This window comes from Nuphar pumila, chromosome 4 (genome assembly GCF_984573655.1).
Source record: "Nuphar pumila chromosome 4, dmNupPumi1.hap1.1, whole genome shotgun sequence".
Lineage (NCBI taxonomy): Eukaryota > Viridiplantae > Streptophyta > Magnoliopsida > Nymphaeales > Nymphaeaceae > Nuphar > Nuphar pumila.
The window spans coordinates 24,971,941-25,032,888 of record NC_143252.1 but is presented as its reverse complement, the minus strand read 5'-3'; the positions used below and the strand labels follow the sequence as shown (position 1 = coordinate 25,032,888).

Sequence of the window (60,948 nt, the reverse complement as noted above, 5' to 3'; positions counted from 1 at the left end):
GTATACTATATATTATTAGTGCATATGGGCTGGTTGACACCCCCATAAGGGGTTTCAACATTTTCATATTGCTTTGGGTCAAACTTGCTTGCTTGGCAAGCCTTCTTTTATTTTATTTTATTTTCTTTTCTTTTTCCAATTTCACCTTCCTTCATTCTAATTTTCCAGCTTTTCCATCCTAGAAAATTTTAGGATGAGACCCCCCCCCCCCCTCTTGGGAGGCCCTCCTTAGTAATAAGGCAAGTTTTGACTTTGGTTAAAAATATGGTTTTTGGTAACTTTTAAAAACTTTTGAATCTTTAACTTTTTTTTAAGTCAATAATGATGTGCCACATAGGATGAGATAGCCCACCTATGGACCTCTACCATATCATGCAATTTAGTTAAATTAGTTTTTATATTTTATTTTAATTATTTTACTAATTAGCGATATTTATTATTTTGGAATTTGATGGAGCACGCTAAGAGCTACATCTTCACACTTAAATGCATGCATTTTTATAGATTTTTAACATAATTGTCCATGCTTAGTATTAAAAATTGCACAATAGAGAATTGAGGTCAAAATTATAATTTTGGGTTTTTGAGCATAATTTTGGATTTGGATCTCAATAGGGGATCCAATTGGTCCAACCCATGATCCAAATTTATCTGGATTGGATCCAAGGTATATCATGGATTGAATAGGGAATTCAAAAGTCAACACTTTCTAGGAAATTCATTTTTTTTTTATTTTCTCTTTTCTTGTACATAGCTAAGGTGGCAAGCAATGCTTGCCATATTTTTTATTTTATATAAAGATGGAAGGAAAGGGGGGGCAAGATTTTCAAAATCACTTTCTTCTTCATCTCATCTACAAAGAAGGAAGGATGAGGGGGGCGTGAATCTCAAAATCGGACCCCACTTTTGGAAGCTATGAAAAAATTTTAAAATTAAAAATTAAAAAAAAAGGAAAGAAAGCAAAAGTCAAAAATTTATTTTTCCTTCTTTCTTGTTTCCTCTCCCTTCTCATTTCAAGAATGATTTGGAAAGGGCAAGTGGTGGACCAGATCCACCAAAATCGCCCCTCCTGAATAAGAACTCCCAAAGCAAGAAGCAAGGCAATCTTCTTCTACTTTCACGATTTTACCTGTGCAGCCGCCTTCCTCCTCCTCTGTTGCAGGTCGATTACCAGCCTCCCCATTAAGCTTTGTGTTTCTTATTCCATCTACCCTCTTTTCCAACCCTCTTCTTTATTTGAGGCGAAGACGAGGATGCTGGCCGACCTAACCCCTCCAAAGTTGCAACAAGAAAAATGCCATTGAGGTAAAAATCGACACCTTGTATCCCCATCTCTAGTTTGGCATAAATTAAACAACCTTCTACAAATCTAAAAATTCTCAAAAAACTATTTTCTGTTAGATAAGGCTATCCTCAACATTCTGAATTTTTTTTGTAAAGAAAAGCATTTCAGATCAGCTTAGAATCATCCAAATATGAAATTAGGTTTATAGAACCGCAGCAGGCCTATCCGGTCAGAAATAGCTAGGTTCAAATAGTTACCAATCTTCGATCAACCTAAATTTTGGATATGTTATAGAAGACACATCAAATAGGTTTGTGTTAAATTTTGGCATGATTTTATTTGCGGGATCTTATAAAATTTGAAAGTCGAGGGGCATCCATGATGCCTGGCGCAGTCAAGATCTGTTAGGCTCATCTTGTGCAGAGCATATTTTCTTTAATTTTTTGATTTTTTCTGATTTTTTTCTTTTGTATTGAAGCTTTATGTGTTTACTTTGTACCCTAATTTTTTGAAAATTTTTCTAATATTAGAGCATAGAGTTTTAGATGTCACAAACCGATCAACCAGATTCTATCAGGAATCCGATCAATTGGTACTGTTGACATCATTTTATGTTTATTTTTTGGTCAAATAGAGCCAAGTTTGGGGTTGTAGTTCGTTGACAAACACATGAACCTACAGTTAAAATTTCACAACCATTGCTATTTGGAGCAGTTGGTGGCAAATAACAGATTGGTTTTTCTGGGTCTATCGCAGGATAGCACATGTATGACTAGGCTTGGTGTGTGGCTCGGGTGTCAGTTAACCCGAGTTCACTTTAGTTAGTTTCTTTCAATTTTTTTCTATTGCATGTTATTTTTAGGTTGTCTAGAGTCAATCCTAATATTGGTCGGAGTTGGTCAAGTATTTAAATAGGTTAGGTCTGGTTTTTATTGTCATCAAGTCGGCATAGTCCACCCAACCCACGTGGCTAGCACAAGGAAGGGCAAACTCATCCTTTCACTTGGGCAGCAGCTCAAAGCGGGCCTCAGTAGCAATTGGGAGGTCCAAACACATCTGCTACAACAGACCACGTTATGGTTTTTGTCAGAAATTCAGACTTAGTCTGCTTGTGAACCGCGTTGAGTCGGCTAGACCCAAGTCTAGCCAATTGTGCGGTCTAGTCATTGTGTTTGACTAGACTGCGTGCATAGTTGTTTCCAATAGTCCTAGACTGTGTTTATATTTCTTTTAGGGGTGTTTAGTTCTGCATTCATATAGTCTTTATTGTATTCATAGGTCTGCATTTATAGCTAGGTTTAGGCTAAACTAACTCTTGCACCATCAAGTTGCATTGGTTGTGTGTTTGTAGTGTTTTGCAAGTGAAGGTAGCAATCCCGTGTGTAACAAACATATCAAGTTGCTGATTGCATTTGCTTTCATTTTTATTTTTAGTTAAGTAGGGCCTTAGGCCAATTTTAATTCGGGTTATATTAATTTTTAATTTTTGCTTGAACACTTGTAATCGGCTTAGTGCTCGATTGCTTTTGCATATATTTTCTATTTTAAGGCAATAAAGAAGAGTGAATTGTGTGGAATACGTAGTCATACTTTGTTTCATGTGGATTCGACCTGGACTTCACCACTTTCATGTGTGAATCAGTGATTGAAATTTGGTGTACAATTTACACTAATATTTTTTTGAAAAATCTATTTTGAAATCTATTTCAAAACAAAAACACACCAGATTTCAATTCTTTCAAAACTATAATTTAAGTTTTAAATAGAATGACTCTAAATGCAACCCAAATTATTTTCGAATATATGTGAACTTCTTGTAAACCACAAGTCGTCTAACTTAAATACATTTTTTTTCCAAAAATTCTATTTTCTCAGAAATGTATTTTGAAAATGATTTTCATTAGGACCGAGATGACCCATTAGCGTTCTAGATATATTCTATTATTTTATTTTATTTTTCTAAGTCTTATTCCAAGACCTAATCTATTATATATTGTATAACATAAATGACCATTATCAAATTATCACATATAAAATTTGCAAAAAATTCTCAAAAAATCACGGGCATTATAAATACCCTAAATTGTTCGAATAGTTTTTAAGTGAAAATTTTGAGGACAAAATTCTTTTAAAAAGGGTAGGTAATGCCCACAAATTCTTTGGAATTGTTTTGGTAATTAATTATGAAATTTATCATGATATTTAACAAATATCAATTACAAAGTTTTATTTGGATTTTTAGAAAATTTAAATCTATTGTTGAGTTTGGACCCAAATTCGAATGAACTTTTATTGGGTTTGGATCTTAGGTAAAAATCAAACCTATATTTTAGATTTGGAAACGTTGAAACCTAAATGGGCCTCAGTTGATGAATGCCCAAATCCATTATTAAAAACATGCATGGGTTGAGGTTGGATCCAAGTTGATCCAACCTTAACCCCTCTCTTGACCCAAGATACATAACCCATGTACATGTAGATTAAGATCGGATCCAAAATCAAACCTCACACTAACATCCACTTTGTTTGGATCCAAATAGAACCCAAACCCAAACCATCCATCCTTGTTCCCAAATCCAACTCCTCTTTTCGTTTGATTTCAAACCATAAGAAACGTCCCACACCCCCACTAATAAGTTTTAATTTTTTTCCCTCACCAATCCCGTGTTTTCACTGAAGGGCCACCACGAGCCACCTGGAGGCCCCAACCTCCGTTGGGTGGCCCCGGCGCCGGGCGGCCCCTGCTGAACTAAAGGGGGCGGGATGCCACAGGCGTCTGTCCCTTCCTTCTTTTACGAAACGACGAGGGGGCGGGGGTCACTTCCCCCGTCGTCCGCGGTCACTCCACGGAAAGGGTGGGGTCACCTCCCCCACCGTCCGCACGCTCTCCTCTATAAAACGAGTGGGGAGAGGAAGAAGGCCTCAGCCGCCTCCTCCCCTGCTCGTCTTCTTCTTCCTCTGCCTCCCTCTTTTGCTTCTCCCGTCTTCTCCCTTTCCTACTCTCACCGGAACCGCAGCATTCCGTCCGCCCCCACCCCCCTCTTCTTTTTTCGGCAAAACGGGAAGAGCCCTCCCTCTGCTCCTCATTTATTTTTCGGAAGAAAGGAGGGCACCCGCGACACCCTCCCTGCTATGTCTCCTCCCCCTCTCTGTTGTGGTTTCCGCCGGACGATAGCCTGTGACTCCCTGCCACCGCACCTTCCAGCTGTCGGCCGCACCATCTCCTGATATCAGCCGCTGCCTCGCCGGGACCCGAGTCACCTCTCGATGTTCGCCTACGCCGCCGCCTTTATACTAGTTGACTGGCATTACGTCACGTTGGCCCTGCCACCATCATCACCGGAGCCCCGCTCGGACCATCGGTAGCCCACCGCCTTCGCCGCAATCTTTTTCGACCTCGTGAACATGCGTAGATTTCGAGGTAGGGTCTTTAAACGACAACTCATCATCGCATAGTTTAGACCGTATTTAATAGTATAGCTAATAATGTCCTGCATCGAATTACAAGCTTTCGTATGTCTTAGGAGCTTGTAAGATACTACGTATATTTTTACAAGCATACATAAAATTATGAGTTTTTTTAATAATGATTGTGAAAGATTATGAGTTTTTTATAATGATTGCAAAAGATTACAAGCTTTTAATATTGTCAGCATGAGATAACGTGCCTTTAACAATGTCCACTTAAAATTCATATATTTTATAAAACTGAGTAAAATCATATGCAAGAGCTTTAAAAGATACCTTCCTCTAAGTACAACACTTGCTTTGCAAACTTTTGATAACACATGCATGAGTTTATGGATGTTTAATATGGGTACGAAAGTTTACTAGCTTTTTATAATATATGTATGTGATTGCATGTGTTTAAATTTATGAGATTTTTATGGGTGCATAATTTATACGTATACTTAATGCGTATGGGTATGATAGTTATTTCGAGACTGGTGCAAGGCTTTTGCAAATAGTCTATAAACATGCATTCAGGAGATTTGGGTTGTCTCGACTCAATGATATCGAGGTTTCTTTATTGATTTTTATAAAATGCCAATTTTGCCCGGATCAACTTCCTGATATGCCCTTGAATGTTTGTAATCATGAGTGTCAGATTTTGTGATAGAAAATGATCCGTCAAAATTCACAAACTACATTGAATAAGTGGATTCTTTATCATGCATTGGGTTCAAAGAAAGTATTGTTGGCACCTTAATAGCTAACTGTTTAATATGGTCAGACATCAAGAAAATGTATTTACCTAGATGAGTTATGATAAACTTTGAGGTGCAATAATGCAAAACATGTTTGCACATGCTTGATTGTTCTTGATAGGGCACTGGGTTCAAAGAAAGTATTATTAGCACCTTAATAGCTAAATTGGTATGTGTGGCATGTGCATCACTTTTTTTTTTTTATGATGGTACCTACGTAGGTGAATTATGACAAACCTTGAGGTGCGATAAGGCATCAAGTTATAAAAAATCACATACTCATTAATTTTGAAATTGCCTTCGTTGATAAACTCATATAAGCTAAAGGTGTCAAAGCAACATTGAATGAGTTGAATACATATGAACGGATCACGATACGATTGTTACTCTAATAAGGTACCCGAGCTATTAAGCTCTGATTTGCTACTTTTATGAGACACATGCAATGATAAGTCCTTATAATAAGATAACTTGGTAACCATTTCAGTTTATAGAATACCATAGAGATGATAGGGGTACAACCCTAGTGCCAGCTTGTGTATTTTAGTATTCAAGCATATCTTTTGATCCTCAATCACTCGAAGGTTAGGATCCGGTATACCAATATATGTCCTAGGTGGTAGGTTCTCGTTTTTCAGTAGAAATATAGGATGCATCCTCTTGGTTTGTTTGCTTACCTCAGAAGAATTCTCTCTTGATAATTATATCGTTCCCTTTAGAATAACAAATTCAGCTAGTGATTTGAGGTGTGAACTCTTTCAATTAAATCTTAGTTTGAACGAATGCATGCTTGAATAGATGTATGGAGATCGGGACAATTCAATACATTTGGAGACCCAAGCACTTTAGTTGGGTATTTCGCCTGTAACCCGCCCATGGTTTTCTAACTTAGTTCTTTGGAACAAATCTCTTTTCGTTGTTCTACTAAAATGACTCTAAAAAAGGGATCCATTTCATTTTTTTTTTATAAGTTAAAAATTTTAGAGCATTACAGCAGAAGTCGACTCTCTAAAACTGAAAGTCAACACTTCAGGGAGAAAGGGTCAACTCTGGCTTAGGAAGAGTCAACCTTGATAGGCCACGGGTTAACCCAACCTAATAAGAGTCGATCCTCAAAAAGCAAGATCGACACTCGTGTCTTCCCAACATCCCGTGAGCCAGTAGAGGTCGACTGTTTAGTGCATGAGTCAACTCCTATGCTTCACAAAGCTGGGTAGCTCTTCCAAGACACCACAATGGACGTTGAAATACTACCCAACATTGTTTCTATCCCATCAAACCCACCCCAGTCTTATATAGGGTGGGATAAAACAAACTAAACACTCATAATTCATAGAAATCTAAGGCATGGAACAATTCTTAACAACCATAGGCATGATTACAAATTATTAACTACAAAAGCAAGAATACACTCATTTTACAAACCAAAATCACATTTTTCAATGGTAAAAAATAGACTTTACTTTCAAATCTCTATACAATACGTTTAACATATCTCTTCACCCAAAAAGCCAAAAACTACACAGTTTAAAACATGTAAATTCAGGAATCATACTAAAACAAACTTTCTTCAACATAGAGCATGTTATACGTGCAGTTTAATTCGAAAATACAAACCTTTAGGCAAGAATTTTCCCTAAAAATTTAGGGCCTAGATTAAAAAAAGACATGCTCAGAAATACCCAACATGATAAAACAACATCACATGTCATGGATTAAGGTCATGGTTTAAGCATGCGATATGAAATTTTTTCCAAAAACCACTTTCCTTAAACATGATTTCTAAAATACATGTTCAAAAATTTATTTACATGCTGCATTCTTCCTAAAGGTCGTGGGAGTAAAGTATCATACCTGTTAGATCATGCAAGAATACCAAAATGCAACCAACAACTATCCAAGATTAATCCTAATTTTGCGAGAATCCCTAATGAATCGAAACTCCTCCAAAATGTAGGTTCTATGAGTTGCTGCCCCTCCTACTTTCCGCAATCTCACAAGAGTGTGAGAGAAGGGGACGGAGGTGAGTCAAAGAAGGAAAAGGGAGAGTGATGTATATGTCGGTAAAGAAGGAGAATGTGGTAGAGAGGAGCGAGAAACAACATACGTAACACAAGAAAGGGGATAACTTAAGGCTAACCCATATTTTAATCCCATTTTTAAGATGGATCAACGTGGCAAAAGGAGAGAGAGGGCGGGGCTACTTGTCCTTACCTTTGCACCAGTTGTCCCTCTAAACTGACACAATGCTCTCATAAAGCAAAAGAACCCCTATCATGTCCTTTCCATACCAATTTTATCCTTATATGCCACCTAATTTATAGTTCTACCATTATCCTTAAAAACTAACATCTTTTTCAAAAATCTCTTCTATATTCTTATGACAAATGTGTCTTAAACCTTTATAAAAAATATTAGGCATGTCCTTTGCCCAAAAAAACATTGTCTTTTTCAAAAATAATGATTTTGCCTCTCAATTGCAACAAATTCGATTCAAACTCAAATTCGATCAGTTTAAAATCCAACAACAACAACAACAACAACAACTATGCCTTCATCCCAAAACAATTGGGGTCGGCGATATGAACCAACAAAGAAATTCATTCTGGGTCTTCCACATGAATCCTTCTCCTCCAATCATTTCTATCCAATGCCATGTCCTCGGTGAGGTTCAAAGCATTCATATCCTTTCCTATCGTCTCCATCCAAGTCTTCCTAGGCCCATCCCGACCTCTTTTAACTAATATATTTTTCCATTTCTTCATCCTTCTAACTGAAGCATCATTAGACCTTCGTTGAATATGTCCAAACCACCGTAAATGATTCTCTCTCATCTTATTTTCAATAGGTGCAACACCTACCTTCTTAAAATCCAAAACTCAGAAAAATGAATATTTATCAGAAATAAAACATTCATAACTCGAAAATGTTCATATTTAGTTAAAATATAATTATATTATTGTGTCTGAAAAAGTTAAAATATTATAGAGGGTAGGGATGGTAGAAAGAAAGAGGGAGGGATGACTAGTTCTTTGGAAAAACTTCAATTCTTATTTCATTCAATAATAAAAAGGGGTTCTCCAAACCACTATTTATAGCATGAGGGTCTAGAGTAGAGTCGCAACCCAACAATAGAATTAAACTAATCCATCTATAAAAGAATCTTACTGTAAAACAAAAACTAGACTAGAGAGAGGATAGTAGAGTCCTACCTCTGTCATGACTCGTACTCTAATTAAAAGTCTTAATTAAAACCAACTTGAGAAGACCTGATTAGACTCTCCCTAATCACCTTTCTAGAAGGTAGAAGAATCCTCTAGAGAAGTGGGGACGTCTCACCTTCGACTTCTTAATTAATGCCCTCCCATGTGGACCCCGTCAGCTGACTCTCTCTACTTATGACATGGATAAGTGTCATGTTCTTTTTTCTTATGGTATGAGCATGTGTCCATTAACTTTTTCACATATGAAAATGACATCTCAATAGTTACATCACTCTTATGGGTCCTACCTTGGCCTGAACGACTCTCACTGCTTGCAGGGAAATGCGTATAGACCTCGGGCTTGGATCGTGAGTGTCTACTAAAAATTGGGCCGTAACACCAAATGACATTACGAATGTCATCCTAGCTTTATGCGAAGGAAAAAACATTCAAGCCACACATTTCAAACATTCTGGCTTTATGTGATTTTTAGTTAAAGGAGGTTTACACGTTATATAAGCGAATGTCATGAGTTTCGCAAATGTGTGACGTGAACTTGTCAAACTCAAATTAGACAACATGTGAAGGTAAGGACATTCGCAACATGTATTTATGAATGTCAGGACACATTTGTGGATGTACGTCAGTAGTATTTAGTTAAAGGAGGTTTGCACGATATATGCGCAAAGGTTGTGAGGTATGCAAATATTGGATACGAACCTGCACAGCTCAAACAAAAAAACATGCAAGCATTGGGGACATTCACAAAGATGATTTGTGAAGGTGGTACAATATTTGCGAATATAAATAGCATGAATTAAGATGAACTGCGTGAATGTCAAGACTGTTAAAAATGTATGGAGCGAACCTGCTGAGTTAAAACTTTTAATTAGAGAAGGTTCTTATAAGAGTTGAGAACCTAAGAAGATATGTACATTTGATATGCAAATCTCCTTTGTTGAGATGAAAGTTAGCCAAGTACACAATTTTGTTTATGCGAATATCATCAGGTTCTCAAAATGTTCATGCAAATCTCCTATTTATTGGGAAGTTGCGATATTTGTACCACGTACCTATAACCTCATTAGGTTCGCTTGTACAAAGAGCAAAATTGTTCAACAAAAGCTGAGCATCTGAAATTTTGGACATAGAGAGGATTTTGGTAAATTGTGAGGCATTTTGAAGAACATGCCATTTTTTTTAATATGCAAGTTGGGGTTTGACAGACCCCTACCAGTTATACAACTAGGTTTTGAACATGCAACGTCCCAACACAAGGTGACGTGCACTAGGGATGTAAAAGCTCGTCATCTCTCAACACTTTTACAAGCAAACATGCAAAACGGAACTAAAGACAGCTTTTACATGTTTATTTTGATAGATGACGAGCTTCTACATATAAAAAATGCAAACTAATGGGATTTCATTAGAGTCTGAACGTTGCCTGACACAAAGCACTGATTTGGATCCTTTCCGAATCTGAAAATTATTCGATGAAGTAGATCTCATCCTATCCAAATGCACATTCAGATTCTTTTAGCAATCCATGTTTGAAAATAATGTGTTGGACTTTGATCAGATATTTGTCTATAACTGACCCGTTTTCACCCCTACGTCTAAGATCAATAGCTGGTGATGTCAATAGATCGGGTTTGGTTGGATACCTAACAAATCTGATTAATTGGATCTGAAAATCAAAACAGCATCTAAATAATAATTAGATTCAGATTCGACATGCAACTTTGCATCTGGATCCAAATACAAGTACAAACTGAATCAGAATCGGATGGATAATTCAAACTTATTACATATAAAACATAAATGATTAGCTAAGACCAGATTTAATATTATCTTTTTTCTATCCAAGTCAGAATCTGAATCTCATTAGGCCGGATTCAGTACTATCTGAACCTAAGTCCAACACTCTTAGATCAGATAAGGCTGAGAAATAAGCCAAGCTGCTTGAGGCTCAGCTCATGTTCAACTCATAAAAAGCTCGCATAAACTTGTAAAATAGGGCTTAGCAAGCTGAATATGTACAATAGGTGGTCTGATCGGCTCGAGCCATATAAGCCCGTTAGGAAGTAAAAAAATATATGTTAAACACATTACATTTACTTTTTTTGTAATCCTATTTATTTTTGCTCTAAAACAATGCATTTTTTGGCCTTTGTTTTTAGCTTGTGTTACAATACATACCCCGCCTTCTCATTCTGCCTGATGAGTTGTGGGAGCCCAAAAGGGTGATGGGAATTCAGTACTCTCTCCTTAAGTCTAAGGAACTCTCAAGAAGTAATGAAGACAAGGATCTCTCAAGGATGCTCAACCATGAAGAATGAGAGCAATAAGGAAAGAGTCCACAATAGAAACAACCTCCAGTGAAGGTCATAGCGAAAAGAAAGAAAGTTGTTATATGAAGAAGGTTCACACGTTTTGTAAAGAAATCCCACCTAAAGCACACACGTCTTGTAAAGATATACTACCTAATGTAAACAATGTGTATAATGAGCAGATTAATGAACAAGAGAAATGCTGAGACCATGGATGTAGTGGGTCATCTCCTGACTGAACCTCGTGTGACTCGACTCTATACCTGTTTGATTTCTTGTAGCCCGGCCACCGGATTCCGGCGACGTCTCTCTCAACGCTGGCGGTCTACCGGATTCCGCCACGTCACACGCACGCTCTCTCTCTCTCTCTCTCTCTCTCTTTTTCAAATTTCAACCTTACTGGCCCTTCATTCCTTCAATCACCATCTTCCCCCACTTTTTTTTTTTATTGCATGCGAGGAAAATGCCTCCCCCACAATAATGCCCACCTCCTCCTTTCCCTACCGGGGGAGGTCGCTTCCCCACCCGCCGTCCCCATAAATCCCAGGCCGAAGCCAGGGGTAGCCAACCCATCACAAAGGGTGTTTCCGTCCGACCCAGGAAAGGGGAGCAGGGCAGATGGAGACCTCCGTGTGGATGGATTTCCTGAAGGGCATGGTGAAGCCCGTGGCAGCCACCGCCGTCGTCCTCATGGCCGTGGTCCTCTCCTTCGTGCAGAAGCTCGACTTGGAAAAGGAGATGATATACTCTATCGCTCGAGCATTCCTTCAACTCTCCGTCATCGGCTTCGTCTTGCAGTTCATCTTCTCCCACAAGAACAGCGGTTGGATCGTCCTCGCTTACCTTTTCATGGTACCTCTTTCTTCTTCTTCCTCCTTTTAATCTTATACCCCCTTTTCTTTTTCTTGTATTTTGTTGTTTGGTGGGGTTGAATTCGATCTTTCGTCGTTTTGGGGGTTCTGTCCTACCGTGGCCGCCTTCTTGGTTTGGTACTTCTTGTTTCTGAAGCAATGATTTTGTATAAATTTGGTTCCTGTGTATCTTGCGTAATAATTTTATTTGTTGATTTGGTGGTGCTTTTTTTCTTTTTTCTGTTTCCCCTTATCATTCGCGTAAAAGCTGGAATGACTTCGGATTATTGAGTGTAATGAATAATTTTGGTCATCCCATTCAGTTCAAAATGAGAATACTATTGATTTGTTCACTCCAGATTGGTTTTGTACCTGGGGCGTTGGTTATTGATGGATTATGCAATTTGAGGTTTAATTTTTACTTGTTCAAATTGTATTTCATAAGCTAGCTAGAGTATGGTATGAAGGCGCAGCAGATCCTGTGTGGAGAGAGAGAGAGAGAGAGAGAGAGAGAGAGAGAGAGAGAGAGAGAGAGAGAGAGAGAGAGAGAGTATTTGATGTGGTAGACGACTTGCTTTAGGAGGGATTAGTTGGTTTTCCCCATGTCAAATTTGGTTGAAGTGTTGGGCTTAAATAGTTTCACTTACAGATGTTGCCACCTAGCCTAACGAAACTGACTCCCTATATATCCGTGCACTTCTCAAATGGGTCTATCTTAGAACATGGCTTTTCAAAAAAGTTTGTTAGTTTGGATAGTCAATAACTCATGATTATCTTATCACATGCATTTGAAATGAGTGGACCCCTTATTTCAAATGCATGGGCCACACTTGAGAGGCGCCATGGCCACAGGCCCACCAATGTGGGTCACCATCTCCCACTTGGCCATGAGAGCCGAACAATAATGTAGTGTTTTACCCAGAGTTACCGGAAGCTTCTTAGGTAGGTGGGAAGCTCGCTTCCCGGAAACTCGCTTCGGAAGCGCGATACTCCTCGCTTCCGAAACTTCATGGGAAGCTCGATTACCCCACGCTTCTTCTATGCTTCTCATACACATGGTCTATGCATACTATATACTTTTCTCACGTTTCTTTTTATCTTGTTCATGTATTTTCTCTCACGCATTTACTCACTTTTCATGTACTTTCTTTAAATTGGTAATCATCATTGTTAGATTTTAACAAAAATTTAACTCTTTTATAGAAAAATCATGAAATATAAGAATGATCAATTTTATTTTAGTTTTTATTTGTTTCTTGTTTGATTACATATTGCTTCATTTTTTATTCATATTTCGCCTTTAAATTGAAGCTTCGCTTCCCGCTTTGTATAAATTTTAAAATGCCTCGCTTCTCGCTTCCACTTCTTTGTTTGGCAACCTTGGTTTTACCTCTCGCTATTTTGGGGTTTTCACTTGCATTCAAATCTAGTAATGAAGTGATGCACTTTAATTAGTCTTATCCATCATAATTAGATTATTTGGACATATCTTAAACCTATAAATATGCCTTTTACGAACGGGTTGACAATCATATTAGTGGTCGGCAAATAACCGAATGCAATCTCATTCTTTTTAATCATATCATGAATGTAATGATACTTTACCATTATATGCTTGCTTTTGGAGCTATCAACTCCACTTGTCATTAGGCTAATAGTAGATTGATTATCAAAGTATATCTGTACTGGCATGTTGGCTATCTTCAGCTTCAAGTATTTAATCAAGCGGCTTATCCAAACGGTAAATGTTAGTCATATTGCATGCTACATATTCTGCTTCTTGTGTATGTTGAGACACACAATCATGTTTCTTGCAAGACCAATCATGTCATAGGTTTAAAGTTTGAACAACCCATGCTCTTTAGCAAATATACCCTCAAAGCATAGCAACCAATCATGTCATAGGTTTAAAGTTTGAACAACCCATGCTCTTTAGCAAATATACCCTCAAAGCATATGCAAGCATGCTCGCCTACAATAACCTTACTTAGATTGAACCTAACCTCAAAACCTTTCTTAACTAGGGCAAGAACAAATGGCAGATTTCAACTCATAGACAATACAAACAATTCATCAGTCAAATAAAACATTGCTACCTAAGACGTTGACCCTATATAAACCAACACCAAAAACATCAGGTGTTGTTGCCCATGTATGGTACTCTTCTGATTTAATTTCTTCCAGCTCCACCATCCTTTCCTTGCTTTCTACAATATGTCTTGTTGCTCCCAAATCCACCCACTATTTAAATAACTTTTGATTAATGAACAACCATTATGATACCATGCATACTACATCTTGCTCCTCACTAAGCCTGCCATTTTTTTTGTTGTCATTGTACTTTTTCTTATTGTTGCGGGTGCACAACAGTTTCTATTGAGGTGCCCAAGTTTGCCACAGTTGTAGCACCTGACTTGATCTGCGGGTACCTATGGTTTATGGAATATTGAACCCTTTTTGTTAAATTTACCAAAGTTCTTATTTGCTTTCTTTTTAAATTGTGGGTATTTAAATTTACCAAAATAAGATACATATAGTAAAAAATCATAAATTTGGAATATCAAACCCATTATCCTCAACAATATAAAGGGCCAGTTGCATTGTAACCATCTTTCCTTTCACCATTGGGAAACTCCTCATTAGCTTGTGCAAACCCATTATCCTCAACAATACAAAGGGCCATAGTTTCTTTGTAACCAGCAGTACTTGGAATGTATGATACATATCCAAATATATAATTAGTGTTTAACGTAAAGAAAATGATTGGCCGACCACCTTGTTGTCTCTGAAAACGATCCTGAACAGAAGTTTGCTGCTACATGTAAAGTCATGATATTGTCCCTAACCTCAAAAATATCCTTATCATACGCTAGGTGTAATATAAGATTATAATCTCTATAAAATGATTTCATAACCATTGTGTCCAAACAATAAGTCAACCATCTAACTCAATTTCTAAAGAACCTGCTATTTTTGTTCGAGTGACAGAAAAAATGCAGCTTGATCTTTTTAGCTTGTGTTGTAGGTCAAGCTGGCACTACTCTTGTATGAATCACGAGTCACATATCCCAACTGACTCAAGATCTGTTTCTTAGCATCACAATATCTGTATAAAACAAACAATTGGAAAAATGGTTTTGTGGCTGCCCTAATATACTTGATGAACCAATTACCCTGCTGCCATATTTAAAGGTGAGACCTGCCCCAACCCATTCCCCATCCCACAAAATGAAAACTCAAAGCCTCTTCTGCGTTTTCTTACTGCTTCTGCAAACACTCCGTCTTTGCACACATGGCTAAATGCCAGTTCTTTGATTGTACCAGAAGTGACCGCCTGTCAAACTGTACCTAGTGTGAGACGATTGTAAGACCTGAAAAGTTTGCATCTTCTTGCTCTTATTATTTCTTGCTGTTATCATTGTCATATGCATTCCATCCATAATCTCCTTAATTGAAGGGATGTTTTGAATTGGAACCTTTAATTTTTTATTTGTGCCCTCAAATATATGTTCCTTCCTCTATAATTTGTCTCCAGATTGATATTCTCATCCCTGAGCATAAGATGGGAATTGTTATGTATTTTTTTTTCATTGTTTAGTTTTGAACAGTTTTCTTCACGAAGTTGTGCTTTACATCCCTCCAATTTGTTACATTTTCTCTCTGCTTATTTATGGTGTCCACGTGGGTATATCTATAGTAATTAGGCGGCATGTTTTGTGATACTGCTGGAGCTGGAAGAATTTCTTGAAGAAGGCTGTTATGGTATTAGCATTTCTGGAAGGCATTAGGCTATGTTTGGGAGCCTTGCTATGTCACATGGGTATGGAGGGTACGATATGGTAATTTCAAAAAATGTGGGTACGATGACAAGACTATATATATATATATATATACATATATATATCTTATACAAGGGGAAGAGCCCTTCCCCATTTCTCTCTCTCTAATTGTTGCAGGAAGAAGAAGAAAGATGTACTCTCTCTCTCTTTTACATCCCCCCCCCTTCTCTTCTCCCCCTTGGTACCGGAGGGAAACGAGAGGGGCCACGGGGAGACAAGAGAGAGAGATCAAACACCCCCCAAAAAATGGGTCGGGTCGGGGTTGGACCCGACCCACGGCTTACACACATGCCATGCGGTACCCATACTTATGTCCTGCCGTGGTGACATGGGTACGGCTACCCATATGGAGTGTCCGTGTGACATAGGAGTCTTGCATTGGGATGAAAACATCATTTCTATGTGTTACCAAAATATGGTTTTGCCAAAATGTGGTGTTGAGGATGGAGTTGCCAAAAACATCCTTTTGTCAATGGTGTTGAAATGTGGGGTTGGGGTTGCCAACTCCATTTCCACTGCAGTGTTTTGGCAACACAACTGATCCCAACGGTAGAGCATGAGAGCACTGGGGAAGCCACAACACACCTCCGATTCAAGGCTCCCAAACAGTGACTTAATGGTGCTCTGGTATATAACATAATTGTAGGCCACACATTTCATAGATGTTGCAGTCTTTTCTTTTTCTTTTTGTGGTAGCGTTTTCTTGTTCTAAGCGTTTTTTCTTTTCTTTTCCTTTTTCAGGTATCTGTTGCTGGCTATACTGCAGGTCAACGGGCAAAACATGTCCCTTATGGGAAATATGTAGCTGGGCTGTCTATATTGGCTGGAACCTCCATAACAATGTTCTTGCTTGTCATACTGAATGTCTTCCCGTTCACACCACGATACATCATTCCTGTTGCAGGCATGATGGTTGGTAATGCAATGACAGTAACTGGGGTTACCATGAAAAGGCTTAGAGATGATGTCAAGACTCAAAAGCACCTGGTATGTACAAACTCTACCTCTTTACATGTACTTTAGTCATGAGAAAACCATGATAGATCTGTTGGGAGATATGCAAGATTATCATCACAGTTAATCATGCTGCGTTCTCAGTTGACCTTTGTCTAAGTAAAGATTTTAGACTGCGTGTAAGACCTTTGTCTAAGCACAGATTTTAGACAAAGTCTTGAGTTGCTCGAACCATCCAACTCATCTAAATCTGTTATCAATTGTAAGTAAGAAGCTACCTGTTTGACGTAGTCTGCATCTTTGATCAACCTGCCAGTGATTCAGCTGAATCTTTTTGTATGCTCAATAGGGCCCTGGATGAGAAGTCATTTTCATGGCTTCGAAAGCCATCTCCATATATTTTGGCTCTAAATTTTACATGTTCTAATAATCTTATGCAGGTAGAGACAGCATTGGCTCTTGGTGCAACACCACGTCAGGCAACATTGCAGCAGGTGAAAAGGGCGCTGATTATAGCTCTCTCCCCTGTGCTAGACAATGCTAAGACTGTGGGGCTCATCTCCCTTCCTGGTGCAATGACTGGTCTAATCATGGGAGGAGCTTCACCTTTAGAGGCCATTCAACTGCAGATAGTTGTCATGAACATGCTCGTTGGAGCATCCACAGTAAGTAGTATTGTGTCAACCTATTTATGTTGGCCTACTTTCTTCACCAAAGCTTACCAATTGCAAACCAAGGTCTTCTTATCTGACTAGAACCTGGTGGTTGTATCCTTGATAGCACTGTCGCTCTAGTGTAACTATGTATCATCAAAGGAAATAACTTTGAGGAACTTGGTTATCCGAAGAAACTAATATTGCGTATTTGTTGTGCATTCTATCTCCAATTCATGTTATTCTAGTTATTGATGCTGCTGCTGTATTGCAGTACTTTATATGGGGATAATGTTTGCTACCCTCGTGGGCAAGGAACCCTTAGTGAAAAGATGTAATATTTTTATTTTTTTCATTTTGTTGCACATCTGACCCTTCAGGGATGTACATATTAAATTTAGTAGAAACTGACCATTGGATCATGTTTTTTTATGTATATATCTGATTTTATGAGGGTTGTGAAATTGACGGCATACAATGTACCAAAATTTCAAACTTGAGAAAAATTACATATTTTTACGTTGAAAAACTATTATCCAAGGTTTGATTCCTACTATTTTGACCATGTTGAACACATCCATGAAGTCAGATATGGTCAAAACAACATCCTCCTATGAGGGGGTAGCAAATGCTATCCCTTTTTTGCATTGTTCATCTCAATGCCTCCACGCATGTATCTGAATTCAATGTTATTATTGATCGATTGAGGGGTTTTGTATGACCACTAAAACCCAATTACAAGAAAGAATGAGTGGTTTTGTTGCATTGTTCGTTGATATACCCCCCCTCCCCTCCCCCCCATTCTTTGTTCATCACTTTGTTGGACGCTGTCCTCAATGGTTAATCCCAAGTCCTAACCACATAAGAGCTTTGCTAATGGATTGGATATGTGATTTTGTTGTCTTGTGAATTTTGGTAGTGTTGAACAAATGTTGAATGTGATAAAAAAACTTCAAAATACATGCCAAACATTGCCAAGTAGTGAAATCATGTATGGTTTTATAGGGCCACGAGGGATAACATGTAACACCCCGATCTGGGACTTCAGGAGTCTGAGTTTAGTTGCTATTACTTCTTAAAGGAAAAGTATACAAAGTTCACATATGACTATTTTTATTTTATTTTTTTTCATAATGTTCATCATTTATAATATAAAAAAATAACAAATACATAAATGTTCAATGACAAGAAAAATAAAAACTATCGAGTGTTCTATCGAAAAAGGAGTTTATCACGTCTTGCCTGTGCTAGTGTGCTTCGAATTTACAATTGTAATTATACAGAGAGGTGAGTTTACAACCCAGTAAGAAATAGTTATAAGCAAATAAATATTTTAACTTAGAATTGTAGTGGGTTCTAAGTCGCAAAACCCATCGCACGTAGCGATGAATGTGGCGACAGATTTTTTTTGTCGCTAGTTAGCGACGACGTTTGCGACAAAAATATTTCATCGTTAAATGTCGATGTAAAACCCCATCTAGGGTATAAAATCGATCTTTTTCTCTCTCACCCGCGCCGCTCTCCGTCGACCGCCCCCTCCCTCCTGCTCTCCGGCGACCACCCCCCTCCTGCTCTTCGTCGACCGCCTCCTCCCGTCGGCCCCCGGTCGACCTCCTGTTGCCCCCCTGTCCGCCGGCCATCGCCCCCTGCCCGTCAGCCATCGCCCCCTTGCCCACCGCTATCGACCCTCGGCCCGCCCCCTCCTTCTCTCCTCCAGTCGGCCTCCTGTTGCCCCACGGTCAGCCGGTCGTCGCCCCCCTTCCTGCCGCCTGTCACCCCCGAACCCGTTGTCCCCCTTCCTGCCTCTTCTCGCCCCCCCAGCCCGCCTTTCTTTGGCACCCCTTCCTGTCGCCTGTCGACCCCCGGTCCGCCTCCCCCCTTCCCGCCTCCTCTCGCCCCCCATTCCCCCCTCCTCTTGCCCCTCAGCCCACTGCCCGTCGCCCGTCGCCCCCTTCCCGTCGACTGTCGACCCCTGACCCACCGTCCCCCTTCCCGCCTCCTCTCGCCCCCCTTTCCGCCTCCTCTTGCCCCCCAGCCCGCCTTCTTTTGGCCCCCCTTCTCGCCGCTTGTCGACCCCCGGCCCGCCACCCCCCTTCCCGCCGCCCCCCTTCCTGCCTCCAGCCCCCCCGACCCGCCTCCTGTCGCCCCCCCTCTTCGACAACCTTGCCAAGCCCCTTTTGCCGTGCACTCGACTTAGGCTGACACCCCCGTTTGAACATCCTCTTTCTCCTTCTTTTTCGCTCATGTTCCGGACATCTTTTTATCCCGTCTTCGGCGACCTCACAAGTAACCCTCCAGCCCGCCTCCCTGTATTGTACTGCATATTTGTGCTTCGCAGGTACTTTGTTGAGCCAAGGACACGCGATGCTTAGTGCTAAGCATCGCATGTGGCTAAAAATGTAATACAAAATCTGGTAAATACCTGTGGTGAGTAAGTGTTGCAAGCACATCGCATGTTATTTAATTTATTGGATGCAATACTTTTTTGTTCACACACTCACATAGTTGTGAATATCTAGGACTGTTTTGATGGAGTTTGGAGATCATGCTGAGCATGACTTTAATGTATGAGTAGAAGTGTTCTTATTTTTGGAGTACGGATTTCATGCTCAGCATGGTAGTAATTAGTGAGATATTGAAGCATGTTTGTTGCAGGTACATGTTTGATATATGTTTTGACATGAATGATTTGAATGTATTGTAATGTTTGATGTTTCTGTATCCATGCTTGCACGAAGTTATTTTTCATTTGATTATGCTTTCCATGTGAAATTGTATCATGAATTTTTTGTTCAAATGAATATATTTGTGTCATCATAGCATTATTAAGATTTTCTTTTAACTGGTGATGAAAATATCTGTAATATTTTAGGACAAAATGATTGCAAACCGTAAATGGATGTATCGTAGGATAGTTGATAATGAGGTGTCACATGAATATATGGATGATGTTGACAATTTTATTGAATCCACAACGTCAAGTGTCAGTACAGTGGATCATACCGGTCGGATCAGATGCCCCTGTACGATGTGTAAGAACAATCGATTTGTAGAACCTCATGGCATTAGACATCACCTATACATGAAGGGTTTTGTTAGTGATTATCAAAATTGGATGCTTCATGGTGAAGAATTTTGGAATAATTATGATGTAAGGGTGGATGTGGTGCACGATAATCCATATGTAGACCTGATATTTGATGTCGCAGGACCGAAAATGGGTTCTGCTTTGGGACATAGTGATGCATCAATTGGGGTAGATGAAGAAGCAACAAACGATGTTGCTAGTACATTCTATGACTTACTTAGAGATGCTGATGAACCATTGTGGAATGGTTGCGAGAGTCACACTATCCTGTTCGCAGTTCTTCAACTACTGAATTTGAAGTGCAAGTTTAATTTGAGTCAATCATGTTTTGACCGTCTGTGCTCTATTGTGAAAAGTATGTTGCCCAAAGATGAGAAATTACCACAAAATCTCTACCGTGCAAAGGTTATGGTTAATGCTCTAGGTATGGGGTATCAAAAGATAGATGCTTGTCCCAATCACTGCATGTTGTATTTTAAAGATCAAGAAAAAAACAGATCAGGTCCATCATATGGACATCCTCGGTTCAAGCCAAAGACAAAGGAAAATGGTAGCACAAGGTCAAAAGAAGTGTCGTATAAGTCACTCTGCTACTTTTCTCTTACCTCTAGATTGTAACGTCTTTATATGTCTTCTAGGATAGTTAAACAAATGATATGGCATGCAAATAAAGTTCGACATGATGAAGACAAAATCATACATCCTGTTGACGCAGAAGCTTGGAGACACTTTGATCGTACTCATCAGAACTTCACTTTGGAAGTGAAAAATGTTAGGTTTGGTTTATGTATAGATGAATTTAATCCATTTGGGGGTAGATCAACCCCATACTCATGTTGGTTGATATTTGTCACCCCATACAACCTTCCTCCAAGCTTATGTATGAAGCATCAAAATCTTTTCTTGTCTCTATTGATCCCTGGTCCAACATCTCTCGGCCAAAATCTTGATGTGTATTTGAGGCCATTGATTGATGAACTGAAAATACTGTGGGATGACAGTGTTCTGACGTACGATGCCCACAAAAAACAAAACTTCAATATGAAAGCTGTTGTTTTATGGACAATCAGTGACTTCCCTGCATATGGTATGTTATCTGGTTGGAGCACACATGGGAGGTTAGCATGTCCGTACTGCATGGAGGATACAAAATCATTTAGATTAATGCATGGAAGGAAGCCGTGCTGGTTTGATTGTCACCGTCGATTTCTACCCAGCGATCATCGGTTCTGACGATAAAAGAATGTGTTTCGAGCAGACACAACTGAAATGGAAGGTTCACCAACAAGGTTGTCTGACATAGAGATTTTAAGAAGGTTGCAATACTTTTAATGTGGATTGACAGATGCCTGTATGACAACGCCCTTTATTGGATTTGGGAAGGATCACAATTGAACAAAAAAATCTATATTTTGGGAACTACCATATTGGCCAACCTTATTAATACGACATAATTTGAATGTCATGCATGTGGAGAAAAATGTGTTCGATAATGTATTTAATACAATAATGAACGTGAAAGGAAAAATGAAGAATAATCCGAAAGCACGTATGGATTTAAAATTGGTATGTAAAAGATCAGAATTGAAATTCAAAGAGTACAATGACAAAGTACTGAAACCAAAGGCAAGGTATATGCTTGGTACAAATCAAGTAAAGTTGGTATGTCAATGGTTGAAATTGTTGAGATTTCCAGACGGCTACGTTTCTAACATTGCTCGGGCTGCGAAGATAGACGAGAGACAATTATATGGGTTGAAGAGCCATGATTGTCATGTCATTATGCAACGGTTGATACCTCTAGCATTCCATGATATATTAGACAAACCTATATGGGGGGTATTGTCCGAGTTGAGTAGATCTTTTAAAACATTATACACAATTGAAGTTGTAATATTTGAGGTAAAGAATCTAGAGGAATCTGTCATAACTATTATTTGTCAGCTAGAGAAGATATTTCCACCAGCATTTTTTGATGTTATGGAACATGCGGTCATACATTTTCCATATGAACTTAGGGTTGGTGAACCTGTGCAATATCGGTGGATGTACCCATTTGAAAGGTATATGTTTATTAAAATTTTTCTTTTCAATACTATTGAAAAATTGTTTGTAATCCGAGATGTATATTGTTGACAGATGCATGTTTGACCTAAAAAAAAGGGTTCAGAATAAAGCAAGAGTAGATGGCTCTATTCGTGAGGCGTATACTTTAGAAGAGATTTTAAATTTCTTATCTATGTACTTTGAACCTCACATTCCAACACGTTACACATGTCCATCTCGTAATGATGATGGTGAATAATTAACTGAAACTGATAAATTATCTATATTTCAACCACTTGGACATGCATTTGGCAGTTGTCGGTCAAGACTCTTGGAAGATCGAGAGCAAGACACAACACAAATATATATCATTTTCAATTGCTCAACAATCGACCCATACATTGAGTAAGTATAGTTAATACGTAACATTAAGTTCTATACGTGTGTACATGGTTCGGTAAAATAAGTTTATGTTAAGTGTAGACGATTTAATCTGGAGTTGCGAAGAAAACTTCTACAACTCTCTGATGCAGAAGTATAGAAAGAACGTGAAAATAAATTTGTGGCATGGTTGAAAGAGTTGGTAAGGACGATTATATACATTTTTTCTCTTTATACAACAATAAGATACTTGTCGTGATCATAGTCCTTGTTTGTGCTTGTAGGTCCACGATGATGATGTTAAAGATCAAGGAATATGTGATTTACAAAATGTTCCATCTAAAGTTGTATAGTGTTATAACGGGTACATCGTAAATGATTATCGTTTTCATACAAAAGACTACGATGTCAACAAGTCAATGATAAATAGTGGCGTGTGCGTCAAGGGTAGCAGCTATGGTGAAAATGAACATGACTACTACGGTGTTATAAAAGAAATAATGGAGTTGACTTACTTAGGCACAAATAATAGCTTAACTTTATTCAAGTGTCAATGGTTTGATCCCACAACAACTAGAGTCGACAAAGTCTCAGGCATTGTTTAGGTGAATGGTAAGTCAAGGTTTAGAACATATGAATCATTCATATTAGCCTCGCAAGCTCGACAAGTATACTATACATCATATCCGAGTACAAGGAAGTCAGATAAAAATGAATGGTGGACAGTTTGTAAGGTGAAGTCTAAACTATACCCCGAGTATGATCAGTTATAGGAAGACAAGATTGATGAAGATGATGAATACTATCAATCAGATGATATATATGACTTCTCTTATGGTCACGATGTCGCACATGGTATGCATGTCATATCTCCATTGGCTGATGGCACATGCATGGAAGAATGTGATTTAAATGATATACGAAGTGGATGGATGCTAAATGAAGAAGAAGACGATAATGACGAAGAGGAGGAGGAGGAGGAAGAAGACTATGAAAGTCAGACAAGTGATGATGAGTCATTCATGAGCTAGTGAAATACAACTTGTAATAGAATTTAATCTGAATGATCTAAATGATTAGAATGTATTGAAATGTATTGTATTGATTTGAATATATTAAAATGTGTTGCAATGTTTGAATGTCTTGCATGAAGTTTTTTTCAATTTGATATTAATGATCTGAATGATTAGAATAATTTGAATATATTGAAATATATTACAATATTTGAATGTCTTGCATGAAGGTTTTTTCAATTTGATCTGAATAAGTAGAAGGATTTGAATGTATTGAAATGTATTGTATTGATTTGAATATATTGGAATATGTTGCAATGTTTGAATGTCTTGCATAAAGTTTTTTTCAATTTGATATGAATGATCGGAATGATTAGAATGATTTGAATATATTGAAATGTATTGCAATGTTTGAATGTCTTGCATGAAGGTTTTTTTCAATTAGATCTGAATGATTAGAATGATATGAATGTATTGAAATGTATTGTATTGATTTCAATATATTGAAATGTGTTGTAATGTTTGAATGTCTTGCATGAAGTTTTTTCAATTTGATATGAATGATCTGAATGATTAGAATGATTTGAATGTATTGAAATGCATTTTATTGATTTGAATATATTGAAATGTATTGCAATGTTTGAATGTCTTGCATGAAGTTTTTTCAATTTGATATGAATGATTTGAATGTATTGAAATGTATTGTATTGATTTGAATATATTGAAATGTGTTGCAATGTTTGAATGTCTTGCATGAAGGTTTTTTCAATTTGATCGGAATGATTAGAATGATTTGAATATATTGAAATGTAATGCAATGTTTGAATGTATTGCCAGTACATTTTAATTTGTTAGAATATGGTTCATGGAGGACACAGTCGTCAAGCACCCAGTGGTAGCCAGTCTGAGCCTTCATCTTCACGGGCTCCTTCAATAGGTATATCATTTAAATAATTGTATATTTGATTAGTTGAAATTTACATTATATGAATTTCTAACTCATTGTTCTGTAGGTACTGTTTCGCCTTCACATGACCCACATACGCCGGATGCAAGGTCTTCTCCGTGTGACCCACGATAAGTTATTCAAATAGTGTATATCGATGGTCAACCGTAAGTATTTCATTGTCACTTGTTCAATATTTAACTTATAAAAAATGTATGTTGACGATCGATTGTTAAAGTGTATCTTTTCATGTGCAGTAAGAGGTTTGAGCAGCAAGAAGTAATACGAGAAATTATAAAGTCATTACTGCATCATCTTTCAGGACCGGTAGTGCAATGAAAAGAGTACCCGAGAGAGGTATTGGACAACTTAATTTCTTCATTCATGGTATGCAATCATTTATCATAACAAGCAATGTTTTATTAAAATGTGTGATAACGTTCTGAAAGTATTTGTAGGCCTCCCATCGCTTCATGAGTGCAAATGAGGAGAAGGACGCGAGGGTAATGTGGCAAAAGGTGGTTGCTAATCGATTTGCTGACATGCTGCACAATATGAAGACTGCAGCAAAAAAAATAGTTGGTGGGATAAATGATCCACTGCAGTGGAAGGGCCATGGGCCAGCTACTGTCAGGAGAGATTATTGGGAGGGCATGTGCGACAAGTAGGCGAGCAATGATTTTCGAAACCATTCAGTAAAGGCTGCACTAAACCGAGCAGCGATGCCCGATGCGCATCTACACACAGGTGGATCTAGGACTTTTGGGAGCCACAAGAAGAAAATGGTAAGTCATATATATATATATAAATATATATATAGTCAAATTTGTGAGTATTTCTGCATACTTATTAATCAATTTTTTATATAATGTCATATTGCAGGAAGCAGAAAAAAGAAGCATGTGCCTTACAAAGATGTGTTTGTTGAAACACATAAACGTAAGAGAACGAGAGATTTTGTATTAGAGAAGGCGAGAACGACAATGATATGTATTTATTGTATTAATAAACATTGTAATATATGAGTTATTTTGAATTATGTTATCATAAACATTATAATTCTTAATTATTAATTCATATTCTAATTATTACTTTCTAGGAGTCATATAAGCAGTAAATGATACAACGATATGGTGATGACTCCACTCAGCATCCGTCTTTTGATCCTGCAGCATGGGTGACTGCTACAGGTGAACCCAAAAAGGGTCGTGTGTTCGGGTTTGGGAGTAACATGAACACCACACTAGTTGTTGCCTCCTGCAGCCAGGGCTCACAGAGTTCTCCCGCCAGCATCAACTCCCAATGTCCTATTGACCCTGTTGTGTCTTGGGATTGTGTTTATTAGCGTCTTGAGGACAAAATGCAACACTTTTTAAATAAAGTCATTCCCAACCTTGACTGTAATGAGTTGTGCAACTTTTTTCAGGATAGTAGAACTTCATCTGCATTCAACATGAGCTCAGGTACCTGTCAGGTATGCATGATTGAATTGCTATAAATTTTTTCTTATAAATTTGTTAATGTCCTTCAGTTTATTACTAGTCTGTTTGTCATTCAGCCATTTACTTTATTGTATTAGATTAGATGGATTGCATATAATTTATTTCATTATGTTTTGTTTATAAATACTAACATTTTGGTTCTCTTTTGTAGGATAATAGAGATGATCAACATAAAAGAACTAATGGAGGCATGGAGGAAGGGGCAAATCGAGAAAATGAAGCGGATGATGCCCAAAATCTTGGCGAGGATTAATTTTTTTTGTTTAATTTGTTTGACAAACTTGTAACTAATTATAACTTCGCAAGGACTGTACTTGGTAGTTAAAGTTTGCTTAACTTAGCATTTTTGTTTAATTTATATGCATTTTTTATTTGTACTATTTTTTTATAAGCAGGATATATGAATTGTATGAGAATTTTTTCTCGATTTTTAAAATATTTCAATTTTTTTTAAATTTTTTATTATAAATTAGCGACGGAGTAGCGACGAATAATATCCATCGCTACTCCGTCGCCAATTTGAGGTAGTCGTCGATTTACGGCAAAATTTAAGCCGTCGTTAATGTCTATTGCTAATTAGCGACGAACATTAGCAATGGATATTCATCTGTCGATGAATGGTAGTGACGAAAATAGCGACAGATTAAATTCCGTCGCTTAACCAAATCGGTCATCGTTTAATGATGAATTTGCGACATATATGATCCGTCGCTAAGCCGTCACAACATAGCGACAGATAAATTCCGTCGCAATTTAGCGGCTAGAGTTATGCGATGGATGATATCTGTTGCCAGTCCATCGCAAAATCTGTCATAAATATGTATAACGACACATTAGCGACGGATAGCATCCGTCGCCATTACACATTTTTCTTGTAGTTATTTTATGCATATAATGTTCACACTCAAAAGCTATTATGCTAATCATGTCAGGTCACAACATTACAATAACATGCAACAAAAAAAGATTTATTCATATCTAAAATTACTTATAATATCTCTTACTTCGAATATGAATACTGTGCACTAGCCACAATCGAGTCTCAAGATGCTCTAATAGTAGGATCTGGTCATTACACAAGTATATTCACATTAATACACGTAACATCTTATATTTTAATAAAATTATTAAAATACCTTTCCCAAATTGACTCATGAGACTTTGATTTTTGTACTCCTGATTTGACCAAAACTAGAGAACACAAAGATTTCTCTTTATGATACAAGTTTAACGCACCAAACCTCACTCAATTTTGAGTTTAGAGTGCAAAGTTATGCTCATATTACGAAAACCGATCTTGGGTACACACAAGGGTACTTTAATAATTTTGATAATTATTTTCAATATTCAAAATTAAATCACAACTCGATCCAGATCTATTTCTGATCTGAATCCAAAATTTTCTGACTAGATCCAGACCCTTACTGATTTGGATCTAGAATTGTCAGACTAGATGCAAACCCAGTTCTGATATAAATTCAGAACTGATCCATTCAGTTGGATCCAGATCCAATTCTGATATGGATCCAGTACTGATCTGAACCAGATCTAGTTCTATGCTAGATTCTGAACAGTTAATCCGGATCTAGACCTAGATCTCTCTAGATGTACACCCTAAAATTTTAAGTTCGAAAATCATGATTTTTTTTGTTCTTTTAAATTCCTTTAAGAAATTGCCGCAGAAAATCAAACGGGAATAAAACTTGCCGCGTTACTTTTCGTTTACATTTACATTCACACATGCATTTGAACTTAGAAATTGGGCATTCATAAATGAAATAAATGTTCACACATGTCCATCATTAATAATAAAATCTAATAATATATCAGAGTTTTGAGCAACTAATATGCTCTTATTCCAGAACTTCAGAGGCTTGGAAAAGGTATGACTCGGTCCCCGTCGCCATCTCCCGCCATTGCATATGAGTTCACTCACTTCTTGAAAAACATTAACAATTCATAGGGTCAGAGAAACATGTCTCAGTAGGACAAAGCTATACTAAACATATAATCTAGCATTCATAAGCAGAAATCTCTTCAAACTTTCATGCATTTAACAATTCAAATACGACAAAGTTCAACAAGTATTATAAATATCTCAAGTAAGCACACAATTACAAAAGTTAACATTTATCCACCATTTATTCAACTTAAACAAGAACAAATGCATGCACAATTAAAAATGTATGAACTTACCAATGCAAAAGCCCTTTATATGCATGAGTCGATTCTTATCTTTAATTATTTTTTCTTTCTTTTATGATGCATGCCATGCTTATTTAATACACATACATTTAAGTTCTACTTCTTAGCCCTGTAGGTACAAACACAAACATATACCTGGATTAGGACCATAGCGTACAAATATTTTCATATAAGGGTGACTTTGGCCTAACCGGGCACCTTTCACTAATTTGAGTGCGGAACGACAAGAGCGAGAGAGACTCCCAACACCACCAACCCGATGCATTAGACTTTCACTTATGAGTTTTTTACCCTCTATGCTACAGTTTATTGCAGATGTTTTTCCTATCTTTGATGGTAGGGAAGAGCAACCTTTCGTGCTCAAAACATATTTCTATGAAGCCATGAGTATCACTTGCCCCTTCTTTGTAAGCTATTGTTTTAGTATTATGGTTTCACTTATTTACATTAATGTTTTACATGCAATACCATAATAAGATTCATAAAAGATGATTTGGCTACTTTGGGCCAATGAATGCAAATTTAGAATATTGTATACAATAACTTACTCATACTTCTTACTTGGCAAACATGTGCACATGTATATAATCAATATGATAAACTTTCATAACTTTTCATGTATCCATATATTCACATTATCATCATGTCATATGCCTACATGCATACATAAAGGCTGCAATCACATGCAATTCATGGTCATGCTTAAACAAACAACATGTGTAATAATTTATTTACACTGATCATGCCTTATTATATTCAATGTTTATTAAGATGCATGTCATATAAATGATTATAAATCAAGAATAACATAAATATATTCAGTTTGACTGCATATTAGCTCAAATTTCAAGATAAACATCCATAATCATGTTGCATAATGAAAAATATAATTAAGCATCTATACATATATTGTGCAAACTCGGATATCTGTTAAGCCATTTTTGGAAAACCCACATAAATTTACAAAAACTGAATTGCGACATCCCAATTTTATTGTGAATGCCCCTATGTCTCAGAAAAACAATCCAAAAAATAAAACAAAAAAATTTGTTATAATAAAATCAAAAAAATTATCTGACTAAACCCTGTTTATGAAAAATATAAGACAGACCCTGTCATCTGCAAAAAAAATTTCCAGTTTGGGGAATTTATCCAGATCGACAGATAAATCTTTTTACAAAACCCTTTTTACAAGATCATCTTATATATGTTATCAGTCATCCAGATTTTCTTGATTTATTTTGATCAGTCTTGGTTGGGTCTTTACAACCATCAAAATTGTGGATTGGAACAATCTTCTAGATAGAGCAGAAAACCTATACTCTGTTGCAAGAGACGTTTCAGCCTTAATACTGATCCAAACAAAACAAAATAAGATTCTAAATTCAAGCTTTGGATGTGTATAACACTCAAGTATTTTTATTTTAATTTATTGACTTCATTTTTAGTGAGATATTGATTTTTTTTTCTGAAATAGATTGGGATAAAAAAAGAGGACAAAAAAAAACAAAGATTCAAACTCATGCAAAATTCATCAAGAAAGAACAAGATTCAAGGTAGAAATCTATATAATCATAAATTTTAATGCTCTAAGCTTGGTTACATCATTATATAATGCATACTTGATAAAATTCATACTAATCTTGCTAAAACAATAACACACATCATTCAAGAATCACAAATCCATCAAGAAATATCTCAAGCATGCTTATATCTATGCAAGAATCACACAAAATCCTAAATAATCATGAAACATAAAATCTTTATGCAATGACATGCTGTTTAATCATGCTAAACATGAAATAATCTACCCTATATGCTTAGATCAATTTTTTTTAACAAGAACATCGAAAACCTTACATTCGGGGATTGGTTCTTAAACTAGTCCTTAATTTGCAAAAAGTCTCTCTTTGTCTGACTATTACAGAGGCTTTAGAAATTTTTCTTTTCAGTGGACAAATTTGAAATTTTTCTAGTTTGTAGAAAATTTTGTCAGCTTTCCAATACCGTAAATCATTCGTAAAAACTCATCTATACGAGGGAGTTACAAACGTTTTGGTGCATACCTACAATTTTCTGTTTCAACTGTTATAGATCCATGCTCGATCCATGAACATAGCCTAAAATTTACAGATGCAAAATTTTGTTAACTTTTTGATGCAACAAACCGCTTGTTGAAACTCTTCCGAATGAGGGTGATACGAGCGATTTATCAGTTGGGTGTCAGGCCAAAAATATAATACCAAATTTTTTCTAAGAAACTCGAATTACAAAACATGTATTTTCTCATAAAAATGACCATTGAAATCATTCATATTTTTATAGAACATCAATATGAGCATAATCTACTAACTCAAATCAAAACATCCAGAAAAAATAACCAAGTAGCATGCGTATTTTGTAGTTTTATGATTTTATTTCCTGATGAAATTAGTTTTGAGAGAAAATAATTTTTAGAGGATTTTTTTTTTCAAAAACCCATTCCAATCACATGAATAGACAACCCTAACCCAAACTCACATGTGGGAGGCATGGTTTAGTATCTATACTTATGAAAAATTGAAGGAATTCATACCCACGAATTTTAGATTACGTGCAGAGTATAAAACTCCCTACCTTAATCGGGTTCTCAAACATAGATCGACCTTTGTCTCCCATTTTTAAACCTTAGAAGAACTTTAATGGCTGCTGGAAAAGCTTCAAGAAGAAAGAAAAAATGAAAGATGAGGAAGAAGAATAAGATAGATAATTCTAATGAGAATATGAGAGGGAGAGAGAACTAACATTATTAATCATCCTTATGAGGCCATCTATTTATAGAGGAGTTTAGACAAGAGTCTCATCTCAAATATAAGAGGTTAATATCTATTAATATATTTTATTAATAAAATAACTAAATAAATTATAGATCTTAACTTATTAAATTTTGAAATTAACTAAGCTAGAGAAGAAAAGTAGGGACTTCTTACCCTGGCAGGACTCTAGTGATATGGTAACCTTTCAAAAGGCCTACAGATCCAAAGACGTATCTGAATTCGATGTTTAAATAGTCGATTTGATAGCCCTCAAAATGTAATTCATCTTAGTGGTCTTAAATTAAATCATACGCACATGATTGGTAAAAAAATTAGCCAATATTGAAGAACATTAATTTTTGACCTACAAAGACATGAACTTTAGTCAATAAAATGCTCAAATCAACACCAATTTGAGCTTGTAAATAGTCAATTTTGATGCTCTTAAAATGAAGAACATCAAGGTCAACTCTGACTTGATAGATAAGCCACTTATCAGCCAAAATTTCTATCAAAACAATAATGACATTTTTTGGAGCATCTGACCCTATCGGTCCAATCCAATGATATACGATTCAAAATATCCTCAATTATATCTAATTTAATCTATCCCTAAATTAATCTAAATGTTATGGATTATATCTAACTTAATTGAGTTTGATTCAAATATCATTAGTTAAATCCACTACCTAATTTAAGGTCCAAATCTATATAATTTTTTTATTTATGATTAAATTCTAATTTCATGCCTAATTAAATTAAAATTCAATTCTTTACAAATTCAAATATGAAATTAGATAACATGACATTAAATGATTCTAAATTAGGCTTAAATGTAAATAGATTTCATCTATAAAATTTTGAATTTTCATGTATTTAAATTATTTATTTTAAATATTCCTTAAGAGGATAATTTAAAATTTCCAAAAATAATTTCTAAAAATTTGAAACTCAATAGGGTCGATAAGACCCTTAGACGTGTAAGGGTATTTCTTATACTTAGAAATTTTTGTCTAAGTCCTATATACTCTATACTCAACGCAAATTATCATTATCTAGACTATTTAATTTATTTTCTAAAAATGATATTTTCTTAGAAATAAACTTCGAAAGTGATCTCTACCAGGGTCGGCAGGACCCAATGTCATTTTGAGTATTTTATTTTATTATAGATTAGATTTCAAACTCATGAAACTAAATTCAAATTTATTGAATTTACATTACATACATATCGATTTATCTTAAATTCATCAAAAATCATATTCAACTTTATTTCAGTGAAATTTAACAGTTATTTTATTAAATTTTGATCTTTTTTATAAATTTGATTTTGAATGAGAATTTCATAAAAATCAACTCGACTCAACTTTAAGTTTTTATACAATATTTTTTATAATTTCTCTTAGGTTAATTTATATTTTTATACTTTTTTTTCATAAAAGTTATTATTTGTTTATTAAAAATATCCTAAAGAATCACATGTATTACTTGTGAACTAAATTTAAAATCATAGAATTCAAAAATACAATTTATTGTATTTTTCAAACTTGAATTAACATTTAATTAAGTCTTAATTTACATTTAAATCAAACTCAAATCTAATTATAATATTTGAGACATATTTATTAAATCCGAATTCAAATCCAAACTTGATTAAAAATTGAAACCCTGATTTAGAATAAATTCTTTATAGAAAATTTATTCTGAATCCTAATAAATATTTAAATTATAAATTAATTCTCATCTTAATCATAAATAATATTTATAGCCTTAATTCAGTATTATTTTTCATAAAATGTCAAAAATTTGAGGGTTTTACATCCTTCCCTCCTTAAAAAAATTTTGTCCTCAAAACTTAACTAAGGTTATCTATCAACATAGTTTTGAATTCATTGGGTTTATCATTTATTAGTTTAATAACTAAAAAAAATTTATTGGTATTATATTATTTTCCCCAAAAAATAAATTTCATCCTCAAAATTCAATATCTAATTATCGAATCTGATAAATTCATAATAGAAGTTACTATACATATTAGATTCATTAAATCAATTATGTCTTAAAATTTAAAACCCATATATTTTGTAACATAAAATATCCAAAGCTCATAAATGTACATGAGTATTTCTATGTTTGCACAACCATATTTATCTACTGATATCCCTAGTAGGCATCTATGATAAAAAATTATAACAATTAATAAAATGTAAGCAATTAAGAACATGATTTTCAGAAGAAAGCATAAAAACATAAAAAGTGGAGCATACTCACAATGATGTCGGTCAGTTGGAAGAGCTTTGAGCCACACTTTCCCTCTGCTCTAATACTAAGTCTGTCTTTATCTAAAAACAAATTGATATCTTTAGAGAATCTAATCTCTACTCTGATACGATGTTTGTAACACCCCAAAATTTTAAGTTTAAAAAATCATAGATTTTTTTATTCTTTTAAATTCTTTTAAGAAATTACAGTGAAAAATCAAACGGGAATAAAACTTGGCCTATTATTTTTCGTTTACATTCACATTCACACATGCATTTGAACTTAAAAATTGAACATTCATAAATAAAATAAATGTTCACACATGTCCATCATTAGTAATAAAATCCATTAATATATCAGAGTTTTGAGCAACTAATATGCTCATACTCTAGAACTTTAGAGGTTTGAGAAATGTATGACTCAGTCCCCATCATAACCTCTCGCCATTGCATATGAGTTCACTTACTTTCTAAAAAACATTAATAATTCATAGGGTGAGACAAACATGTCTCAATAGGGCAGAGCTATACTAAACATATAATCTAGCATTCATAAGCATGAATCTCTTCAGACTTTTATGCATTTAACAATTCAAATACGATAAAGTTCAACAAGTATTACAAATATTTCAAGTAAGCATGCAATTATAAAAGTTAACATTTATCCACCATTCATTCAACTTAAACAAGAACAAATGCATGAGTAGTTAAAATGGATGAACTTACCAATGCAAAAACCCTTCATATGCATGAGTCGATTCATATATTTAATTATCTTTTCTTTCTTATATGATACATGCTATGCTTATTTAATGCACATACATTTAAGTTTCACTTTTTAGTCTGCTAATGGATTTAAATTTAGAATATTGCATACAATAACTAATACTTCTTACTTGGCAAATATCTGCACATGTACATAATCAATATGATAAGCTTTCATAACTTTGCATGCATCCATACATTTACATCATCATCATTATCATCATGTCATATGCCCACATGCATACATAAAGACTGCAAGCACATGTAATTCATAATCATGCTTAAACAAGCAACAATATGTGTAACAATTTACTTTACACTGATCATGCCTTATTATATTCAATGTTCGTTAACATGCATGTCATATGAATAGTTATAAATAAAAAATAACATGAATACATTCAATTTGCCTGCATATCAGTTCAAATTTCAAGATAAACATCTATAATCATGCTGTATAATGAAAAATACAATTAAGCATCTATACATGTTGTATTGTATAAACTCAAATATCTATTAACTTGTTTTTGGAAAACCCATCGAAACTTACAGAAACTGAATTGCAGCACCCCAATTTTATTGTGAATGCCCCAATGTCTCAGAAAAATAGGTCAAGAAACAAAATTAAAAAATTTATAATAATAAAATAAAAAAACTCTATGACTAAACCCTGTTTAGGAAAAATATAAGACAGACCCTGTCGTCTGCAGAAATTTTTCCCAATTTAAGAAATTTCTTCATACCTACAGATAAATTTTTTCATAAAACACTTTTTACAAGATCATCTTATATATGTTATCATTCACCTAAATGTTTTTTGATTTGTTTTGATCGTTCTTGGTTGAGTCTTTACAATCATCAAAATCGTGTGTCGGAACAGTCCTGCAGATCGGGAAGAAAACCTATACTCTGTTGCAAGTGGCGTTTCCGCCTTAATATTGATCCAAACGAAGCAAAATAAGGCTCTAAACGAAGCAAAATAAATGTACATGAGTATTTCTATGTTTGCACAACCATATTTATCTACTGATATCCCTAGTAGGCATCTATGATCTAAAATTATAATAATTAATAAAATGTAAGCAATTAAGAACATAATTTTCAGAAGAAATCATAAAAACATAAAAAGTGGAGCATACTCACAATGATGTCGGTCAGTTGGAAGAGATTTGAACCACACTTTCCCTCTGCTCTAATACTAAGTTTGTCTTTATCTAAAGACAAATTGGTATCTTTAGAGAATCTAATCTCTACTCTGATACGATGTTTGTAACACCCCAAAATTTTAAGTTTCAAAAATCATAGATTTTTTTTATTCTTTTAAATTCTTTTAAGAAATTGCAGTGAAAAATCAAATGGGAATAAAACTTGGCCTATTATTTTTTGTTTACATTCACATTCACATATGCATTTGAACTTAAAAATTGAACATTCATAAATAAAATAAATGTTCACACATGTCCATCATTAGTAATAAAATCCATTAATATATCAGAGTTTTAAGCAACTAATATGCTCATACTCTAGAACTTTAGAGGTTTGAGAAATGTATGACTCAGTCCCCATCATAACCTCTCGCCATTGCATATGAGTTCACTTACTTTCTAAAAAACATTAATAATTCATAGGGTGAGACAAACATGTCTCAATAGGGCAGAGCTATACTAAACATATAATCTAGCATTCATAAGCATGAATCTCTTCAGACTTTTATGCATTTAGCAATTCAAATACGATAAAGTTCAACAAGTATTACAAATATTTCAAGTAAGCATGCAATTATAAAAGTTAACATTTATCCACCATTCATTCAACTTAAACAAGAACAAATGCATGAGTAGTTAAAATGGATGAACTTACCAATGCAAAAACCCTTCATATGCATGAGTCGATTCATATATTTAATTATCTTTTCTTTCTTATATGATACATGCCATGCTTATTTAATGCACATACATTTAAGTTCCACTTTTTAGTCTCGTGGGTATAAATACAGGCATATATACCTGGATCAGGGCTATGGCGCAAGAATATTTTCATACAAGGGTGACTTTGGCCTGACTTGATACCTTTCACCAGTCCGAGTGCGAGACAATAAGAGCGAGAGATACTCCCAACACCACTAACCCGATGTATCAAACTTCCACTCATAAGTTTCTTGCCCTCTACGCTGCAGTCTATTGCAAAGGTTTTTTTTATCTTCTTGGTTTGAGAGGAGCAACCTTCCGTGCTCAAAACATATTTTCACGAAGCCATGAGTATCGTTTGCCCCCTCTTTGTAAGCCCTTTATTTAGTGTTATGGTTTTATTTATATACATTAATGTCTTACATGCAATACCATAATAGGATTCATGAAAGATGATTTGGCCACTTCGGGCTAATGGATTTAAATTTAGAATATTGCATACAATAACTTATACTTCTTACTTGGCAAATATCTGCACATGTACATAATCAATATGATAAGCTTTCATAACTTTGCATGCGTCCATACATTCACATCATCATCATTATCATCATGTCATATGCCCACATGCATACATAAAGACTGCAAGCACATGTAATTCATAATCATGCTTAAACAAGCAACAATATGTGTAACAATTTACTTTACACTGATCATGCCTTATGATATTCAATGTTCGTTAACATGCATGTCATATGAATAGTTATAAATAAAAAATAACATGAATACATTCGATTTGCCTGCATATCAGTTCAAATTTCAAGTTAAACATCTATAATCATGCTGTATAATGAAAAATACAATTAAGCATCTATACATGTTATATTGTATAAACTCAAATATCTGTTAACTTGTTTTTGGAAAACCCATCAAAACTTACAGAAACTGAATTGCAGCACCCCAATTTTATTGTGAATGCCCCAATGTCTCAGAAAAATAGTTCAAGAAACAAAATTAAAAAATTTATTATGATAAAATAAAAAAATTCTATGACTAAACCCTGTTTAGGAAAAATATAAGACAGACCCTGTCGTCTGCAGAAAATTTTCCCAATTTAAGAAATTTCTCCATACCTACAGAATTTTTTTTTCATAAAACACTTTTTACGAGATCATCTTATATATGTTATCATTCACCTAAATGTTTTTTGATTTGTTTTGATCGTTCTTGGTTGAGTCTTTACAATCATCAAAATCGTGTGTTGGAACAGTCCTGCAGATCGGGAAGAAAACCTATACTCTGTTGCAAGTGATGTTTCCGCCTTAATATTGATCCAAACGAAGCAAAATAAGGCTCTAAATTCAAGCACGAGATGTGTATAAGATTCTAATATTTTTATTTTAATTTATTGGCTTCATTTTTATTAAGATATCAATTTTTTTCTGAAACAGGTCAGGATAAAAAATGAAAACACAAAAAACCAAGATTCAAACTCATGCAATATTCATCAAGAAAGAACAAGATTCAAGGTAGAAATCCATACAATCATGAATTTTGATGCTCTAAACATGGTTACATCATTTAATAATTCATACTTGATAAGTTTCATACTAATCTTGCCAAAATAATAACAAACATCATTCAAGAATCACAAATTCATCAAGAAATATCTTAATCTTAAGCATGGTTACATTTATGCACGAATCATACAAAACCCTAAACAATCATGAAATATAAAATCTTTATGCAATGACATGTTGTTTAATCATGCTAAACATGAAATAATCTACCCTATATGCTTATATCATCTTTCTTTAACAAGAACATTCAAAACCCTATATTCGGAGATCAGTTCTTAAACTAATTCTGAATTTATGAAAATTCCCTCTATCCAAATGTTACAGAGGTTATAAATTTTTTTTTTGTTTAGTATACAAAGCTGAAATTTTTTCAATTTATATAATTTTTTTCCAGTTTTCCAATGACATAAACCATTCATAAAGGCTCATCTGTATGAGGGAGTTACGCATGTTTTGGTACATACCTACACTTTTCTGTTTCAACTATTATAGATTCATGATCGGTCCATTAATAGAGACCAAAATTTCATAGTAGATAAAAAATTTTGTTAGCTTTTCGACATAATAAACCGCTTGTTAAAAATCCTATGGATGAGGGAGATACGAACGATTTATCGGTCATATGTCAGACCGAAAATACTATACCAATTTTTTTAGAGAAACCTGAATTACAAAACATATATTTTCTCATGAAAATGATCATAGAAATCATTCAAATTTCTACAAAAAATCAATATGAGTACAATTTACTAACCCAAATCAAAATATCTAGAAAAAATAGCCAAGTGGAATGCATATTTTGCAGTTGTTATGATTTTATTTTCTAAGAAAATTGGTTTTGAGAGAAAATGATTTATAGAGAGATTGTTTTTTCGAAAACCCCTTCCAATCACATGAAAAGACAACCCTAACCCAAACCCACATGTGGGAGGCATGGTTTAGGGTTTGTACTTATGAAAAAATGAAGAAATTTATATGCTCAAATTTGGGATTACGTGTAAAGTATAGAACTCCCTATCTTAATCGGGTTCTCAAACGTAGATCGAGCTTTGTCTCTCATCTTCAAAACTTATAGAAGCTTCAATGGCTACTGGAAAAGCTCCAAGAAGGAAAAAAAAAAAAAAGTTAAGAAGAAAATAGAGAATTCTAATGAGAATATGAGAGGAAGAGAGAACTAACATTGTTAATCCTCCTTATGAGGGTCTCTATTTATAGATGGGCTTAGACAAGACTCAAATCTCTAGTATAAGAGGTTAATATCTATTAATATATTTTATTAATAAAATAACTAAATAAATTATAGGTCTTAACTTATTAAATTTTAAAAATAACTAAGCTAGAGAGGAAAAGTAGGGGCTTCTTACCCTGGCTGGGCTCTAATGATATGATAACCTTTTGGGAGGCCTACAGACCCAAAGACTTATCAGAATTTGATGTTTAAATAGTCGATTCGATAGCCCTCAAAATGTAAACCATATTGGTGGTCTTAGATTTACTCATACACACTAGGATCAATAAAAAACTCTAGTTGACATTGAAGAACATTAATTTTTGACCTACAATTAGGCATGATCTTCAATTGATGATAAAATGCTCAAATCAACACCAATTTGGGCATGTAAATAGTCGATTTTGATGCCCTTAAAATGAGAAGTGTCAAGGTCAACTCTAATTTAATAGATAAACCATTTGTCAGTTAAAATTTTTTATCAAAACAATAATGATATTTTTTAGAGCATCCGACCCTATGGGTCCAATCCAATGATATACGATTCAAAATAACCTCAGTTATATCTAATTAATCGATCCCTAAATTGATATAAATATCATAGATTATATCCAAATTAATTGGGTTTGATTTAAATATTATTAATTAAATCCAATACCTAATTTAAGGCCCAAATCCATATCAATTTTTTATTTATGATTAAATTCTAATTTCATGCATAATTAAATTAAAATTTAATTCTTTACAAATTCAAATATGCAATTAGATGAAATGATATTAAATGACTCTGAATTAGGCTTAAATGTAAATTGATTTCATCTATAAAATTTTGAATTTCTATGTATTTAAATTATTTTGTTTAAATATTTCTTAAGAGGTTAATTTGATTTTTTCAAAAATAATTTCTGAAAAATTAGAACTCAATAGGGTCGATGAGACCCTTGGGCATATTGGGGTGTTGCTTATACTTAGAAAATTTTGTCTAGGTCCTATATACTCTATACTCAAGGCAAATTATCATTATCTAGTCAATTTAATTTATTTTCTAAAAATGATGTTTTCTGAGAAACAGACTTCAAAAGCGATCTCTATCAGGGTCGACAAGACACAATATCATTTTGTGTGTTTTCTTTTATTTTAGTTTATTATAGATTAGATTTCAAACTCATGAAACTAAATTCAAATTTATTAAATTTATATTACATACATATCGAGTTATCTTAAATTCATCAAAAATCATATTAAACTTTATTTTGGTGAAATTTATTAGTTATTTTATTAAATTCTGATCATTTTCATAAATTCAATTCTGAATGCAAATTTCATAAAAATTAACTCGAATCAACTTTAAGTTTTCATACGATATTTTTTATAATTTCTTTTAGGCTAATTTATATTTTTACACTTCTTTCTCATAAAAGTTATTATTTATTTATTAAAAATATCATAAAGAATTACATGCATTGCTTGTGAACTAAATTTAAAATCATAGATTCAAAAATGCAATTTATTATATTTTTTAAACTTGAATTAACATTTGATTAAGTCTTAATTTAGATTTAAATCAAACTCAAATCTAATTATAATATTTGAAACATATTTATTAAATTCGAATTCAAATCCAAACCTGATTAAAAATTAAAACTTGATTCAAAATAATTTCTCTTTTAAAAATTTATTCTGAATCCTAATAAATGTTTGAATTATAAATTAATTCTCATCTTAATCTCAAATAATATTTTTAGCCTTAATTCAGTATTATTTTTCATAAAATATAAAAAATTTATAGGTTTTACAACTTAATTTTATAAAATATAAAAAATTTGCGGGTTTTACATCCTTCCCTCCTTAAAGAAATTTTGTCCTCGAAATTTAACTAAGGTTATGATAGTTCTAAATTTCGTGACTTTATCATTTATTTATTTAATAACTAAAGAAAATTTATGGGTATTACACTAGATCCAGTTCTTATTTGGATAGGTAAAGATTACTAGATCTAGAATTGGTCTGATCTAGATCAGATTGAATCTGAATCAAGACCCGAGCCCCAGTCAGACCTGGCTCAGTCTAGTTTAAACCCAAACCGAGTTGATCTGTCTGAGTCGATCCTAACTGGTTTGATTTGACCCGATTTGGTCTAAACTGGTTCGATTTTGAACCGGTTTGACCCATTTTTTTTGCTTGGTTCGGTCTAAGTGCAATCCAGACTGATCGAGTCTTTTTTTTTAAAACTATTCTGGTTAGGTCTGGGTCGCACCTAGACCGTCCCAACCTCCCTTAAAAGATAAAAGCGGAAGGGGCTCTGCCCCTTCTGTCTTCCTTGTTACAAAGGGGTCCGACCTCTAAGCCAACCCTCTCTCCTTCTCTCTACGACAGAGGGGATGACCACTGACGCCGGCCGACCACCCCTCTCTCTCCTATTTTTTTTTTGTTTCTCTGCAACTCGCCAGCAGCAATGGCTGCTGGCCTTGGGTCAACCAGAAAAACAAGAGAAAGGAGGAGGTGATTATTTGCGTTGTTGGTTGTCGAAGATCTGGTAAACGCCTCTCTCTACCACTTTTTTTTTCTTCTCGCGTCCCTCTCCCTCTACTGCTCGCTTGGTCGACGGTGGACGGGATACACCATGAGGGCTATTTATAGGCTCATGGGGTGAGGTGAGAATAACCTCACCCCCCCCATTGATCGTTGGGGGTGAGGTTTATCCTCATTCCCTCGATCTGTTAAGGGGGAGGCGGTTCCCTCAAATGGGGAACCATCTTTTCCCTTTTCTTTTTTTTTTCTGAACTTTATCCCCTCCGACGATTTTGTCGGAGGTTTTTTTTTACATAACCTCTTGGTTTATGCCATTCATTTTTGGAATAGGTTGCAAAACATGCCAAGTAGCTTGAGTTTGATGTAGTTATTGTTCAGGTACGACTTTTTCTACAAAAAATGATGGTATTGTATGGATAATTTGACATGCTTTTTTAAAAATCCTATAATTTCTTAATGTCCAAACTCACATATATCTAATATCATTAAGACCCTTTTACCCTTTGTAACTACAAGTTGATGACTTATTGCGATAAAATTCTACTGCTCGTCGGTTAGTGCAAACTCTCACTTAAATTCAAAATCGCATGTTTTCTTATGTGAACCTCACAAACTCGCATAAATTTATTTGCAAAAATTTGATGAAACTGAAACTACCAAAATCACAAATATCATTCCAGTTTTCATATACTTCACGATTTCACATAAATATGTTTGTGAACCTCCACTCTCAAATATCTTACTTTTTCACATATACTTCACGAATCATATAAATATATGTGTGAACCTCCACTTAAAGGAAAACAATAAAATTATAAATATCCTACTTAAATATTTGCAAAATTATTAATATATGTGATTTTTTTTTAATATTTGCAGAGTTCTTGAATCACATATATACTCATTTTTGTACCCGGGTTTCTTCTTTTCGTTTGTTTTTGCAAAAAACTTACTTGTAGAACCCTTGTAGTGATTCTCATGTAATTTGGCTCTGCATCCCAAGAAGGTTGTGGTATTATTCTTGTCATCCATCTCCCTATCTACAGGTTCGACAAATGAGTTTCATATAATATACACATGTGTACCCACATGCGCATTTCTGTTTAATATGACAACCTACAATAGGGGTGCAAATGGACCCCAACAAGATTATATATGAATCGAGAAATATACAAAAATTAAGTAATATTGCATATTTATCATAAATTCATAAATATTTAAGTACGCTATTTGTGATTTATGAAGATTCACAAATAACTCTATGAGATCATGAAGTATATGCGAATAAGTAATATATTTGTAAATTTAGTGGTTTTTGATAATTCACACATATATTTATGCAATTCGTGAAGTATATATGAAAAAGTAGGATATTTGCGAGTGGAGGTTCACAAATATATTTATGCGGAATCGTGAAGTATATGCGAACTAGAATGATATTTGCGATTTTGGTGGTTTTAGTTTCATCGAATTTTTGCAAGAGTTCGTGAGGTCCACGTAAGAAAATGTCCAATTTTGGATTTAAGTGGGAGTTTGCATTAGCCGACGGGTGGTAGAATTTTATTGCAATAAGCCATCAATTTACAGTTGCGAAGGTTAAAAGGGTCCTAACGATGTTGGATATTTGCGAGTTTGGACATCGAAAGAATATAAAAAATTGTAAGGTTTTTAGAGAATCATGTCAAATTATCGGTTTCATTTTTTATTTTTTTATCCATCAAATGATCCGAGCTCATCTTAACGGCTCTGTTTGAGAGCTGGATTTGAGAGGGAGATGGGAGGTGAGATGACAGATTCACTGAGGTTAGCCGGTTTTAGGGCTGAAGATGCCAAATCCTGGATTTGCCCAATCATACATGCTGTTTGGGGGAGGACTGCTGGAGTTGGCATCTCCTTGCCAACCAACAGCTTCCAAACAGCTGAATATATAGTGAGTTGCCAAATACAAGTGCAAATGGATCAGATTCTGGATTCGGCTTATTAAAGTAAGACCTGAATGTGTATTAAAATCAGATTCAGATCTATCATAATGGATTGTTTTTCAAATTCAGATCAGATTCGGATCAATTTAAGTTGGATTAGATTCAAGTTTGGATCAAATTTGATCCATTTGCATTTTGTAAATCATATTAGATTTGGATTTGGATCAAAATCTGATCCATGCAAATGGCTTTGTTTTACATATTTTACCAGATCTGGTGGTATAACTATAACATATAGTTCGGATCCAGGTACATCCTTACCTCATTGGATTTGGTTCAGATCCAGAGTTAAATTTTAATATCCTTCATCTTATGGCCTATACAGGTTGCCATCTAAAATCAGCGATTGGCAAGTACTTGCTCTTGCTCCATATGGGAACAGAATTTTTAGCTTGCTTTTCTTTTTTGAAGAAATAACTCTCATCCATAGCATGAAGAAAATACACCGAAGAAACGGAAAAAGAGGGACAACAAACAACAAATAGTGATGTAAGCAGAGAAAACAAAAACCCAGCTGCAAAACTAGAGCAGACGTCTTGTAATTGCAGAGCTGCACCAGCAGCTAAAAAACTCCCTCTGTTCTTAGTCCTTCAAGTCTGAGTTTCCTGAAATTTGAACCAAAATTCAGGTCGCTCGCTGGAGGTACTGAAGGAATCAGTAGTCATTGCAAGCACATGTATGCATACCCTTCTTCTGTCTATGTTGGTTTACAATTGCAAGATTCAGCATAAACGCATGCATTTTTTTCCTGCAAGATAAGCACCCAAAAAAATAAAAACCAACCAAAAGGAAAACAAAAATGACAGAAGGACAAGGCAACAAGCATCTAAAATGCACACAACCAGACGAACAACAAAAAACAACAAAATAAGAAATGAAAAACAAACATGGAGATGGCATACCTTTGCAACAAGAGGAAAGCAAGGGAAAAACAATGGAGAAGCTATTGGGAAACGAAGAGAGAAGCGCGCTCCCCATTTCGAGTTTCCTCCGCCTCTCTTCCCACTTTGCAAGCGCTTCCCCTATAAGGGCACTTCCAATATCTATGGGCTGTACAACCAGGCAGTTATACAACCACCCATGCCAGTGGAGTTGGAACTTGCAACGTCCCATTGATGATTACAAACTCCGAAGCAGATCAGGTGATATTGCATGCAACCGATTTATCCATTATATTTAATCCACGCTGGGCACTCCACACCGTGCACCTCACGTGATGGAGAAGTGTCTGGGTCCCACTTTCACAGTTTTTTTTTTTCTTAAAGGCAAGCTGGGGTTAGTCTAGCCCCCATCAGTTACTATTCAACGTACCATTGGGGTTTGGAACCTGCAACGTCCCACCACAAGGAGACGTGCACTGATAGATCACGAACCCCTTTTACAGTTTCCTAGTGAGTCACAACTTGCAAATTTCCACATGAGTTGTGCCATGGAGATTAATAAACATAACCAATTATCAATATAATACCACCTGAACTGAACTGCTCACGGCATAAGAAGGTGCAGGCATCCTAACCAATGTCACAAATCATTCTTTAAACAAAAATATCATTGACAGAATCTCACAATATTGAAAAGTATGGTCTTTTGTCGAAAAATTTTAGGAAAATGTTAGCATATATAAAAATGTGAAATCATGCAAGGGATTTTTTTTTAAAAGTAACTTTAGAACTAACCCGTGGAAGACTTGTTTTAAAAGCTAGACGACACTGGGCAGGTTACATGAGAAAGACAACGTATAATTGAATTCATAATTAAAGACATCATCAAAATTAAAGGAAATTAGTATTCATGCAAAAGGATTTTTGGGGTAAGGTGCCAAAATATGGTTACAACCCATCCATTAAAATTGCAGAGTTTATAACATTAAATTGTCAAAAAACCAAAGCCCAAAAATGTGCATGGTTCCAGCTACATAGACGGTTCGTAACTTCGACAGTTCATACTGCTCGATATAGTGCTGCAACAACAATGGTGACTTAATCAATCGGCCTTCTGTACAAAGCCTCATAAGTTGTCATCCCAGTACTCGCATGATAACTATTGTTATAAGCGAACTCTGCTAAAGCTAGGTGTGAATCTTAATCACCCATCCAATCAAACATACAAGCTCATAGCATATCCTCGATGCTCTGAATCATTCGCACTTATTGACCATTGGTCTGCGGGTGAAAAGAATTATTAAACTTCAAATTAGTGTTGAGTGCCTATTGCAACTGACCCCCAAATCTGGAGGTGAAGTTCAGATTATAGTTCAAGATAATAGGGACTAGAACTCAAGCTACAGCTGAAAACCTAACTTAAACTTCAGGAATTATTGTGCCCGCTTTGAGTATCCGCAGGTTTTAATGAAAAGTGAAACTAAACTTATATGCATTTAATAGGAACATGCATGCAAAAGAGAACTCTGATAATAACTTAATAAATTGTTCATGTATATGCATTGGAATCATGCATATTTACTATTTTGCTTTAGTTTATGCATTCTTATTTGTTTCTTTTTCATGCGAGAAATTATTATTGCATGATAACTGTTTTCAAATGCTTGAATAGTAAATGGTTTTTAAGATTGCAGTCGTGATATTTTCTTTGAATACTTGCATGAATTTGATTTATGTTGTTTCTTGCCTATTTGAATTTTTAGAGGAATTCATACAGAGAATCTTTGATTCTTACCCAATACTTTGCATGTTTTTCTCAGGACCTGGAGCTCAGTGATGCAGATGACTGCATCAAGGAGCCTACGAGATCGTGTCTGTTTTCTTTGATAGTGTGGCTCTGGGATTTTATACTTTAATTTAATTCTATTATCAGACTTTGATTATTTCTTAATAAAGTTAGTTATTTGATTGGATGGTTCAATGTAAAAGTCACTTGTGGTTTGAGATTTGTTAAGTCCATGAAGCCTCAGATATTTGGGTTTTGGTTTTCGTAATTATTAAAAAAAATATATTTTTCAACAGGGATGAGTTGAGGTCAATAGATACATGACTTTTGCATGATTCATGCATGCATTTTATATTATTTTAAGTTATCTATAATATTTAAGCATGAATTATGACTAAATTCATGACTTATGTGATGCGTTTCATCAAATTTTTATTTATGCATATGAGTTGAAGAATGCATTTGTGTTTTTTATGATATAATACATAATTTATCGTGAATATACATTCATTATCATGTGTGCATGAACATACTCCATAATATGAATATATTTGCGGTAAAAGATCTCGATTAACTGACTTTTATAATCACCAAAGTGATCTGAGTTGTGTTGATTGAGGATTCTTTGAATCATGTTAAGATTCATTATTATGATTGTGTGTAACTTTATAAAACAATGATTCTACTCAAAGGTGGGTCATTATGTTCCCCATTCACACAGGATTTAATAGTAGGTGTGTATACCAACCCATAAAGCATGTTCATACCCAAACGTACAATGGCGAATTGCTTCTAGTTACATGATCTGCTAGTTTAATCAATTTAAGTCAATTATTTGAGATTTGGGGAGACAAAACAACTTTGAGTATTATCATTTCTACCAAAGTAAAATGATAATGACCCTATTATGTTTGTCTTAGAAAAGGTGAATAATAAAGGATCTCAATTTTACCTTTTCAATATGAGTCTCATTTGAGCATTTATAAGGTCTTTTCCTTCATTCTTGCAGTACCAAGTTTTTTGATCATTGACGGTTCTAGTAAAATCGTCATCCTAGACGGATCTAATTTTTTGGATTAGAAAAATAGAATGTTATTAATTATGGATTATATGAACCTAGTTTTGGCTCTTGGAATTGACGAACCTCTCACTCTTACATAGCAGAGTACAACCGAACAGAAGACTACCTTTGAGAAGTGGGAGCACTCGAATACACTTAGCCTGTTGCTTTTATAATCAAGAGTGACTAAAAATATTCGAGGTACAATCCCTCACTACCAAACAATTAAGAAATTCCTTGAAACCATTGAGGCTTAGTTCATCAGTTCTAATAAAGATAGGGCCAATACTCTGATATACAAGTTGATGTCTATGAAATATTCTGGTGATAGTCATATCTGACATCATATCTTAGAAATGAGAAACATTGCATCTTAGTTGAATGACATGAAGTTCACCATTTAAGACTTTTTTCTAGTCTATTTGATTTTGACCTTGTTGCCTATTGAATAAGAACCCTTCAAGATCTCTTACAACACACATTAATGAGTGATTCTTTAATAACCCCTTGATCAAGTATGTTGAATAAGAAGAAAGATTGAAGGGTGAGAGAGTGTCAAGCCCATATATGGCTTCTCATCAGGGAAAATATAGGTTAGGGGCAAAAAAAGGTTCCTTCAAGAAGAAAAACAAGAAGAAAACCTCTAGGGAGAGTTCCAACTTTCAGGAAAAAGCCAAAAACCAAGCAGGAGGTTCTTCTATAAAGTGTTTCTTCTACAAGAAGAAGTGACATAAGAAGGTGGATAACCTGAAACATAAGAAATGACTCAAGAATAGAGGTAATGTGTCATTCATTTATCATTAATGCAATTTAATCCATGTTTCATTGCATAGTTGGTGGGTTGATTCTAGTGCCACGATGCACATTGCCCACTTTTTGTAGGCATTTCTGAACAAAAGATAACCAACAAAGTATGAAAGAACCATCTTATCAGAAAATAAGATGCGTTTACATGTCAAAAATGTTGATACCTGTAGAGTTGTGTTAGAATCTGAATTCATTTTGGATTTAGTTGATACTTTTTATGTTTCATCCTATAGTCGGAACCTCATTTTCATTTCAAAACTTTATAAGTTTGAGTTTGTTTTTAAGTTTGAAAACTCCAAGCCTATTATTATTAAAAATTCTATTCCTATAGGTTTTACATGTGTGTGATGGTTTATATCGTTTGAAAACAAAATTTTAAAATTGAAAATCTCAATCCATTGAGAATACAATGATTGATAATAAACGTGGTCTAAAGGATGATCAATCCTATTGCTTTGGCATATAAGGTTATGACACATCATGAAAGAGAAAGTCCAAAGACTTGTGAAAGAAGAGATTCTTTGATTTCATAGATATATAACCATATATTGACTGCATAAAGGCTAAGCATTCCAACACATATAGGAAAGATGCCAAATGCAACAATAAAAAATTAAAGATTGTGCACATGGATATTTGTGAGCCTTTTTTCTATGTTACATGGGTAAAAACTATTTTATCATATTTATAGACGATTACTCAAGGTATATGCATCTCTATTTATTATTTAAAAAATTTAAAGTCTTTTAGGTTTTCAAAAACTTCAATAAAAAAGTAGAGAAACAGACCCGTAAAGTTATTAAAGTGGTTAGGTCTGATAGATGTGGCAAATATTATGGTCATTTCATTGAGATAAAACAAAAAGAAAGGCCATTAACACAATTTTTAAAAGAGAAAATCATTATACCTCAATACACCATATGCTTAAGAAAATAGTTCGAGTGATGTTGAATTACTCAAATCTTTCCTTGACCTTATGGGGTGAAGCTCTTAGGACAACAATAAATATATTAAAAAAGGTTTCTATGAAGGCTATCCAAAAGACTCTCTATGAGCTATGAATTGATAGAAAACCTTCCTTGTCATATATGCGTATATAGGGGATGTTCAGCTAAAGGTAAGTTGTATAACCCACATATAAAAGCCTTTGATCCTAAGAGGACTAGTGATTTTTTTATTGATTATCCAAAAAAATCAAATGACTTTAAGTTTTATTGTCCATCTCATACACCATAGATAATGAAAATAAATAAAGCAAGATTTCTTAAATATAGTTTTGTTGGGATAGATGCATATCAAAGTTTTGAATTTGAGGAATTGCAAAATTAAATTTTCAAACCTGCGAAGGAAAAATGCCTAGTTTTTTATTATTGTTTCTTTGAATGATGTTAAGAAAAATTTGATCAATGAACATCAATCTCAAGTAGAATAAGTTGTTGATAAGGATATACAACATGATGTAGAGGTTCACTTTGAACCACCTATAGTACCTGTATGGAGGACTGCGAGGACTAAAAAATCTGCTATCTATCTTGACCATGTAGTGTATTTACAAGAGCCTAATGATTTCATAGACATTAATGATGATTTATTAACCTTTGCAGAAGCCATTAAAAGTGAAAGATCGATACATTTGATCAATGCCATGAAAAAAGAGCTTGACTCTATAGTAAAGAACCAAGTGTGAGATCTTTTACTTCGACCTGATAGAGTATGACCTGTTGATTGTAAGTGAGCCTTTAAGACCAAGACAAACTCTAAAGAATGAGTGAATATGTACAAAGTTAAGCTCGTTGCAAAGAGATTCATACAGATGAAAGGCATTGATTATAATGAGACTTTTTTTCTGTCTCAACTAAGAAATCGTTGAGAATAATCATGACACTCACAATTCATTTTGATTTAGGGCTACATCAAATGGATGTCAAAACAACTTTCCTGAATAAGGATATGGAAAATGGGGTATATATGCAACAACCTCCTAGTTTCAGTGTAGATGACTCAAATAATTTAGTTTGCAAACGGAATAAATCAATCTATGGACTTAAACAAGCCTCACGCTAGTGGTATACAAAGTTCAATGAAGTAATTTTGAACTTTAGATTCATTGAAAACATTGTTGATCAGTGCATATACCTTAAGGCTATTGGGAGTAAGTTCATAATTTTAGTTTTATATGTTGATGATATTATTCATGCAACTAATGATTTAAGTATGCTATATAAGACAAAATATTTTCTTTCATTTTATTTTGATATGAATGACATGGGTGAGGTCTCATATGTCCTTGGAATTGAGATTCATCATAACAGAACTAAGGGTGTCCTTGACCTCTCTCATAAATCCTATATCCTTAAGGTTTTTAAAAGATATAGGATGGAGAATTGTTCTCCTAGATCAACACCCATAGTGAAAAAAGATAAATTGAGCCTAAAAGACTATGGTGAGGATGATAATGAAAAGACTCAGATGACATTTATCCCATATGATTCAGTGGTTGGGAGTTTGTAATACGGGCAGACCTGCACATGACCTGATATTGTATTTGCTGTAAGAATGCTTGGTAGATATCAGTCTAATCTAGGCATTGCATATTGAAAGACAGTGAAGAAAGGCACACGTTATTTGCAAGGAATAAAAGACTATATGTTGACCTATAAAAATGTTGATCATCTAGAGGTTATTGAATACTTTAATATAGACTTAGGAGGATGTCTCGATAGTAGAAAGTCTACTACTGGATACATTTTTCTACTCGTAGGTGGTGTCATCTTATTGAGAAGCGAAAAACAGTCTACAACTGCAACTCATACCATGGAGGCAGAATTTATTGCTCTATACGAGACTTTATCTCAGGCTATTTGAATAAGAAACTTCATTACAGATCTTATGATTGTGGACTTTATTGAGAGACCACTAAATATCTTCTATGATAATGAAGTTGCCATATTGTTTTTGAATAACAACAAGAGCGCTACCTCGTGTCAACACATGGAGTTAAAATATTTTGTTAAAGAAAGGATTGAAAATCATTTAGTGTGTATTGATACAATCGGTATAAAGAAAATGACTGCTAATCTCCTTACTAAAGGGTTAGCATCAGAATTATATTCTCAACATGTAATGGGGGCGTGTTTGTTTGATTCTTTCTAATATATGATAAGACATTATGGTTATATGTGATCATACTTATGAAACTAAATTGATTCTCTATGATTTTGTGCATTATTGATTATGTATAAAATATCTCTCATTTGGGTAGAGAGAATAATATAATATCAATATTAAAAGACCAATAGAATGTGTTAGAGACCATCCTATTCATAAAGATAATCTTAACCTGCTAAAACACTAAAAATGAATAATATTGTAGTGCATGAAAATATGATATCTTATATAAAGGTGTTTATTTTCAAGACTCATATAATTCATTCTTGTGATACAAGATAACATGTGAATCGACATGAAAGTTGAATCGAGATAACAGTAAAAAACCTCAATTATGTACCTTTCCGTGTTAATGAGTTAAGTGAGAGAATGTTGGACATTTCAGATTAGACCCAACCAGAGGTGACCTGATTTGACAGAGGGCACACTTAATGGTATGCATAAGTGGAGAGGGGTTTACGTGAATGGTTTACATTCAATAAGGGCACGTGAAGGGTTCACATGCATAAATGCCATGCATGTAACCCCCACTCTCCTCCTACTATAAATAGCGAGGTATGGTTGCTTGATGAGGGCAACCAAAGAGCTCTCTCTTTCTCATTTGGGTTCAGGGTCCTCCTTAGCTTTCGACCTGACGACCTGAGCTCATCGTGGGCGTTGATAGGCTGAGGAGAACGCTGAGAACCCACATCTGCGCAAGGTTCGATTTAATCGACTATGGTAGCTTTTGATATGTTTTAGTTCTTCATGTATTTTTCCGCCAACATAAAGTTCTTTTTGGCTTATTTTGGTGTTGCTCTAATGTTGAGATTTTTCATTTTTAAATCATGTTTTATATTAGAAAGTAAGGAGCATTGTTTCCATCTGATTGCATTCCTTTATTTCATCAATATTAAAAGTTATTAAGGCTTCTAGTTTAGGAAATACAGTCTCCCAAAATTATATTCTTTGTATATATGCTTACAAAAGAAAACATGCGCAGATGGTTATATTGTAATAGTTTGATTGAACTTATAAAATTGTTTTTATGGTGTCCTGTGAATGATTCCGATGAGATGGATTGATAGGGAGAAGTATGGCATATTTTTCTGCCCCATGTTCCTCGGAAGCAGATCAGGTCATGCTGAACATGAGCCTTTTTGCTCATGCCGTGGCTGTCTGTTTGTATTTTGGATGAATGCCACGTGGTTTTGTTGACTTTTGAGCTTTTAAAAATGCAAATCGGATGGCCACGATGTCGGCATGAGCAAAAACGCTCATGTTCAGCATGACCTGATCTGCTTCCTGTTTCTATGGTGCTATATCACATGTATGATCTAAGGTTAATGTTATGTTCAGTCTGTACGTGTCAACTGTATATTATAATCCCAAGCTGAGCAGTAAGTGTTTTGTCTCTTGTGCGATTGCATTAGCCTATCAATTTCTTTAAGTTAATGGGAAGGATCACCCATGTTTTGCTAGAAATACTTTTGAGGTTTGTAAATAGGAAATGCATGTAGGATTACACGTATACGATTTACTGCGTTCTGTAGGAGTGCAAGATGATAGGGATTTTCTTTTTGGTAAGTGCCTTATTTGTGCTAATGGCAACTGGGATGTTTATTAATCACCAATGCTGCTGGATGTTTTGCTCTTAACAACCAAGAAGAATGTCGGGTTTTCAAAAGTATTCCACTAGATAAAGAATTTTACGTCCATGTCTATTTGAATGGCATTGATGTTGCAGTCCTTGTGTTGCCACATTGATAAGGTTCTAGAAGTATCCAGAGAGAGGCACCTTTTAACCAAATGTGTAGACAAACTTCAAGAAAAGAAAGACTTCCGATGCTCCTGGAAATCACATCCATTTTTTCCGCTTTGTTCGTGTGTGTGTGCATATGTATGTATGTTTGTATATATCCATTATTGCATGCATGTGGGCATGTACACGTGTTGGGCTAGTGGAAAAATGTGGTGAAGCGGCATGGTTTGACCTACAACTGGCAGTAAAATACTGGTAATAGACACCATTAGGTAGAAAATTTTCACCTTATTCTTGTGGGCAATCAGACCTACAACTGGCAGCAAAATATGTTGCCGATAGTGTTTAGTAGGATCATTTAATCCTATAATTCATCTGTGCTAGATGTGCTTTTTTCTTACACACACACACATCAAGGGCCTAATGGGTCTATCTGAGTGGCCACAGCATTCCATGTGGACTATGGTATCAATAATAGATGAAGAAAGTGGTTAGGCTCATCCATTGATGTATCTAGCCAAAGCCTGCTCCACAACTGTGATTATCAATAGCTGCTCTAAGACTGTGACAGACCGTTGTTCTTTTTACAAGAAGAATTTGTCATTTTCAATTTGCAGATCTTGCTGGAAATGCATGACGTACTGTGTGTGTGTGTTTATAAAATTGTCAACATATTCAAAATGATTTTGTTGGTTTGGATCTGCAATAATTTCCGACTCCATCTTGTGAACTATACTATTTTTCAGGGAGAAGCTTTATGAGGCATTCACTTCATGTTTTCCACCCTTTATCTCGGAAGATACTTCTAAGTCACAGGCTTGGCAAAAGGAAAAATGAGATAAACCAAAATGCTTGGAGGAAAAGATGACCATCCCATAGACTGTTTGTATCTTCTTCTGAGCTCGGTGAATTGCAAGCTAGCCACAATCATGATTATTCAGATCTAAAACCTAAATTCATTATGCGTTGTATCTGTGAAGCCATATTAAAGTACAGTTTTGAAGATGGTGGAGGTAATCCTGATGAGTTAAAGAAAAATGGCATTTGGCGTACATAATGAGCAGGGGAGAAAAATAGAAAGAAGTGAATCCATGTAATGAAGTTCTTCCTTTCTTATAGTGGAGTAACGTCAACATTTCTTATTTATTTACAGAAATATATGCTCGATATCTCAGTTGCATTTATAGATTATTCAAATGAAATATGAATTGTTAGATTTGCATCAATAATGAGCTCTTGCAACTTGTCTGTTGTAAAATCCTCATCTTGCTTTGATAGCTGATGCTCATAATTTTGTTTAGTCATGATTTGAGGCAAAAATGACTTCTGTATTTTATAAGTTGTGTCTATGCATCCAGCCTTTCCAAAGAACCCTAAGTGTTGTTTGCTCTGGGACAACTTTTTATAGTAATTTCGGCATTGTTTTGGATTTTGTGATATTTGTTTTTTGCAATCCGTACAACTTGATCTTATTATATACAAATTACATGTCAAATTGAATTGCTTTTGGCGTTCTGCTTGAATAACTGTCCAAATTAGAGTGCTACTGATATATTATACCGTGCAGTTCACAAGGCCTACTTTTTTGGTCAAATTCCTAATTCGTTTCCAATTAATTAGCTCAAAGGAGATTTATGATCTTTTAATGCATTGGGTTGGAAAGATATATCCTTTTATAATGGGTCTAATAGCTTTGGTACAGCCAGAGAACATGTAGGCATGATTATATTATTTGTTCAGCATCCCTTCTAAAGTTGATGTTCCATGAACCATGCCAGCATATGTTTGTGAATCCTGTATTGCATAATTCTGCTTTGGTTAATATTATGGATCATATCAGCATATCCATAAAACTGAATTAAAGTGGAATATGAATGTCATAAACACTTCTACATTCATCCAAAGAGGTGGTGTTAAAGTGTGCTAAGCGTCATAATGCTTGCAGTTTAAGATCAAACAATACTCATTGCATATTTAGAAAAAATTAGGTCTCAAATCTAGGATTTCGCCTTAGACTTTTAGCCAACATTTGGACATGAACATGGACCTTGATTTCTGATATATTTTGTGTTCAGATCAAAAGATGAATACAAGTTTTGACCTAGGTTTGAAATATCATTAAGGCGAGGTTAAAATTTAAAGCGTGGGCGAACACTTAAAAATATGGATCCAAATCCGGATTAGTAAATATTGACCATCTTTTATAGTAAAATTTCTGACTTACTATAGGTCAACTTTAGGGTTGAGACCGTCGTGTACATTTGACTTTTTGGTTTCATGCTCTGAACAATTGTCATCCACATATAAATTTATATTTGGAACCTACAGATTTATATACGAATCTAACTACAGATTTACATTTGGATCAATTTAATTCTATGCAAAAACTTTTGTTTATATCAAAACGAAACTTGCATATGGTAATAGAGCTCTATGGAATATAATTTAGTTAATATTGAAAAAAGAAACGGATTTCAGATATTGAAATAATTCTTTTCACATTGGCGGGTAGCTTATGATGGAGCTCTATGGTGGGATGAACAAAATTATTGGACTCCCCCTTGGTATTGATCTTCATGATTTTATCTTATTGACCATGGAGCATGTGTGTGTGTGTGTGTGTGTGAGAGAGAGAGAGAGAGAGTAATTTGGTTGGTTTAAATATGACACGAACAGTTTGGTTAAGAGTTCTTTTGGTAAAAGAGATGAAAAGCTTTAAAATTCGTGCCTAAAAGAGAAAGGAAAAGCTCTCAGTAACAAGTACCATTTATGTTCACTAATCTAGTCCTTCTAACATTCTCATATCACTATTCATTTTTTATAATTTTTGTGCAAATAAAGTTGGTATGAGCCTCGTGGAAGTATAAAAAAGCGCTTTCTTTTCTAACAATATTCTCTCTGTCTTCATGGTGAACATACCTAAGTGGGGACGCCTTAGCAATTTTTGACTAGATTTCTCATGTCAGTCTCCCACCTATAGGGAACTTCTAGGGTTTTAGTTCAACAAGTTCATGACCCTTTGGTCAAGTGGCTACCAAGATTCTCTCCATGGTCAAGATTCTTCCTAGTTTGAATTTAAAACCATATTTGTTCATTAGATTCTAGGGCATCCTATGCCACTCTTAAATTAATTAATAGGCAGCTTCCCTGCATATTTGATTTATAAAGAAAAGGTCTTAAGACTGCCTGGATTGGATAATTTTCCTTTATGCTCCGGTGTAGTGTGTAACTTGTTTGCTTTTGAAGACAAACAGTAGTGGACGACCATTAAGTTTGGTGCAGTTAATTTTATAATGCAAAAGGCATACGGGATCAAAAAGGTTACTCTATGAGGTGCATGTGGTCTTGTATCCCCTTCGCTTTCATCTTTAATGTATGGCAAACCAATGATTGAATTCATATATATATATATATATATATATATATATATATATATATATATATATATATATATATATATATATATATATATAGAGAGAGAGAGAGAGAGAGAGAGAGAGAGAGAGAGAGAGAGAGAGAGAGAGAGAGAGAGAGAGAGAGAGAGAGAGAGAGAGAGATGTCTATTCTTTGCCTAAATATTCATTAGTTGCCACCTAAAAAGTTTCATGAAAATGGTGTGCTACCATTTCCGTTTTCTCTCTCCTTATTACAATTCGTTACTTTTATTGTGATTTCTCAATTTCTTTTTTTTTTGGGTATAATTACATGGAGAAACTGCACTAGAGACCGAAAACTTGGACACACTGGTCTTAGCCTGACATTTCTGCGGTCGCCATCCTGGCGGCGTAAAACTCTGTGGCCTGCTTTGCCTTGAGGAAAGGGGCGTCTACGCAGAGACTTGAACTCAGGGTAAGGGGAGACCTCTCTATCTACCAACTTATACATGTGGATGACCCCTTGGGGGTCGTTTCTTGAGAGCAGATCAGGTGATCTGCCAAATCACTTTAAGTGATTTGGCATCCTCACCGTCCACAAATTGCATAAGGAAAGTGATTTAACAGGGCTCATAAAATACAAATTGGCTGAGGAAACCGATCGTGTTGAAGAATGGACTGAAGTCACAATGGAATGGACTGAAGTCACAATGGAATGGACTGAAGTCACAATGGAAAACTGATTAAATCTCAATGATTTGAAGAACCAAAGGACAAATCTTTTGTAAAATTAAGGAAAACCAAAGAGCTGGAGGCCCCTGAGATAAAAGAGGAGACAGGAGAATTTGAACTTTTATCTTTTCTGCTCAATAGATTGGTATTTTCTACTCTTTTACTATGCACAGCTCTAGTTTCAAACTTGGCATCCCGAAAATTAACAGAGTGAGATCTTTGGCAAGAATGAAGTCTGTTTACAGAGGGCACTCTTGATTTTTTAGTATGTACAGCGTGAGAACTAACAAATTCTTCAATATCCAGACTAAAAAAAGATATCTTCAGTGAAATTTGAGAAAGCTACTACAATGCAAGCTAAAATTTTGAGCTTTTCAACTCCCATATGCTGTCATTTCCGAAAATACAGCACAAATTATGGAGGAGTATCTCATTAGGACTAGCAATTTTTCTGCAGAACTAGAGATACTATTGTCTACATAGATCTCTCTTAGCATCAAGGAATTGGAATATGATTCACATCAAGAGATGTATCCAGCTTTCTTGCTCATCATCATCTTCAATTTGATTCGACTGAATATGGTCAGAACTCTCTCCTTGTTCTTCATTCCTTGCGAATCGGCCCCGCACACGAGGACGGCTGTCCGCCAATGTCTTTCGGCAAGCATACTGGTTATCAAAAGCAGAAAAAACACACTCAACAGTAGGAAAGTTGGCATGGGATACCAATTTGTATCAGTATTTCATCATGGAAGGTTATAAAAGCAGAGTCAAAATTTTCTTCATCAAACAGAGTTTTAAACTTCATACCGTGATCTTCTTATTGAAGTTCCTCTGGTTCCTTTTGCTCCTGTATCTTTGTATTCTTTCCTTTTTCTCTTCTGCATTATATCGGGAAACCTTCTGCACTCCATCGTGTCCTAACGGGCTTCCGGATTCATAGCCTAAACACAGCTTCTCCATACACGATATCTACAATTTGCATGGTTAAAGATGAACCGATATATATATATATATATATATATATATATATATATATATATATATATATATATATATATATATATATATATATATATATATATATATATATAAAACTTGTTCTCTTAACAGAAACATGGTACAGATTTACCTAGTTAACCAAGGAACTCACCTGCAAATCACCAGTACTGAAGACCCTTCTCATAGATTGCGTGCTGTACTTGACATCAGAGAATTCAGGCTCAAACACTGAATTCTCCACCGGAGACTGGAAGAACGGCTGGAATGGAACACTCATTTGCTGCAGGAGCGGCGAGCTGGGCTGCTCCAGTGAGTGGCTGCTCAGGCTCCTCTGGAACATCGAAGACCGCTGGAACTCGGCGAACCCATTTGGACCGCCGAGGCAAGGCACATTCAGTGGCAGCACATTTTTCGGGGACTCAAGGCCGGGGACTGCTGGGAAGGCAGGCGGGGCGATCATGTGGGCGAGCTCACTCCAACTGTCAGGCAGCGAGAGCGCCGCCTCCACCGCAGACCAGCCGTTGCCAGTGGCAGCTGATGGCACTGGTATTGGCTCGGACAAGGGCTTGGGCATGGCTGTCGACGGCACTTGCCGGAGTTCCGAACGTCCCATGGTGGTGCCGTACAAGGTGTGAGCCATCCTTGTTCTTGGGATGTGTCCTAGCTCCAACGGCCTCTCCATCATTTAAGAAAGCGCTAGCGTGGAAGGTGACGTCATCTCTCGGGTTACTGACGTCATCCATGAGAACATTTAACATGGAGAAGGAGAGTGTGGCTTCCCATTGGCCTACATCATCGGACGTTGACTATGGCCCACTTGTGTCCACGTGGCAACCAGTCCTGCCCATGAACCGGAATAAGTTTGTATCGAAAATATCGGCGATATTTTGAAAAGCCATCATGATGGACAAAAGATGTAATTTGGAAAGTGCAAGGTTTTTATCGTGTTATTTGTTATGTTTTTACAGGCTTATACTACATGTGAGAAAATTTTGAAAATTGTTCGTTTTTTTTTTGATTAAAAATGATAATTGATCACGATATTTTCGATGGCCTGATTCATGAGACTGGTCCTTGTGGAGAGCGGATCAGGTCCATGGAGCCTTGGACAGAAAGAGTGTCCAACGCAACTAGAAGTCGTTGATCAAGAAGAGACGGCACATAGAACCTACCAATTACAATATTGTTTTGCACGATTTTCAGCAGTCCCATCTCAGGGGATAATATTGGGTACCCTAAAAAAGAAAAACTGTAATATTTTTTATTTATTTTTATAGTTTTTACACATCTAACCCTCCCTACATGTTTGGGTTCGTAAAAGTCAGTGTTTGGATCATGTTATTCTATAAAATTGTGTTTTTATGTAGAAAAAATATGACTCAAGAATCGTTTTATACTATTTTCACCATGCTAAACACATTCATGGGTTAGTTTTGGTAAAAAAACAAACACCTACTATGAGTTCCAGCTAGGGCTCCTTACCCACGAGTTTAGCCAATGCTATTATCCCCATTTCTGTGTTCATTGATGCCGTCTAAATAAAAAGTGAAAGGCATAAAAAAAAAATTTGTGAGGCCCATTTACGCAAGGACTGACCTCTTAGATGGGATAACGAGTGCCGTTCATTTCCATGATGAACGACATCCAAAAGAGATGGACAATTTTCTGTCCAAGGTTCCTGGACCTGATCATCTCTCGTCCTTGTCAGGCTTTTTGGGTTTTTTCTACCAGGCGGACTTCACCCTCGTTTTTTAGATCAACCTTAGCAGTCCCAACATGGCCTAGGCCGCATGGGGAGTCCTTTCATGCTCCTCTCAAGGTCATTTTAGTACCACCCCTAAAGGTCATTTTAATACCGTTAGGGCATTCTGGTGGTACGAACCTGCCTCCCTATTGGATGTTGCATTTGGTGATGTCAAAATCCAAAAAGTTTTCAAATTTGTTACTTTTAAGATACTTTTAGCGTGTGTTTGGTGGCTCGTCTAAGATTGGACAAGATAGACTAACATAACAGACAATACATGTTCTATCTGTTAAGTAACAACTGTAGTTAATTTGGATTGGACAAGAAGCTGCATTACACTACAAGAAAAATGGTCATTAGCCACGGAAGTTTGTGATAAATTTTTTTCATCGCAACTTTACGACGGATTAACAAGAGAAACAAATCCGTCGCTAAAATCCGTAATATTTACGAAAATAGCAACAGAAAAACTTCCGTCGCTACTTAGCGACGTTAGGTTTTTGTCGCAATACCCGCAGCATTTAGCGACGGATTTGGCGACAAAAGTTTTTTCGTCACTACTTAGTGATGGAAATATTCCGTCGCTAACTAGTCATGTATATTTGCGACGGAGTTGCGACGGAAGTTGGCCGTCGCCAAATCCGTCGTTAAGTTTTCCGTAAATCCCTAATCAGAATCCTTCTTTCTCTTTCCTGTTTCGTCTCTCCCGCTCGATGCATTCCCCCGGCCGCCGCCCTCTCCCGCCCGATGCACTCTCCGGCCCGTCGCTCACCGCCCATCGCTCACCGCCCATCGCTCACTGGTCCGCCGCCTGTCCCTCCCCCAGCCCATCGCCCCCTGTTCCGCCACCCGTCGCCCTCCACCCGCCGCCCAACGTCTCCCAGGTAAGTGGTTCATTTTTTTTTCGGCAGGGGGTCGCCCCACTGCCTCGTTCTTTTTTTCCGGCAGAGGGGGCGCCTGCCTCATTTTTTTTTTTCGGCAGGGGGTCGCCCCCTGCCTCATTTTTTATTTCCGTCAGGGGGGGTCGCCCCCCTGCCTCTTTTTTTTTTCCAGCAGGGGAGGAGGGGGGGGGGGACCCCCTACCTCTTTTTTTTTTTTT

The 60,948-nt window shown here is 35.5% G+C and overlaps 1 protein-coding gene across 1 annotated transcript; it reads left to right on the top strand.

The window, feature by feature from the left end:
- Positions 1–11,528: 11,528 nt before the first annotated feature.
- On the top strand, positions 11,529–17,675 carry ALS3 (aluminum sensitive 3). Its single transcript, XM_090002740.1, has 3 exons — positions 11,529–11,878; positions 16,458–16,703; positions 17,111–17,675. Exons 1-3 carry the CDS (start codon positions 11,645–11,647, stop codon positions 17,423–17,425), a joined length of 795 nt encoding a protein of 264 aa, XP_089858866.1. The 5' UTR covers positions 11,529–11,644; the 3' UTR covers positions 17,426–17,675.
- The last annotated feature ends 43,273 nt before the right edge of the window (positions 17,676–60,948 follow it).

What these genes read in the sequence shown, in the direction of transcription:
- ALS3 (XM_090002740.1), top strand. Translation starts at nt 11,645, where the DNA reads ATGGAGACCTCCGTGTGGATGGATTTCCTGAAGGGCATGGTGAAGCCC. An exon ending in TCCTCGCTTACCTTTTCATG is followed by an intron (nt 11,879 to 16,457) that starts GTACCTCTTTCT and finishes TTCCTTTTTCAG; the next exon opens with GTATCTGTTGCTGGCTATAC. An exon ending in TCAAGACTCAAAAGCACCTG is followed by an intron (nt 16,704 to 17,110) that starts GTATGTACAAAC and finishes AATCTTATGCAG; the next exon opens with GTAGAGACAGCATTGGCTCT.